Source organism: Hydra vulgaris, chromosome 14 (genome assembly GCF_038396675.1).
Source record: "Hydra vulgaris chromosome 14, alternate assembly HydraT2T_AEP".
NCBI lineage: Eukaryota > Metazoa > Cnidaria > Hydrozoa > Anthoathecata > Hydridae > Hydra > Hydra vulgaris.
Window position 1 is genome coordinate 18511421 of NC_088933.1, and position 72089 is coordinate 18583509.

General features: G+C 27.6%; 3 protein-coding genes across 3 annotated transcripts in view; all 3 read right to left on the minus strand.

The window, feature by feature from the left end:
* The window catches only part of LOC100211510 (transketolase-like protein 2), a 36772-nt gene extending 27983 nt beyond the window's left edge, over positions 1-8789 (minus strand). The window contains exons 1-2 of the mRNA XM_065818595.1: positions 3716-8789; positions 2833-2903 (exon numbers count right to left, since the gene is read on the minus strand). Of these exons, the coding sequence (XP_065674667.1) occupies positions 2833-2903; positions 3716-3813 (169 nt within the window). The 5' untranslated portion in view covers positions 3814-8789. The remainder of the gene's footprint in view (positions 1-2832; positions 2904-3715) is intronic.
* Positions 8790-20154: 11365 nt separating this feature from the next.
* On the minus strand, positions 20155-56432 carry LOC100213960 (ADP-ribosylation factor-like protein 8B-A). Its single transcript, XM_065818575.1, has 7 exons — positions 56203-56432; positions 42131-42211; positions 32472-32545; positions 32035-32128; positions 25779-25846; positions 25623-25693; positions 20155-20437 (listed from the first exon to the last, which is right to left on the minus strand). Exons 1-7 carry the CDS (start codon positions 56323-56325, stop codon positions 20391-20393), a joined length of 558 nt encoding a protein of 185 aa, XP_065674647.1. The 5' UTR covers positions 56326-56432; the 3' UTR covers positions 20155-20390.
* A 13256-nt stretch (positions 56433-69688) lies between these two features.
* The window catches only part of LOC101238376 (uncharacterized), a 2487-nt gene continuing 86 nt past the window's right edge, over positions 69689-72089 (minus strand). Inside the window, exons 1-5 of the mRNA XM_065817612.1 lie at positions 71777-72089; positions 71553-71660; positions 71086-71403; positions 70123-70676; positions 69689-70053 (exon numbers count right to left, since the gene is read on the minus strand). The exon at positions 71777-72089 is cut by the window's right edge and continues 86 nt beyond it. Coding sequence (XP_065673684.1) covers positions 69991-70053; positions 70123-70676; positions 71086-71403; positions 71553-71660; positions 71777-71840 — 1107 coding nt within the window. The 5' untranslated portion in view covers positions 71841-72089 and the 3' untranslated portion in view covers positions 69689-69990. The remainder of the gene's footprint in view (positions 70054-70122; positions 70677-71085; positions 71404-71552; positions 71661-71776) is intronic.

A 72089-nucleotide genomic window follows, 5' to 3' on the forward strand; every position in this document is an offset into this window, starting at 1 on the left:
AAAATTTCTTGCGTAAAATAGTTTATTTATTTGTTTCTAAGTTAAAATTGGATCCTAATTTGGATCCGGATCCAAATCTTGAAAATCCAGGTAGGATCCGGCTCCTAAATATTTCGCCAGATCCATTATGCCCTAATTTCAACAGTATGGCGATATTTGTTTGCTGCAAATAACTGAGTTTTGTTGGAGTTAAAATTCACAAGCCACTGCAACCCCCAATCTGTTACAGAAGTGAGATCAGATTCAAGATTGGCTGTCTGTTCTAAGCGATTGAAAAGAGTAGACTTTTTGTCAAGACAGGAGTATAAAGTTGAGTCGTCAGCAAATAGAGCCACTTTATATGTAGGGTTGTCTATACACATATACTAAATATACTATACACATATACTAAATATACTATACACATATACTAAATATACTATAAACATATACTAAATATACTATAAACATATACTAAATATACTATACACATATACTAAATATACTATACACATATACTAAATATACTATACACATATACTAAATATACTATACACATATACTAAATATACTATACACATATACTAAATATACTATACACATATACTAAATATACTATTCACATATACTAAATATACTATACACATATACTAAATATACTATACACATATACTAAATATACTATACACATATACTAAATATACTATAAACATATACTAAATATACTATAAACATATACTAAATATTCACAACTAAATTGTAAACAATTGATTAAGCATTTTTTGAAAAACTTTATTTAAAAGTGATTTACATAACAAAAGATCAAACTTTCAAAATCATTCATTCAAAGTTTAATTATTTACATTTTTTCTCCCTTTTTACTACAGTTCTACTTAAAAAAGACAAATAAAAAGGTGTTTTAAACATCTTTTATAACAATCTTTTGCAATAACTATTTTGTCTAATAACTGCTTTGTTAATAAGATAATTTTTAACTTTTTTTTCATAGTATAAAAAATAATAGTGACCTTTTTGTTTATATTTATCTAATACAAAAATGTATTTTATACCTGTTGATGTTAATAAGCCGAAATTGGAAAAAATTCAAATGAAATTTATGTATGTTGAAAAATTTTTAACTTTTTACTTTTGAGGCAACTATAATTCACTTGTGTAAACTAAATTATGTAAAATAATGATGATTTATTATTCAGAATAAGTCTAATTATATAAACAACTAAAATACCATATTATTGACATCAACATTTTCAATCTTACTAGTGCAGTCCATTTATCAGGAACTTTTGATTTATTTACTTATTACCATTTACTTATATTGATTGATTGATAGTTAACACGTTTAACGACAAAACTAAATTTGTTTTAAAATTTCTAATTAATGAAATTTTAAAACAAATTTTAATGTATGACATGGTTTTACTTTACTTTTCAATACTCTTCCAAATACAATCTAACTTTTTTTTATATCTTTTTCCTTTTCCATGTACTGCTACTTTTAAAACCAACCAACAGTATATTAAGCAACCAACAGTATTTTAACTGCTTTGCAAACTTTTTTAAGCCAGTGATGCCATTCTCATTAAATAATTAACAGTTTACAAGTAAACAGTTATCTTACTGAAGAGTAAGAAAATAAAAATTTATTTGAAAAATTTTAAAACATAATTTCAGCTGTATAAAATATGTCAAACAAATGTTACATTGTGGTCTGCTTATTAAAAATACATCAAATTAAATTTAATTTAATTAAAGTTGTTGCAACAAACTGTTATATTAATGCTAAATTTCATATCTTTGATGAATTAAACCGCCTTAAAAAAAAAGACTCGCATTTCTTATAATTTGACCCACTTCTTAAAATCATACCATAAATATCTACAATAAATTGAACTACAAGCTGTTTAACAACAATCAGAAGAAGTTGAGATATCAGGCATTGCCTTTAAATAGCTTTACCAATTGTAAAATATTTGAAAGAATAATTAATTTTAGGTTTTATTATTTTATTTTTTTAGGTATCTATATTAAAATATTAGTTTTAAATATAGAAAACCTCCTCTTGTTTTCTTATCATGTCTTTTAGACATACTAAACATTAGATTTTTGTTTCTTTTTTCTATTTCTTTTTTTCTATTTTTCATAACTCTTTTATCACCCAATCCAAACTTTTTTAATTTTTTTTATACATGATCTGGCATTTAATTAGTATTTGATAAAATTTAATTTTAAAAAAGAGTATTATTATACAGTTGAACTCTTGTAATTTGAACTCGTTTATTCAAAAGATCATTTAAATTGAACAAATTTTTCATTCTCTTTAGGATTTAATATTTAGGATTGAACTCCAACTATTTAAAAACTTTTGTAGTTCAAACCCATTTAATTCAAACCCATTTAATTCAAATCCCTTCAGGATTCGAATTACATGAGTTCAAATGTAACTATTTATAAGATTTGTGCAAACAACAAGTTTTTAAATGTTGCTGAAAAATTAATTTTAGAGGCTCCATTGATTTTTAAAATACCAAAACAAAAAAAAACAAAAAAAAAACAGTTGCTAAAATACAGTTACTAAAAAGAAATTCAAGATTCATCTGGTTTCTATACCAAGAAATTTTAAAAATAATAAATTTTTTTTTGCATTCCTGCTTTACTAACACAGATTTTTGGCACCTAAAAAATCTGTCGTTAATACATTTTGATCCTGTGAGACTCTTTTTGAAAATTTAAACCTAAAGTTTGAAATCTTCAAAAGGAGTCTCATATGATCAAAATGCTTTAATGCCAACTTATATAATAATTTTATGTAGTTAAAAATAGTAACATCCATACCTTTGTATTTCATAGTATGAAAAAATAACACAGATGTCAATTCAGCCATAGAGCAGCATGATGTAGGATGTCTAAAATTACATTTTTAAATTTAAAATCAAATCAATACAAATTAATATAAAACAAATATTCCTAACAATATTATTATTATGTGTTAAACTTATAAAATATAGTTGCTTAAAAACTTATTAAAACTATATTTTTTATATTTTTTGCAAATATATTATCATCTGTTGTTTTGTTGAAACTTAAAAAACATAATTGGGTTACCATTTTCAGATTGTTTTGGAAACTAATTATTAGACTTTCAAGTCAAAAAGAACTTCTACACTGATTTGTTTTTATAACCGTTTTATATTATATAACTTGATGTGGGTATTAATTTTGAAATTTAACATTAAAATACCGATAAAATTATAATTTGTAGTCATTGTTAACTGCTAAGTTTAAAAGATCTTTTTAATTTGCTTTATAAGCAATTTATTATGCACAATGCACCTAGCATTGCTTACCACTCTGGCTTCAATAACTAAAATTACTTCTAATCTCTCCTGTTGTTTTTTTTATCTATACAAAGATATTTCTAATAATCAAAATCTGTGGCTATTGCTGCTGATGACACAACTATATACTTTAGTTTTGACAAAAAGTCAAGACTTGAATATATAGTTGTGTTATCAGCAAAAAGAGTGACTTAAGTGACATAACCATATCACTATACCATATTGCATCCATCAATTGCTGGATTTATTTCACATGTTCATTAAAGTATGTAAAGTGTTTACCAAAATACATTTTTTTTAATACTGAAAAAAAAGTTTATATGCACAATTGTATGAATTAACCGAAATTCAAAACTTTTTAAAAATAATTTTAACATTACCCTGATTTTGATGCATTAGTAGATTTTATGCTTAAAATTCTAAGTCTGTTTGCAAGATCTTGTAACTGCTGCTTGTCAGGAGAGTGATTGAGAGCCATAATAATTTTTGAAAACTGTGATGTAAAGAAAATATGTTAAAAAATGTAAATATAAACTATTTGTAACAAATCTATATTAACTGGAGAAGAAAATAGCACATAATAAGCAGTTTCAAAACTGGAACATTATTTAGAGGATTTCACACTAGAAATTCTTGAAAATAACAAATTTAATGACTAAGATTTTAGAGATACTAATGTGCTAACTAAGAATCACTAACACAATTATTAAAATCACCTCATGTAAAGCTATAAAAAGTTTCTGTACTACAATCTACAACAAAACTCAGTTGATGGTTTTGAAGCAAACATTTATAAAGGCTTCCTGAACTCACTGAGTAGCTATATCTATAAACTGCTATAAAATATCAGAGCACTAACAGTGCCATATTGTACATGAACATCCTTCTTGTAAATCCTTTAGTTTTGCATTGTTAAAGCAAATAAGTGACCAGGGTAATATATAAACTTCATTATGATCAACATGATCATCATAATAATCATTATTATCATCATCATCATCATCATCATCATCATCATCATCATCGTCATCGTCATCATCATCGTCATCATCATCATCATCATCATTATCATCATCATCATCATCCTCATAATCATCACCATTAGAATAAAGAGGAAGGCTAAAGCCTGGTGATGATGATCATCATGATGATAACCATCATAATGATGATGATGATCATTATCATCATCATTATGTTTCTCTAATATAAACAATCTAGAGCATTTTTTTTCCTAACTAAAGCTCATTCATACAATGTGTAAGGCAGTCTCTTCAAGTTTTCTTACTTCTGCCACTACCATTTTCTACTGAAGATGCTACCTCTCCTCTACATGCTGATACCTAAATTACTTAACTCTTTTCTAACAAACGTTCAACACAACATTTTTTCTAATCTGTCTAAGATTATGCCTCCTTTTCTTGTCTTGCTTGTCACACCATGCATCCATCTGATCAACTTCTCATTCAGCAAATACTAGACCATATAAATACTAAAGTTCATATAACAATGAAAGGAAATTGTATGCTAGCATCTAAATAAATAGCAAACATATATGTTTATATCAATAATATGTATGCATAAAGTGCATCTTGGAAGCTTTTATTCCTCATGGTATAAAAGTTTGGAAGCTTTTATTAATTCTCTTCAATTATAAGTCAACCCTCATTCTATTCCACATTTTTCACCATCTTGAGCAGCTGCTTTATTAAACATTATTCATTTTTTTTAACTTTTTAACAAGAACTTCTCTTATAGGAACCAATGTCCATTTATTATTGCAAGAAGCCAATATAAAAAAGCCCTGTCTGATGTTAAGCTCTGTAATTCTCAGTTTACTAAATCTTGTATCTTATCTCAGATGTTAGGTCCTAAAGACTTTTTGTTAGTCTTCAACAGTGTCATTAACTGAAGTAAGTCTAACATTTATTCTCTTATTTATTGGTCTGGCCTTTTTACTTCTCCCCAGAATAAAGCAGGGTTATTTGCAAAGAAATCTTACTATAATTTGACTCTTGAATCTAATGGCCATACTCTTCCTGACAGTTAAACAGATTAACCCATTGTTAAACATCCAGATCACTCTGGCTTCCGATACTAAAGTTAATTCTCAATTAAACACTTCTACAGTTTGTGCTCCAGAATAGATGTCCATCATAGTCCTAAAAAAAATGTTTTTCAGAACTCTCTTCAATTTTGGCTAAACTTTTAAAAAGTGCTAAATAAGTGGTTCTAGTTTTTCAAAACTCTAGAAAACACTTTGACCTATCCTACTATCCTATGATTAGTCTTCACTCTGTTATTAGTTTTTTTTATATAAAGGTTTTGAGATTATTAAATTATTTCTTTCTAACTGCAGTAGTAAAGCTATTCTTGAAGGCCTACCCTCTTCTTTATTTCAAATAGTTTTAAGGTTCTATCTTTGTCCCTGTATTGTTTATCTACTATAACAATCTTCATGAAATCTCAAGTGGCTCTATTTGATGACAAATCAACTTTATACTTGTCTTGACAAAAAATCTTCACTTTTTAATTGCTTAGAACAAGCAGCCGATTTTAAATCCATAAGTGGCTTAAGGATTTAAAATCTGGACTTAAAATCCACAATTTTAGTCAGACAACAAAACGCATTTATTTACTGTAAAAAAATATTGAAATATTGTTGGCATTCCTATAATGATGAATAAAAACCCTCCTACTCTCAGAAACAGTCTAAAAGCACATTGTAAATGTAATTAGACCTGCTTTATCTGCCAAGCTTAAGCTACTCTTCCATTGTTGTAAGGTTGCATTTCTTTCTTTTTTTCTACAAATACAATCATGGTCAATGCTCAAACAAGCTCTTTATAATGAATCTCTATAACGAAGAAACAAATCTCTATAACGATAAACCAAAACTTATTCTCGCTTGGCTTTTTATTCAACATGTTGCATCCTTTTACTGATTTGTTCTTTCATGCTATAAAAACTTTTATTAACTCAGTTTTTTTCCTTGAACATCAAAAACACCTTATAACTCTTTTTATTTTTATTTCATTTTGTTATAAAACTTACAACTTTTTAAGTCTTCAGTTTTACCTTTCCTAGTACTTTAACTTGTTCTCTATTTTAAAGTAACTCATAACTTTATTGTGGTTGCTTGGAATCTTGTTGGAAGTAAATTAGATTTTAAAAATATATAAATATATGCCAGTATCTAATAATTAGTAAATGTAAGCATAAAATTATAATATATTAAGTATAAATTTTTTTTTCTAGCACCAACTATCAACCCCTGCTAAATCTTATAATTTTGCAGGGGCTGGGTTTGCAAAAAGTCTCATTTTTAGCCGGGGCCGATGTTTAGTACTACTAATTAGTACCACTAGTTTGAGTTATTTTATCTCTAATAATTTAGATGTGACTACAGTACTAAAGTTATATAAACCCCAAACAACCAATGTCTTCATAAGAAATTTTTAATTGTAGAATCTTATTTCTATCAAAGTTCAGCAGACTTTTTTTAAATTATAAAGTCTCGCCATTTGTGAAACTAATTTAGGTTCAACTGTTTTATTTCAGATCTCAATGATTCATGCTTCAGACCATGAACCATCAAACACATACATCACACTACCATATCAATCTTGTACTTCTTCTACATCAATTTATCTACCATCTACAATTGTAGGTAAATTTTCTACATAGATTCACCTACCATCTCACTTACATAGATTATCTAGGTCATATTTTAAAAATCTGGAAAACTGTTTGGGTAAAATATCCAGAAAAAATCTGGAATACATTTTCCCTTATTTTCCTCTTAATTTGCTTTTAGCTGAGTCATTTCCAATTTTTTCTTAATTTTTGTATGAGTGATAAGTGAAAAAGCTTAAAAAGCTAATATATTACAAAAATATATACCTAAACTTGTATGTATGGAAAACGTTTTAGATATTCGGAAAAATTAAGTTGCAAAAAATATCCGGGATTCCAGAAATACCCAGAAAAAGATAATCGCTGCACTTGTTACCACTATCAGACTAATTATGATTTCTTTATGATTTTTTTTTCAGTCTAACTCATTCTATCCTATGGTTACCTCATTCTTATGGACCTATCATAACTTTTTTTTATTGTGAACATTACATCTCTCATACACGGGTCTGATTTCATCTAATCATTTCTTAAATCTAATGACCGTTACTAATTTACATACTAAAGAAACAGATTTTTCTAGTATGTAAAAAAGTTAGGCTGAAGTGATTTGGATGACAAAGTTATCCAAATCACTTTGCTTTTGTTGCTCAAGTTATTTCTGATTTTAACTCTAAAGCTTGTGGTCCTGGCAAGTTTTTATTTAAATCTTGTTTCTCCACTTGCTAGAAAATAATATTTTTTAGTTCCGATTATGGACGATGCTTACAAAGATTTTAAAATCTGCTTATTCATTTTGCATAATAAAAAGAAAGGCTATATTGTGCATTTGATGGAAGGTATTTCTCTTGATATATTAAAAGACTTAATCAAAGTCTGATATCTTGGTTTTCTCTTTGTATTGTATCTGAAAACGTTTTTTAAAATTATAAATGAATTCCTTCTTAACTACAGTATTCAAGTCTTCCTTGATATATAACACTCTTCTTCATTTCTAGTAACTTTTGGTGAAATACAAGGTTCCATTCTTGGTCCTGCATTTTTTCTCTCTATACTTATGATATTTCTGATAATCATAGTTTAGTGACATCACTATACCATTTTGCATTTCTGGCTAAACTAATATTTATTCTGAAAATAACAACTTCCAAATACCTTAGTATTATTTAACATAATAATTACCAAAATTAAATACTTTTATCTATATGCATAAATTTATAAAAACATATATATAACAAAGTAAGTCAGACTCCGCTACAATATTTATTCTGCTTCTAAATGATAGGGTGTGGTTATAATAACAATTTTTCACTTATCCTCTATTGATCCTCTTTTATAAAAAAAAATGGACAATTTTTAGAGATGTTATACAGGGAGAGAGTCAAACCAAAAGAGAGTGACTGATTATGGATTCAGATAGAGATTTATTTACATTCAGCGAAATAAGAAAACAAATTCTATATCAATATCAAAAATATTTTTCTATTTTATTATCTCTAAACACTGTCCATCATTTTTATTTATTGTGTATGCAATAAAAAAGCAGCATTGTTTCATCCAAAAAAAAAAGTTGAATTTCTCAGCTTAAGGTCAGATATAATTTCAAAATTATATCTAACTTTTATAAAAACAAATATATACTTTAAACAAAATTTTAATAGCCAAATTTAAAAAAGAAATTTTTATTTTTATCGAAATAATATCTTTTTTGATAACTTTTTTTAATATTCTAACATTTTCTTACATATTTTCTTTATAATTTAAAACGTTACACAAACGTAAGCACAGAAATGCCCGCATCGCATCGCCTTCCAAATGAACACGAAATGGAACTGTAAAATGAACACAATACCGATATTCTGCAAATTATGCAATTTGCAGATTGTCAGCAATTTTTTCAGATTTTTGCAGTTGTCGAATGGGCGATTCGACAACTTTTGGATTTAAATGTTGCTGTTAACAACAACAACACACTTATTACTTTCCATTAATAATTTTTGACAATACTAATAAAATAATAATAATAATAACATTGCAGTCAACTCTCGATATCTCGAACACTAAAGGGACCGCGAAAAAGTTCGAGAGTTCGAGTTATCGAGTGTTCAAGATATCGAGAAAGGCTCAACGGTTAAAAAATAAAAAAAATTGCCCAACTCTCATTAAAAACAAGTTATTTTTCTGAAAAAAATCACTAACAACAAAAACTACAATTTTTGGAAAAAATCTGTCGCCTGAAATTTCTTCAAATTATCTGTCATTAAATCCTCAAGTTTTAGTGCTAGAGATCGTATTTCACTTTTACTGTATTTTTGAGAAGTATAGTGAAGCATTTTGAAGCGTTTTAAAAGCATCTTCTAATTGAAAATCAGACAGGCGGGGCGGGTCTACGACGGCAACACCTTTGTCAACTCTATCTTCAATTTCATCGTCGTCGTTTTCGAAATTAGAGTCAAAAATCTGAGCAATCATTTCAGCATCAGTAGCATGTGAAACGGTGGTTTTTATCAAGGATCAATCCATTGGTTGAAGAACAGATGTGGTGTTAGGGGGAATAAGTATCAAATTAATGTTGTGTAGCCCTTTAATATGTGGATGGGTAAAACAGTTATCCATTAGGAGTTAACCACCAGATTCTTATATGTGCAAGTGTGCTGTTTGATGAGCTTAAAACATCGTCGGGGTTTTGTTTTTCAATTAACAAACATAGGTAATTTTTCTCCCGTTGTACTGCTTGCTGCCATGCTTGTTAGTCCGATTTTACTATTCCCTCTCCCCCCCCTCCCCTTCCTCCAAAAAAAAAATGTTATCGTTATAAATGGTACATTTTGTTTGGTAGACACTCGTAAAAAAGTCCAAACTTATCGACATTAAAAAATGATTTCAAGTTTGTAATTCGAAAGCAATGTTGGAAGTGTAGTTTCATTCCATGAAGCAGTTATATAACTCGTTAGGGAGGCACTATTTTCTGAGATATTACTTTAATGCTAATACCGTTCCTAAAAATAGGAACAAAATAATTGAATTTTATTCATGCGTTTGGAAAATTCAATGCTGGTAATGTGTATCTGTTTATACTTAAATTGAACAAGATTTGGCAAAATTAACTGACCTTTCTTTCCAATTTTTTATTTAAGTTATCTTTCTTCCGTTCAGATTTTGCACCATTTTTTTCCAGTGAGGGTAATAGTTTGTTTTTATTTTCAACCCAGATTGATATTGTGTTCTTTGGGACACCATACTTTTGGGCAACCTCTCTGTCGGACATCCTTTTCTCCAGGTCTTTTAATGCCTTGCATTTTTCTATTATAGATTTGTATGTAAGTTTTGGTTTAACGAGCGGCATTTTATCGCGTTTGACAAAAACAATAAATTAACCTTTAAAAATTAATCTTTAAAAATCTTTAAAAACAATAAATTAATCTTTAAAGTTAATCTTAAAAATATTTACCTTTCAGAAATTAAAAAAAATCGAATTTAAAAATCAAATTTCAAAAAATTTTGTAGCTATACTTTTTAAAAATTGGATTAAGAAAAAATATTTTTAAAACATTTCTTGAAAAAAATTGTTGAGTTTGAAAAATATTTTCCCCGTTAACCGAAAATTTTGTTCGAGATACCAAAAAACTAATATCGAAAATATTAAAGTTCGAGATATTGAGAGGATTTTAGTCCAAAAATTTTTAAGTAAATTGAAGTTTTCGTTTAGGTGAAAGAACGGAATAGAAAATTAGTATCATCTAATATGCGCAAAGCTTTTTCAAATAAATGAACTTTTAATTATAGGTCCAACTAAATATAAAAACAATGCATTTGTTTAAGATGATAACTAATTATCAAACGATTTTTTAACTCATGTGTATAAATAAAAAGAAAGATTTTTTAATTAAATAATTTTATTGACCCAATTTAAACAATATTATTAAAAACAATATATTGAAAAGTGAAAAACTTATACTTAATTTTGTCATAGCATAATTGTTTTGAACTTAAGTTTTAGAGTACTTTCTTTGATCATCTATCAATGATTATCATTATGATAAGATAATGAAAGCATTATCTTATCATAATGAATATGCACACAAAAAGTTATATATGTGGAAATCAATTTATAGATGTAAAACATCTGAAATATTTCGAAATTTATTTAGTTTCCAGCAGTGACGGATCCAGGAAATTTTTGGTGGTGGCGGGTGGGGACGGTTGTTAGGATGTTGAAATATTTTTGTATTTTGTATCACATTTGCATCTCCTAAAAAAAAAGGTCCTCAATTTCTAAGATAATTTAGGGCTTTCAGATTCTGGTGTGTGTGGGAGGGGGAGGATGCACACACCCCCTACCCCCTGGCTCCGTCATTAAATTCCAGATCATCACCATTTAAAAACATCATCTCTAATATTTTTATGATTTTGTCTAATTTTACTAATTCTGAGTCTGTTTACTTTAAGTAAAGTTATTTGGCTTTGAATTAATTTTAAAATGTTTATATTGAATAATAAGGGGTTCATATTATTTTTGATAAAAAGTAAAATGACTTATTAAAGTTCAGCTTAAATTGTCAGTTCTGCATGTTTATTAGAAATTCGAGGAAATTGTGAATTATTTTGTTAAAGTCATACTCGGTGTAGTTAAGGCAGTTTTAAAATATTATAGCGTCTGTATGATATTTTGTTGACTACGACATATTCCCGTTAAATCATCAAGTCTGTGAATTATGAAAAGACGGAAAAAATTAAAATGATAAATTTCGCGGTATCATAAAATAAAAATATTTATAGCGAAAAAACCAAGACCGAAGATTCTTTTTTTTTTTAAAAAAATCGTCTAAAAATCACAATCGCTTGTCCAAATTTTAATAAGATTTTAAATAAATACGTTTTTTAGGTGAAATGAACATTATAGTTTAACAATATGATCTGTTCTGACCGTTTATTGGCAATTTTTCTTAGTTATAAGCTCTTTTTTAGTCGGAATTCAAGTATTTATTGTGAAAATTAATAGAAATATTGTGTTTTGACAACTATATATAGCTGGTATACGTCAGAACTGATTAGAACTAGGATTGATAGTAAATTAAGGAACTTTTTCAAAAGATTTTAACTAAATTCATGTTAACGCCGATGAGCGGAATTGATCTGAAGACTCCAAATTGGTGTTCTTTAGATTCACTATTACGTGTAGTAAAAAGGTTTTGAAAATTATATAAAAAAATGAAAAGTTTCTTTAAATGTTAAAAAAACCTGAAGCAAATTTAAATTTGCTCTTGTTTGGACATAATACGCTGATAAAACCATGCTAATTCCAAATAAAAGAATTCGAATAATTTGTAAATCGCCTTAACTACACCGAGTAAGCTGACAAATTTTATTTGTGCTCTTAATAATAAAAAAAGAAGCCATTTGTCTGTCTTCAAACATCCGTGATGGATGCTGATGCGTTAATGTCAAAACGTTAAACAAAAATTGTCAAAGTAAGGAAAGAATTAAAACCCTAAATATAATAGCTACAGTGTTTTGTCTGCATTAAATAAATTCTAACGTCTTAACGGACGGAAAGTTGATCCAACAAAAAAGGGAGTGTTAAAATAGTTATTTTTCCCTCTCTTTTTTGTTGGATCAACTTTCTACCCATTTTGTAAATATATGTTTTGATATTGTCAATTACAATAAACTACTGAATCAATAATTTATTGTAACTTAAGTAGTATTGAAAGCTGTGCATTATAATGCTTTAAATTCACAGTCATTACAACTTTACTTTTGTAATAAGTTGATTACTTTTTATAACACAACAAACTAGATAAACCTACTTCTAATTTGTAGAGACAACTACCCAACATTGCTTGCGTTTCTTATTGCAATGCTGATTATGACTTAAGGCTTAATATAATACTTACTACTTACACGTAATATATCAATTAAAAAGATAAATAAACTAAATTATTTACATTTTGTTCTATTTACTTAGCCATACAAAAGAAATTCTTACAATATTTTTTTTCTTTCCTTTTTTCATTTTGTCTTTACTTTTCCTCTAACATCTATTACTATTTTTAAAATATTTGTCCGCAATTTGCGAAGACCTTGCAAGGGTATTTTTTGTAGTTTGTAATATTGCAGTGCAATGCATGATGATCAGTAAAAGTGCAATATGTCCTGTGACGTTTTAGCCAGTGTTCAGGAGTGAGTAAAATCTAAATGTATATATATATATATATATATATATATATATATATATATATATATATATATATATATATATATATATATATATATATATATATATATATATATATATATTTATATATATATATATATGTATATATATATATATATATATATATATATATATATGTATATATATATATATATATGTATATATATATATATATATATATATGTATATATATATATATATATATATATGTATATATATTTATATATATATATATATATATATATATATATATATATATATATATATACAGTGACGTCAGAGGCGATTTTAGAGTGTGTGGAGGTGTTACACTCCACCACCCTCCTCCCTGAAGAAGGTGATTTTCAAGTTTTCAACGAATTTAGTCGGCTAGTCGGGTATTTGACGCAATTCAGTCGGTTAAATTTATATTTTGAGAACCTTTTTTTTATTTTATTAGATATTATTTGTGTATCCTCTCCCCCCCCCCCCCTCCTCTGATTTTATTCGTAGAATCGCCTTTGACCCAGCGGGCATGCTTTGTTCGCAAGACGTCTAAAGGACGATACAACTCAGTCCTCTAGACGTCTAGTCGTTAGTTTCACACAGTTTAAACTGCATGAAATAGACGTCCATAAGAAGTCCGTTGGATTTCATTGTAGACGTATGAAATATACCGTCCGTCTATTAAAAACCGAAAGGTATAGTTTGAAAGTAATTAAAAAATTCGTGGTCGCTATACTGTATGGTGAACAAACCGAGCATCATGTATTTAATAACAGTATATCTTAAGTTGGATTTTGAATTTATTGGTTATTTTTAGTTTAATTTATGTAGAATATAATTCTCTATCTCATGATATAATCAATTTATTTGTGTTCGAATTAAAACTCTATAAAATCATTATATATATATATATATATATATATATATATATATATATATATATATATATATATATATATATATATATATATGTATATATATATATATATATATATATATATATATATATATATATATATATATATATATATATATATATATAAATATAAAATGATTTTATTGAGTTTTAATTCAAACCCAAATAAATTGATTATAGTTAATTCAAACACATTTCAAAGTATAGTTAATTCAAATACAAGTATAGTTAATTCAAACACAAATAAATTGATTAATTGACACAGTTCGTTTATAATTTTTCCGGAGATAAAAAAGTTGCTATCATCAGCAAACATTATAGTTGAAATTCTTTTTGATGCCCGATTGAGATCGTTAACATAGATTAAAAAAAGCCCAAGGCCCAAGTATTGAACCCTGAGGAACACCACACTTTAATATAGAAGGATTAGAGAGTTTATTATCTCTATAGTATATAGATTGCACACGTTTATCTAAGTAGTTTTCTATCCATTTGTTCGTTCTACCCCTTATGCCATACATGTTAAGCTTTGATAATAATATTTTGTGGTCGACTGTATCAAAAGCCTTAGAGAGATCTATGTAATAATACACCTAATGTAACTTCTCCGTTTATAAAAGAGTTTTTTATTTCATCAACTTGGTGAAGGATTGCGTGTTCAGTTGATGTATTTTTTTGAAAGCCGAATTGCTTGGAGTAAATAAAATTATTTTCTTTAAAAAAAAGTATATACTCTATTGTGAATAATTCTCTCAAGAATCTTAGAGAATGTAGAAAGTATTAATATTGGTCTGTAATTGCTTATTTTACTTGTATCTCCTGATTTAAAAATAGGTTTTATATTCGCAGTTTTCAGTTTTTCAGGAAAAGTACCTTCCTTTAAGGAGTGTTTTGGACTAGTACTGTTTTTCTTTTCACTGATTCAGTTTGATTATGTAAAAAATTAAAGTTATTAATATATTTTTATAAAAAATTTTATTATTTTTATTTTTAGAAGCGTTTCTGGATCCTTCAAAAAACTTGACGAATATAATTGATTTTAATATTGGATTTAATTGATTTTAATATTGGTGACTCAAAAGAGCTATTCGAAATTGGGCTGGAAGTTTGAACAAAGAGGCAAAAGCGCATGATAAATAATATTTTAACTTATTTTGCTTTTTACATGTTTTCGGAAAATTTATTTTGGTAAATAAATATTATTAGATTATTAATTGTTGTCTTATTTACATAATTATTTTCTCTGTAGCGAGAGAGAATTCTAACTTGATTAGTTATTAGTTAGTATTATTAATGGAAACTAGTATGACATAGTCATAAACCACGGATTTTAACCCCAATCAAAAAAATAAAACCTAAAATAAGACGTCCCAAGGACGCCCCAGTGGGTATGATCGTCCGAACCCAGTGAAAAAGCGCACATGGGATACGCATGGATTTTTTCCATATGTAACCCAAGTGGGGATTATTATTTTGTCCCATGTGAGTTTCATATGGTAAATCCGACATGGGTTTTATGTGGTAAATCCTACATGTGATATAGGTGGAAAATACTACATGTTATAGATCTTAAATGCCACATATTTTAATCCAAATGGTATAAAAGTAGTCAATACTAGACAAATGAAAGTCTGAATGCTTCTATGATAATTTTTAAAATTCTTTTAATATAAAAATTACTTAAATAGTAACTTAAAGTTAATCATCGAAGCTTTCAGAGAGACTTAACTTAATCTGGTATTTGCTACTTTATCCCATTTGGTATTCAAAATGTGTAGCATTTTTGATCTTTTACATGAGGTGTTTTCCACCTATAACCTATGTGGGATTTACCTTAAACTATTATAACGAAATTTTATAAAATTAAAAAACGTGTTGCAAAATGAATTTATTTTAAAATAAATGCTATTAATTAATACATCCAAAATGAATATTACAAATATTATTTTTTCTTTTGCGATTTACACGCCGTTTTTTGTCGATTGAATTAATTAAATCGCTTCGGCTTGCATAATACCAAGGTTTTTAGTATCTTCTAACTTTCTTCAAACATTTTCTAAAAAAAAAAATATAATTACAAAAACATATAAATATAAATATAAATATATATATATATATATATATATATATATATATATATATATATATATATATATATATATATATATATATATATATATATACAGAAAGAGAGAGAGAGACACAGAGAGAAAGAGAGAGAGATAGAGAGAGAGAGAGAGAGAGAGAGAGAGAAAGAGAGAGAGAAAGCAATTTTAATAAGGAACCTTATTAGTCGAGCAATTTTAATTATTAGCCAGGTTGAAGTCATTAATGACTACAATATTTCACAAATAATTATTTCCTAATTTATTACTTACGTATTATGGGTGACTAACGTATTATGGGTAATTGAACACATATTATGCGTAATGAGCTTGAACCGATGAGGAGAATCCTGAAAAAAAGTGATCAATTAGTATAAGTAGTTAAACAAAAAAACAAAAATTAAAATATAAAAACCTACTTTTTCAATGATGTAGACGTTGGGTGCAATAGCCACTGGATGCAAAAGTATCTTTACTTTTTCGTCACACACGCGGCTTTCTATAATAACAGGCCCTGACATCGCGCAAAATGCCGTAAAAACTGAAGGCCGATTAAACTTTCACTTTTACTTATATTGATATACTTTTATATTAGGTAGGGTGTAATGGCAGTCTATGTTTTCTAATAATAACCTCTAGTAAAGACGGAAATATAAAAAGCAAACCAAAAAATTGTTAAAAGATAATCATATTTTTCGTATTTCAAATTTCATTAAGAATATTTATGTAATATTAAATAGTATCAATAACAAGCAGAACCATAACAAAGTATATATCTATATATTAGAAAGATAACTGTATTTTTAATTTTTTTTGCTAAAAATGGTAACAATAAAAATCACCAACAATGAAAAACACCAACAAAAGTTGATTCAAGCAAAAAAAAAGTTTTATCAGTATATCTCAACAGGGTAAATATTTACAAATCCAAACATATTGAGAGACATATAGTCTAATGAGAAAATAAAAAGTAAATAGCATAATAAATTACAAAACTAGTTTTCACATAAATTTTGATAGCTTTAGTATTTTGGGAGTGGTAATTAGTGAGTAATTCTTTAGCAGAATATTAGAATATACTCTGCATTGTTTTTTTGTGATTTTAAATTTATATTTAGCAGCAATGAACTGAAACAGAGTAACACAAAATGTTCCGCATAAAGGGTCAGTAGCACCTTAAAAAAAAAAATTGACCATTAGACAAGAGTATCAGAAGGAATTTCAAGTCCGCCTCTGTTTAGGCTATACAAATAACTTCCATATTTATAATAATAATTGGTAGAATCATCATAAATTTTTATTTCGCTTTTTTGCACATAGCCAGCTATGTAAACTATAGCCACTAATGTAGATTTATTAACTGAGCTTTCAAGATCATGTATATTATCCAGAAGTTCTTTTTCATCAGTAGAAATATCTCTAAAACATATATCACAAGTATGACCATCGATACCATCAACAGGAATGTCAAGTTGTAATATCAATTTAGTATGTTGAATATTAATTTTTTCAATTACAGATTTAGCGTTTATAAAGTAAGTACCTCCAGATCCCTGTCAAAGCTTAGAAAAAGCTTTTTCAAGTGGATCTGTTGAAAACCAACCTAATAAGACATACTTTGCTCCATTACTCAACAAAGTTTCTACGAGATCAATAAATCCATAACATGAATGTGCTATTGCATTGCTAGTATCTAGCGTAAGCTGTTTTACACGCTTACCTGTAGGCTTCATAAAATTTGACAGTTTAGCAAAATCTCGTAGCAGTTGTAACTGTTGATCACCAACTGAGTGGATTTCTCCGCATAATTCATTTCTAAACCGAATGCCAGCACCAGGTGCTTTGACATTACCAACATTCAAAAAAAAATTTTTTTTCAATAAATACAGCAGTACCTTCAAATGTTTTATTTTCAATCTCTGGATGCGTTCATAATGCAGCTACTGTTTCTTCGCAAAAAACAGACAAACAAAACTTTACAGATTGTCTCTCTATTGGTTTTGGATAAACTGATTTAGCTGTAAGTTTAGAGAGTTTAAAAAGACTATTGCATTCAGTTTTATATAAAGTTTCTAAATCACTCCACTTAGCCAAAGCCAGTTCTTTATTGTTCAAAAATTGAAGTTCGCCAGTCTTTTCTGTCAACCAATTGTTTTGTATAGATTTTAAGAGATGCACCAAATCATACAAAAAATATATACCTGATGTTGTTTACCATGGTTTACTATTAACTGTTTTAAACATTTCAAAAAATCTTTGATTTACACGGTTACCATCAGTAATTATTACCATTTTCTTACTATTTTCAATATTATTTATCGTATCAACAATTTGTTGACAATGAGCAAACTGAAATTCAGAGGAAAGATTCGCAACAGGTTGAGCTCTACATATAAATTCTGGACCTCCAAAAAGACATTTAATCATAAATGATAAAACTGTTTTAGCTAACTTTTCAGAGTAGTTTACTGCTTGACCAAACAAAGCACCTCTTTGGTAAAGTAATGAAGCTTTGACATAGACCTCATCAATTAGTAGTATGGAAGTTCTTTTTAATGGATTTAAATTCATAAAAATACTATTTATGAAACTTAGGTCCTCCATTGAGCTTATTTTTGAAGTCAATCGTGTTAAAGTCCTTATACTTGGCAACTTGTAGTCAATACACAATCATATAAACTTCGTCGCATAGCAAAATACTCATATGCTCTACATATAATATCTGAAGTATATAAAACTTCACCAACATTAACTTTTAAGTTAATATTGGTGAAGTTTTATATACTTCACCAACATTAAGGTGTTCGAATAGAATATTTGACTGAAGCAAACTTTCTTTATTTTTTAAAAATCTAACTGCTTCAAATAAAGCTGATTTTGTTTTTATTAACTTTAATTTGTTTACAGCTAAAGATGAAATATTACAAGTTGTACCATTATGGTTAGCTACAAATGAATAATCATTGAAAATTACTAAAATAAATAATGTAACACCAAGTTTGTACATTTTTGATTGTATGTGTAAACTTTTTTTATTAAGCTGGAAAACAATAACATCGTTATTATCATTTAACAAAGATTGAATATCGTCAAATATAAGTTCATTTTTTTGGCAAAATCGGCATCTTCTGTAAGTCGATCGCGGGCCCACTTAGCGAGGCGAAAACGCACTGGTCAGTTGGCTTCAACTCCTGAACCAATTGGACTTTGTATGGCGTCATACCAAGATCTTTATGCAAAATTCGTCTCAATGATGTCTCCAAAATGTTCAATTGTTGAAAACGACTGTGAATTGATATTGATGGCGCTTCACGCACACTTTCTGCCACAGCAGCAATATTCTCGGGTATACGCACTGTTTTTGGCTTTTCACGCTTTGGTTTATCGATGAGGATGCCAGCTTCTTTCACTTTTTTCACAAGATAACGAACATACGAAGCTGACGGTGCTTCTCTTCTTCCAAAATCCGTACGCAATTTTCGCACACATTCTGCAACATTACCATGATTTTCAAAGTAATGTCGCAATATTTCCCAGCGTTGTTCAAGCGTTTACACAACCATATTCGTTCAGCGGAAGGATAAAACTAATTATCTGTCAAATCAGACATGAGCTAAGTGTTACCATTCACGAAATAAGCACTAGTTGAAAAAAAAAAAGTTAGATGGCGGACCCGTTATTTTAATTTCATGTTTATTGCCGTTTGAATTACTTTAATAATTCGAATTAAAATTGCTATTCGGATATTCGAATATCTAAAAACCACGAATTGTGTTAAGTCTTATTGTAAACTTATCACAACGCTAAGAAATAACCGTTCGCTTTGAAAAAAAAGAAAGTCTCTTCATCTCAAAGACATGTTTTAATTATTAAACAATGAAACTTCGTTTTTACTGTAGTTTTCAACTTTTATTCAACTCTTTTCACTACGTTCGATGGAATACAAAAAATAAAATCTATGCATTACATAACAAATATATTTCTTATTGAGATTTAACTTTCAACACGCATTTTAACAAAATTAACATAAAATTTTTTAAAAATATACAAAGAATAATTGATTGCATTGGTGATTTGAAATTTTTCAATTTAGCAAGTGAATAAAAATTAAGAAAGAAAGGTAACGTTTTATGACTAATCACATAATTTATAATATATAAAAAAAATTGCACAAAACAAGATTCAAATTTTATACAAAATTAACTTTTCGATTTTGAGTGTTGAATGAGCCATTGTAACGTAATATCTGCAAAAAATAAAGAATAATGTTGAAACAAGCAAAACTATTAAACAGAGAAATCTATATAACTGTATTGCGTCTAATGTGTTTCCGTAAGAACAAAAATATTTTAGACTTATTTCAGTCTTTGTAACTTTATTTGGATTAATATTTAGTTACAATAACTATAAGGAATTATTTATAAAACATTTGTAATTTAAAAAAAAGATAACTTTAGTTAAAAATTGATTGACGAAACAAATCTTTTTTTCGAATGCATTATATTGACTTTGCAAGTACATTTGAAAATGCTTTCAAATTCTAATCAATTTAAAAATTAAAAAAAATAATTTTGCCTGAGATAAATTTTCGTAAATCAATAGTCCAAAATTAGATTTTTTTAATGTTTGAAATAAAATTAAGTCCCTTTAATTTAGGGGGTAGTATTTTTTACATTGTCATCATTCCAAATTAGTAACCGCCGAAGAACTGTCTACGAATTTGATAAAACTAGATTAGGGCAGGAGCAATATATAAACAATCATTAACATCACATAATCATAACATTTAAAAAAAAATTTGATTCAGCATCACACGGTGCATAGGAACACGCTCTAAGACCTTGCAACACGTTTAATTTTTATTATTAGAAAACTCTTTCTCATTCCAAAAATGTAAAAAAAAAAATCATCGGGGCTTGGGGAGAAATCACGTATTTTAGGCGAGTGTCAAGTAAATTTATTGTTCAAGCTAAAGTAACTAAGAGCCTCTTTCTTAGAACTACGTCCTCTAAGTTCATAGCTTTTTTTATGTCTATTATGATTTAGATCAAAATTCATCGATGGATTTCGAATTTCATCATAAAATCTCCTTTCGTTTAAGATTTTATCAATGAATTTTGATTTAGTTTAATATAACAAAAACAAAAAATCGAATTTTTTTTTTCAGGGACCATACCCTATTTTGGGGGTAGTTAGGAATTAAAGGATTGTTTCGAACACCTCAAATTTAAAAATTATTAAAATATCATACCCACGTGCATGTATTTCAAGTTTCAAAACTGAAATTGCAACTCCTCACAAGCATTGACATATGAACTGAAAGCATGTTATCGGTCATAACATTGAAATTTAATTAATGGGGCCGATATATCATGCCAATATTATAAATATATATCAGAAGATTTTATATGAAGCATTCATTTAAAATGTCTAATTATGCAAAAGAACACGTTGATTAACTATTCTTTGAATTATTAAATATTGTGAAAATATTGTCAGCTAATAACTCAGACCTTACCATGCTTTACTCAAAATGTAAAAAAAGCTTGCTGGTTATTTTGTAGAAAAAAGCTTGCTCGTTATTCACTTGCCATGTTATGAAGGTAAAATATACATATTTATATTTAATGTACTTTAGTTAAAATTTAATTATGTAACTATGGTAAAATTTAATTATGTTATTATGGTAACTCTAGTTATTACACTAGAAATTTAGACCTGAATACCAGAGTTATCAAAGGAAGAAAATTTTTTAATAAGTTTAAACCAATTTTTTAAATAATTTTGTCATAAATTCTAAGTAATTGCAATATGATAAAAATTGCAGACATTCTGTGGAGTAAAGGAGGATGGAAAAGTGGTTTCAATATTACTTACAAGAACAACAAGCTGATTAGAAAATTTATATCATTAATTTTTTTATTTTTGTGTATGTATAATTAGTAGAAAAAAAATTCTTCTATGATGTATTGTAATGACATTGAAGAGCTTGTAGCAATCTATGATGTATTGTAATGATGTTGAAGAGCTTGTAGCAATGGTGCTTCATCACAGAAATTAAAAAACAAATGATGTTGATATAAGGGTTTCTGAACACTGATTAAAAGTAACAGTAAAACAGCTGTGTTTTTTTAAGAAAAATCAAAAACAGCTGTTTTTTAAATGACTGCTTTTACTGTTTTTCAATTTTCTTAAAGTTAAAACTACAAAAATAAATTTTTTTGATATGTTCGCCGTAACGAGTAAGTTCTATTTTAATATTAAGATATCTTTATGCTGTTAAAACTCATTATAATATAATGAGTTTAAATTAAATGAGAGCATAAAGATTCATTCAAACCTGAAAATGCTCAAATTTTTTGATTCAAATATTTTCAGATAAAAGTTTCAAACAAGGACTATCATATACTCCTTGGTTTCAAATTAAAAAAAAAAAGAATGTTTGTTTTTAATGATGGGTAAATTTGAAGTATTTAAACTCCCCTCTAACAAAGGCTTAAGAACTCATTCAAGTTGATAAAATCCATCTAACTATCAGGTATTCTAAATCAAATTTTTCAATCAAAAGTCAAGGCTCTACTTGAAAAAGAAATTGAACTTCATCTTGATGTAAAAACTCGCTGGAACATAATACCAATCATGTTATAACAATTGAAAAAGAGATTGCAACTGAAGAAACATTTAGGGCAGATTTAGTTTGTGGGAAAAATTTCTGAAAATTAATAAACGTCTCCTCCTGTGTATTAAGCACCTACGAGTACTCATTTATAAATGAAACAATTATTAAATTTAAAAAACAGTAAAACAGCTGTTTTTCAAAAACCACTGTTTTTCAGACACCCTAATTTTAATTTTCAACTTGATATCAAATTAGATGTAGATGGATGGCAGGGATTCCTTAAGTTATCAATTAACCTAAAACAAGAGTTAGAAAATAATAAAATACCAAATAAGTTGAGAAAGTCTGACGGATATGCATTAAGATTTCAAAGATTTAAGTTTACACAAAATTAAACTGGCTATTTTGCCTTTATTGAATGAAAAATACCATAATCTGCTTATAATTTGTTATAAATTAAAAATTCCTTAATTTACACAGTATCTGAAGACCTAAAGGTTTTGTTTAAATTGGTTGGAAAACAAACAGCAAAATCAAAGCACCCTTGTCTGTTTTGAATGACCTCATCTTTAAAGAAGCTGATCATTATTCTTTAGAATCTTTGAGCAGATTGTACGAACAACAGTCTGATGGTGCAAAATTAAAAAATGCAAAAAAGTAAGCAAATTTTGTTCAACCATCTTTATTAACAGGGAACAAAAATAACTGAAATCTATCTACCATAAACATCTGCAGAATATAATACTTAGTAGGCCACTACTAATAATACTTGGTAGACCAAGGGCAGCGTCATTTGGAAGGAAATAAGTTGCTTAAAAACATAGACAGCTTTGAGCTGTTTTTTAAGGAGTGAAGTATTGGAGGTCCTGCTATCAATTACATTTAAGGCACTTAAAGATTTTGAAAAAAAAGCCCATGATTGTTTTGGAAAATCATCAGACTCTACTTATGTCAAAGATATAGAGCAGTTCTCTATTAGCTATAGAAATCTAGAGGCTACAATTTCTTTGAATGTACACAAAGTTAAGCAACATATTATCGAATTCATCAACATGAAAGGTGGAGTCATCAGTATGATAAATAAATTTTGCCACAAAATTTATTTATCATACTGATAGTATTAGTAAACAGCAGTTAAATACTTATTATCACAGTATTACAACAGTTAAATTGTAAAACTTGCATAAATTATGAAAACTATTCATTAAACAGACTAGAATTTATTTTGTACATTTTATATTCTGTGGGTTTATGTTACTGGACCGAACAAGCTCTTAAATATATTCATCTAGATTTTAACCAGTTTGGTAAATGAAAATAGTTAGAGAGCACAGTCTAAACTATATTGAAGCGCTAAAAAACACAGTTGTTACTTACAACTGCAAACACTTTTAAAGTAGCTTTCAATTTGCAGGTAGCTTATAAAAAATGCAATATTAACCTCATATTAACCTCATATGCGGTAGTGGTGTAGTGGTAGAGCGCTCGCTTCATAAGCGAGAGGTTCCGAGTTCGATCCCCACCATGTCCCTGGAAGTACCGCGCTCAACTTGTTTCTCCGCGCAGCGGCCTTGTTCGTCAAGGTTCGTGTTTTGGAGTTATAGAGTTGAGAGAGGGTTATAACCACAATTAAGTAGCCTCCTCATCTGTAGTGGCCTTCTGGGCCTTGGGGAGGTGAAATAACAAAAAAAAAAAAAAAATATGAACAAAATATAATTTTTTTGATATATGATATGATGATATATGACATGCAAAATATAAATAATAATCTAACCACATGCATCAAAAAAAATTTTTTATGGTGATAAAGTAATCAAGTAGCAAACCCTATTGAACCCTAATATCTTTACCCTAGGGTATGGTACCTAAAGAATTTTCAATTTTTTGTTCATGTTATATTAAACTAGATTGAAATTCATCAGCAGATGTCAAATTTGGTCCAAAAAAAATTCTCATTTAAATGATACAACCATTTAAAAATATTTCAGGGGGTAAATGAGAGGAAATATAAACTTTACATGGCCATAAATTTTAAACGAAATGAGATTTTTTTGTTGAAATTTGAAATCTATTGATAAATTTTGATCTTAATTATGATGGAACTTAAAAAAAAATTTTATGGTCTTAGTAAATGAAGTTCTTGGACATTGGCAGTGGTCAAGAATTTTTGTATTGTTTATATATTAGATTAGCTCCAATTACTTAAACTTTTTGCTAGTTATCCTCTTTTGACACCAGTATTAAAATACTAGAAATTTGAGTATGCCACAAGGCTTTTATTTACCAATCTTGGACAACAAAATCACTGGGCAATCTCCTAAAATATGTGATTTTTCCCCAGATTAAAAAACCTGTTTTTTATATAGTTTTCTGAAGATAAACAACAACAAAAGAAAATTCTGCAGATTTGTTGCAAGGTCTTAGAGCATGTTTGTAGTGCGTGATCATTGATGATGTCATACTGAAATTATCTGCATGTTTGAAATATTTTTTTGCCTAAAAAAGTCCCTGAAATAAAGTCTGCATTTAAAAAATCAAAATCCAATTCTTAATTCTTAACAAACATACAAAAAAACATATAACATTAAAATCAACTCTTGAGTTGTTTAAAATATTTAAACTTTTCAAATAAGAATATCTTGAAATAAATTTTAAACACTGTCTAAATAACATTTTGAAAGTTTTACATATTACATCATTTTATATCAATAAAAAAAGCGTAATTCTTTCACAAAATTTTGACACTTATGTAATACAATTCAATGTAAACATAAGATGTACATGTTAACTACAGATCAAAAATTATTGTTACCAATGTTATCTTTTTCTTTGCATGATATTGAGTAACAACATATTTCACGATCCTGGATTGAACCCAAGTTTCTTAACAAAAAAAAATCAATAACAACAAATAAAAACAGCAATGTAAAAAAAAAAAAAATAATAATAAAAAAATTGAAAAACTTACAATTTATCTATAAGTTCTTTATCTGTGTAAGCATTAGGTAAATCTCTTTTATTCCCTAGCACTAAAACCTAAAACAGACTCATCTATGTTAATATGAAACTCTATTCTTGCATCAAAAATCAAAACAAAAACATTAACCTATGTAAACAAATTATTTAGCTAATTCAATTCACCAGTAAGTATTGATAAAAAATCATTGACCGATACTTTTATTACTAGTTTTTGTTACTTTTAATGAACAGATGAAAATGTTTAGTGCAATTGGTTTCAAATTTGTAATCATCTATATACAAAAATCTGTGCTTAACTAACACTAATCACTAAGCAATTACAAATAAATACTAGCTCTCTTCAATAAACATCTACAGAATATCCTACCAAAATACCAAAAGATGATCCTACCAAAGGCAGCATCATTTGGAAGGAAATAAGTTGCTTAAAAAAAAGCTTTAAGCTGTTTTTTAAGGAGTCAAGTGTTAGAGAATTATATAAAAATTTCAAAAATATTAATCATTTTACAAAAAAAATTATTACTTTTGATTTTCTGCATAAAAGATGAGATCTTTTAACTAAAAATAAAAAATGTGCATTTTTGCAAGTTTTTTTCCAAATAATTTTGTTTTTTTTTGTTTATTATAAAATGATTACTATTTTTGAATTTTTATATAATTTCTTGTCATTTAAGACCCAACATGACATTTGAAAAATACTTTTTAATATTAGGGACCCATTAAATTTTCAAAGGTCTTGGGGCACCTCAAGATAATTTCTAGTAGTATTGATATTTTTCCAGAGAATTTTCTAATGTCTGATGCTGCTTTAAAGTGTTTAAAAATTAAAATTACATGTTTTTATCAAACATTTGAAAACAAAATAGACAAAAACAAGAAGGAATCGACAGCGTTTCATGAATACCTATTCTACTTGGATAAGTAAAAACTTAGTTTAGAATTAAGTGATCCTATATTTAAAAGTGTGCCAAATACATCTCAACAAATTATCACAAAAATCAGATCTGGCATGCTGACCAAAAACTTCAGCGCTTGTGGTTTTAAAATTCAGAAATACAGAAAGGTGCAATATTTCCTGGAGTCAAATAGTCAAGAGCTAAGTATGACCACGCCAATGAAGCTTTAATTGCTAAAGAAATTTCAATTCTCTCTCTGAATTTCAAATCTCTGAAACTTTGAAAAAGACACAATTAAAATTAGTGGAAAATTATTTGGACTAATAGACGCTAATCTCTGCACTCAACAGTACCAACGAATTCACGAGCAAGCTCAAATTGCAAGCCATATTCTTCATACTACAGAGTTAAAGAGTTGATATACAAATAATACAAACTTTGATACTTTGAATAATAGACAAAAAAGTTTGCAAAGCACTGTCATCGCTTTCTTTTACACAATGTTGCTAATAATGTGGGGCAAAACCTTCAGAAATGAATAACATAAAGATTTTAACAAGAAAAGAAGTAACCAAAGAATATCTTTTCTTTTGGATTATTACCTCTTCATGCCTGGATTAGAATTTTAGAATATATTTTTCACATTTTTTATAACTTAGAAGTTAAAACTTGGAAAGCAAGAGGAAATAAAAATAGAGAAAGAATAGAGAGAAAAAAGAAAGAAATCCAGGATGAGTTTAGAGGCAAATTGGATCTTTTATTTGAAGTACTCAAACTGCAACCTGGTAATAAAAAAATGGAAATTCTGCTCTTAAATGTTCAGGAATGCTGCGAAGTTGGCTAAGGTATCAGAAGTTTACTTGGAATCAATTAAGCATTTAGAAATCATTCTTTTATTTGAAAATTAATTTGGATAAATTCTAAATCTACTCATACATGTATAGATCCCAATTTACTTGAAGAGTAAAGAAAAGCAGAGAAATTATGGAAACTTCATTCTTCCTATTGGATATTTGGAAGCGGCTCAAGAAGCTTGAAATAAACACAATGTATTAGGCAGTATAGGAAACAATTTACAAAGAAAACGTTACAAAGACTCGAATATGGATTTATCAAACTGTTTGATAAATCTGTATTTCAGTCTATTCATATTTTGTTCACTTCTAAGATATTCATATCAGGTTATAGAAAGTTTGAGAGCTAACCCAAAAACTAAGAATATTAAAATGAACCCTGAAATGTTTAATTTATTAGAAAGCAAAAACAGTTTTAGAAAAGGTTCTAAGGACACATCTAAAGAAGACTTATTCAAAGAAGATTCTAAGGACACATCTAAAGACTCATTCAAAAAATTTGTCATTACCAGTGATACCAACTAATTGAGTAATTTATTTTATTTTATTAAATTTTTTTTTTTTTTTTTTAAATAAATAAATTCTTGATTTACGCATTTTATTTTTGTTATTTTGCATTTTATGATTAATATGACGTTTTAAAAGTGAGCAAAAGTTTATTTTTGCATTCAGAATTTTTTCCTCTCAGATTGTAAAACTGAGACAATGTTTGGTGCATACTTTTTGTGTTGGACAGCACAATTTTCATGACATCAATATCAATAAAAATAAAAAAAATGGAGCAAGTAGAACACAACCATTTGATCTTTATAAAATATATGAAATCGCTACAAAAACTTGAAGTCTATGGAATATCTGAAAAAATCTTTTCTTGGATTAAAAACTTCCTTTCAAAAAAAACTCAATAAGTCATCATTGGTGGTTGTAAATCAAAATGGAAATTCATTTCAAGTAGAATACCTCAGGGCAGGGTTGAAAAAAATCACGATTTTTATAAAAAAATCAAAAAAATCAGATTTTTTTGATTTAAATAAAATACTTTTTGATGAACTTTTAATATATATTAAAGTAATATGAAATTGGTTGACTGTGTTTTTTGTACATAATGCAGTGGTCAAACAGGTCAGAAGTATACTCAGGATTCTAAAATCATTTCTTTTAACTTTATACCTCCAGAAAACTGGATAGTTTTGTGGAGGTATAAGGTATACTATGCAATTGTATAAGGGTTTAATGGATATTTATTGTATTAAGTTTAGATTGCATAAGGTTTTTTTCTAAATATTGTTGTTATAATTTAATATTTTTAGTTTTGACTGTTTGTCAAAACTAAATATATTACTCTGAATTGGTTTAAAACTCTAGCTATATTTTTGCAGAAAGAAAAATATTTAAAACATACTGAACAAAAACAAAAAAATGTCTGGAAGAAGATCTAACCCAGTTTGAAAAGCTTGAAACAAAAAGTGGCAAGGGATGTAAAGCAAGATGTAGGATATGCAAAAAAGAACTGCAGGGTCTGGTGGCAAGAATGAAAGTACACTTAAGTAAATGTTGTCATGAAAATAAATAATACAGAAGGTGATATAATGTACACTTTATAATAATTAATTATTCTTGTAATTAGTTTTATTTAATTCAAATTATTTTTTAGAATTGAATTTCAACTACTTCTTCTAACAATCAATTTGATGTTACAAAGCAACCCTCAGAATCATCTGCTTTAGCAGAAAAATGTTATTTAAATGTATCAGCAAAAAAATCATGGACAGAAAATATAAATAATAATGGTCCAATAAATAAAAATACAAGTTCTGGGTTATTGTCACATGTTGTTAGAACAAGTCAGAGTCAAAAGGCTGTATTTGATGAGCAGATTCAATTCATCATTTCAATTAGTTGAACATCTAGAATTCCAAAAACTTATGTTGATATTGAGGCCAGGCTATAGTGGCCCAACAAAAAAGGAAGTAGCTGACAAACTCCTAACAATAGTGTTCGATAAAGAAAAGGGTAACATTGAAGACACTCTAAATGGAGAGATTGTAAATACAGCACTGGATGGTCAAACGGTTGGTTGGGTACAAATACAGCACTGGATGGTCAAACGGTTGGTTGGGTACAAATACAGCACTGGATGGTCAAACGGTTGGTTGGGTACAAATACAGCACTGGATGGTCAAACGGTTGGTTGGGTACAAATACAGCACTGGATGGTCAAACGGTTGGTTGGGTACAAATACAGCACTGGATGGTCAAACGGTTGGTTGGGTACAAATACAGCACTGGATGGTCAAAGGGTTGGTTGGGTACGGAAAAAGCTGCTAAGCTTGTGCTTCTCTTTAATCAGCAGAAAATTATTCACTTTGACGTTAATGATTAATTTTAATGCTGCACACAGGAGAAAAATGTTTTAATTTTAATTGGTAATTATGTTTAATGATTTGTTTTGTGCACTGTAGCATTGCCTGTTTTATCTATTTTTATTGTATACTTTGAGTCATTAATTCTATAAATACATAGTTCTGCTATATTTAATTAATTTTGTTTTGAAATATGACAAAAATAGTTTTTAAATAAATTTTGATTATTCAAAAATCAATCATAAAAAAAAAACTTGATTTAAATCATTAGTCATCCAAAATAATCTTTTGATTTAAATCTTGATTTAAATCTTGATTTAAATCACTGATTTAAATCAATGTGATTTAAATCGGCCAACCCTGTCTCAGGGTAAGGTACTAGGACCTTTTTTGTTTATTCATTTCATTAATGACATGCCAAATCATATTAAAACACCTGTAAATATTTATGCTGATGACAAAAAAAAACTATAAAAAACTAATACAATTAATAAAATCATTAGAAGACATAGTTTACAAAATAGTAGTGGATGCATTCTGGAAAAAATTTTTAATTTAAAATATACTATTGGTATTGATGTTAACAACCCATTCTCTTTATCAACATGTGTGATGCAAAAAGATCTCGGTGTCATAATATTGTGTGATTTTAAATAGAAACAGCAAGAAAATGAAAAATGCTGCTGTTTCAAAAGCTTACAAATTGTAGAATGTTATGCAAAACACATTTATTAAAATTGACAACAATTGTTTGATACAATTTAAAAAGGATACATCAGACCACATCTCGAGTATTCTATTAAAATTTGGAATCTCTGTTATCAATTGATATTAAGACATTTGAAAAAGTGCAACAGAAAGCTACTAAATCGGTTTCTAGTATTTTTTTTATTATATATTTTTTTTGTAGGTGCCCTAAGAAGCCCTAACGGTCTTGTCACAGAGCATCGCGGAAGTGCATTTAACCAGGAAGTTCACACCTTCTTCCTTACCGTGACGCGAATACGCCCAGAGCTCGTTTCGAACCTGGATCTACTGCTTATACAGCAAGTGCTCTAACCACTGTGCCACGGCCGCACTACACATTTGCAATTATGATTACAACACGTGGCTGAAAATTTTTAATTTCAAAACATTTGACAGTAAAACCAGAGGAGATGCTATCAAAGATTTTAAAATAGTTAACGGAATAGATTTAGTAAAATTGAATAATCTTAATCAAGCTCAAGCAATTAATGTATCTGGACCAGCATCCAGTAGTTGTGAATACAAATTAATACAGAATTGAAAAAGAATTAGTTAAAAACAGTGTGTTATGAAAGAATTTTTTTACAAATAGATTGGCATCAAATTGGAACAAACTCATAAACTCAGTTATATCAGTCTTGCATATTACTGATTTCAAGAGAAGATATGACAAGTATATGATGACAACTATATAATAAAAAGACATGAAAAAGCTTAAAAATAAAAATACTATGCCATGAATGATAAAAACAAGCACTGTTTAAACAAAGACTGCTACAGTTGCTTCCTTATAAATTTAATTTACAAAATTACAAGTCATTTAAAACCCTGTATTTTGTCTTTTTATAAAACTTTATAATTGAAAAAATTTTAAATTTTTTAGGCGTCCATGCAACTCAATAGATATCAAATCGCATGAGTTCACCACTTCATGTCTAAGCTCTGCCAGAGCAAATCTGGATTTTTTTTATACAAAGCTATCGTATTAAATTTGAAAGTTGCTGTTACTTGCACCACAATAAACTGCTCTTTTTTAGCATAAAAATAAACACCCACATTTAAGTAAATTTTCATATTAACATGGTGTTATTTTGATTAAAAATTTACTTGATAATATTGGTGTAATGTCAATTTAGGATTAGAATGCACCTGAGTTTGAATGAACAATTTATTTATATATTAAAAAAAATTGTACATGTTCCTTCCAACAGCCTTGTTATATGCAGAGTTAAGAAAAGCTTTTTTTTTATAGACTGCTGAACATTAATCTTCTCAAAAACAAGAGATAGATAAATATAGGAACAGTGTAAATATAAAAATAGTGTAAATAAGAAGATAAATTTTAATTGATTCAATCAACATGACCATAGAAGAGTTTTACTCACTGGAATTCCATTCAGCTGTGGTTTTTCAAGCAAACCTAACAATTCATTTTTTGCAGCATCTATCTTTTCATGATCTGCTGCATCAACCATGTAACTAAAGAAAATAACAAGTAACTAGAAATTGTAAAAACAATTACTAAGTAATTTTTAATTATGTAATTATTTAAGAACAAATTAGGTGCATATAAGAATTCAGTAAACATTTAATTAACTTGATAATCAAATCTAAAGATTACAAGTTGATTTTAAGCAAATTATTATAAAATTAAAATAAAAATAAATGGAAAACTAAAAATTCAACATCCAAGATAAAAATTACACTTGAGTAAAACATTTTTTTTTCAAATTTTTTTAAGAAATAAATCCTAAAGTAAGCTATCTTCAAAAGTATTTTGATTTTACATATACTAAAATAATTTAAATATTTTTTTACTTACACAATACAATTGACACCTCTACAATATCTCTCCCACATGCTTCTAAACCTTGGCTGACCTCCAATATCCCATAACTAAATATAAACAAAATTATGTCAAGGTATTAACATAAAATAGAATTAAATTCATAAAAAAATTTTTTTTTCCACAATAATCAATTTTTTTAATGGCTCATATGTTCATCATGTCTCATATTTTCTATTAACAAGTCCCATACGAGTCATCAGAAAACAAGTCCTATACGAGTCATCAGAAAACAAGTCCCATACGAGTCATCAGAAAACAAGTCCCTTTCCTTTACTTTAGAGTGTGACATAACTTATAGACGATTCCTTAATAGTCTGTATAAACTTAAAATAACTACTTTATTATGTATTTTAACAACTGATTTTATATATAGCAAACCTTCCCAGGAAGCGCACACGGTTGCAAGCCTTGTTGGTCCACATTTAAAGTAATTAGACAACTTGACCATTTTTTTATATAGTAAACGTTTTAAGAATTTGCAGCAAAATAAAAAAAACTACAGAGAATAAAATAGCAATACTCAAAGAAAGGAAACAAATACAAAATAGAAAATCTAATTAAAATAAACTAAAAAAAAATTGAAAACTAAAAGAAGAAAAATTTTGTCAAAAAACTAATATGCCTAAATATTTTGCTGTTTTGTTTTATTTTTTTTAGGATTTTTGTTATTTTTCACTACCAAAATTAATACAAGAGGAGGAAAAAAGCAGATAAGAATATAATGAAAATAAAAACATTTTTTAATTTAAAATTTATTAACAATAAATATAGGAAGATGATGTAAAAGTTAAAATAAAATAAGATATATTAGTAACATGTTGGTTAGGTAGAGAGTACATAAGTGGTCCTTAGCCTACGCAAACTTTTACTGTTTAGACTTTTTTTAAAGGTAAGTAAAGGCTTTAAAATATTGTATCTATTAAGTTTACTTTCAATTTTTTGTCAAGTGATACTCTGTAAGATTGTTTTAGATTTTAAAAATTAATTTTCAATATTATTAATTTAATTGCTTTAAATTCTAAATAATTTCATTATTTGAAATTTGATACAACCAGTGCAAATCAAAAGACTTTTGTCAAATGAAATAGCACTTTTGTTGGATTCTCTGAATTGTGCATTTAAATCGAATAGTTTATTTCCTGATAAACTTTTGTTATCCATACTCCAAAAGCTTGTGGGCTAGTACGTTCTTAATTTACTGAACTTTTTTAATGAAACTTTTAGGAGCCTATTTAAGGTGGCTTCACAGGAAATAAAAGGTAAAATCAAAAGAAAAAATAAAAAAAAAATTTGAAAAATATGATTTTTGAGAATTTTAACAATGCTGAAAAAAATGGTATAATTATTTTTTAATAATTTTAATTTTTTAGGCAACTATTTTGCATTTTGCAGGTATGATATAAAGTAGCTTCTTTAGCAACGCCTATAGCAATGGAAAAAAGCAGTATGAAAACTTTTGTTTAACCACTGTTTTGGTATGTGTTCTGCAATAATAAAAGATTTAGTTTAGAGGAAAATGTTCAGTTTTAAAAATAAAACCGTTTTACTTATTGAAATTGTATAATTTCACAATCGTTTGATTACGTACTTCTTGTGACAAAACCATTATACTAACACAAGTTGTGTTGATACAATGTTTACTTAAAATATTTTTTTAGGTTAATAAATTAAATATATAATGGGTAATTATAAGAATACATCAAGATCTAAGAAGAGAAAATTTAGTGGTAATAAGCACACCATATGTATTAAAGATATGAATGTAACTGGTAACTTGTCTGAAAATGTTTCATGTATCAGTTCTAAAAAGTTAAAGTTTGATGTCGAAGATACAAATAATGCCAACACAAATGTTTATTTTCTTCTTGTTAATTTTATTTTTCTCAAACAGTTATTTGATTTGGTTAGTGCGTGTCCTGATTGTAAAAGTAAAGTTAACATCACAGATGATTATTCTAGCAGAATGGGTTTCTCCCATAAATTTATTTTAACATGTACAAATGCTCAATGTTCTTTTACATACAGTAATTTTACTTCAAACATGGTTAAAAATGATAAAAAATAGTAGAAACATGTTTGATGTTAACCTGAAAATGGTAATTGGATTCCATAAAATTGGAAGAGGACACTAACCAATGGTTAATTTTTCATGACTTATGAACATGTCATGTTTAACTGTAAATGCATTTGACAATATAAGTAAAACTATTAAAGAAGCGTACAAAGTTGCTTCAGAACAACCAATGAATGAGGCTGCTCTTAATGCTAAGCAAGAGTCAAAAGAAAAACTTAACGCTGAAGAAGCACTTGTCCAAGTTGCTATCGATGGTTCTTGGCAAACACGAGGCCACTCTTTATTAAATGGCGTTGTTACAGCCATATGTGGAAGAAAATGTTACACAAGTACTGAGTAAATATTGTAGAGGTTTCAAATTTGGGCAAATAATAAAGGTTCTGCAGCTTATGAAACATGGAAAGCAAAGCACAAATGCAGTCTTAATCATACTAGGTCCTAAGGAGCCATGGAGAGTGCTGGTGCAGTTGATATATTCTCTCAGTCTCTCTTGCAATATGGTTTAATTTACAAATACTGTCTAGGAGATGGTGATTCTTCTTATTTTAATAATGTTGTTGCAAGCAAGCCATATGATGTTTTTAGTATTACACCTGAAAAATTAGAATGTGTTTGGTATTGCTATCAGGCAAATAGCTTCAAAAAAAATTTAACTGATGAACAGAAAGTGTACCAAATGAAAAAAAACATAAAAGCTGTTTTGCGCCATTACACAAATTTTGAAGACAAATCACATTGACATATTTTTTGTCCAATTGATCCAGATAGCTGGTGCAAGTGGAAAAAAAGTAAAAATGCAGATGCAGATGAAAACTATTCTCCTTAATTAAACTTGCCTGAATGGATTTATGAAATTATCAAGAAAGACTTTGATGAATTGAGTAATGACAGTTTATTGAAAAAATGTCCTTATGGGCAAAGTCAAAATTGTAATGAAGGATTAAATAATATCATCTGGTTCTGATGTCCTAAAAATGTTTATGTCAAGACAGATGTTCTTGAAATGGCAGTAAACTCAGCAGTTCTTTCTTTTAATGAAGGTTAATCATGGTATCATCAAGGTATCATCAATCGAAGGTTCATCAAGGTATTTATTGTGTATTTTAAATCTTATCATTATTATTGTTACATTTAAATCTTTGGAAAAAATACGATAACCAGTTCAGTAAAAAAAGACCAAAAGCGATTACAGAGAAGCAGATACATTTGGTGAAAAAAGGACAACCAAAAAAATAAAAAAGAAGAAAAGACTTGAGAGGAATTAGGAAAGGTTGGATTGATAAAGATCAAGAACAATTATCAAAAAATAGCTACAAAGAGATGTTTTTAAAACTTTTTTTACTTATTTGCCTTATATCTAAAAATGAAGATTTTAACATAATTTATAAACTCAAAACACGATATCTCAACATTAAAAAATGCTTAGACCTTCAAATTTTCCCCAATTGTCCAATACATATATATATGTAGAAGATGAACTAGAATCTTGATAATTAAATGAATATTTATTGATTGCTAAGTCTTTTTTGAACCTTACCTCCTAAAAATTAGTCAATTTTCAGTTTTTAGGGACTTAAAAGAAATATTTTTGTTTTTATATATTGATCTTAGTTCATCCTCTACCTCATATATCAGATAATAATATTGCAAAGTAGCAAGTTGTTTTAATTAGCCATTCTGATTTAATCATGTTTTGAAAAATAAATAAAAATATGCTTTTTTTATACGTTTTTATCAATAAACATTTTTATTTTACTATTATTTTTATTAAATTGAATTTATAAAACTGATTTTAGAATTGATTTAAGTTACTTTACTAAAAAAAAAACATTTCCTGTGAAGCCACCTTATAATATTTTTTTAAGTTTTTAAATTCATTTTTTCTAACAGAGCAATTGCTTTATTCATTATCTCTAGTAATTTGTATTCATTATCTCTAGTAATTTGTATTCATTATCTCTAGTAATTTGTATTCATTATCTCTAGTAATTTGTATTAACGTTGAAAAATGGGCAATATAATAGAAACAATTTCGGAATCAAATATTGTAAATACATTTACAACATTCGATGCCTGGTACTTTTATTTAATTTCTTCCGTCATTACAAAATTTATTAATCAAATAATATATTTTAAAAATAAATAACTACTTATTTTCTGATTTTGCTTCGCTCAAATCAATCTATTTGACCCTTAAAATATTCTGATAAAATTTCAACATGTTCTAAAAAGATTTATCAAGATATCTTTTCTCAAAGATAAAAATGAAACAAATTCAATTCACAAACTTTACATATTGGTTTTACATTTTAAAATGAAATTCTAATTTTTTTAATGTTAAACTACAACAAATTTTATTTTTTTGATAAGGTTTGGTTAAATAATAGGCTTTTAGTTTGATGCAAAACATTTTTAGACTTTAAATTTTAGACCATAATGTTCTATTACAATATTGAAATTATGGTTGATAAGGTAAATAATTTGAATAGGGACAAATTTATTGAAAAAAATTGTAAAAAAATATATATAAAAGAATATATTTTTTAAAAGTACCGAAATTTTTCTTTAAAAATGAATAAATAATTGTTTTTTGATACTTTTCAAAAATTTTGGATAACGCCCACCTTAAGTGATTTGATATGGAATGACCCAGCAGTGATAAAACAACAACAACAACAGCCATATAAATTACAATTTATAAATTTTCAAGAAGGAACCTTCTCACATATCAAGTTTATATCTTATTCACAAATCTTGAAAATTGCTCTTTTTGCAGCCAGGAACATTTTAACATATGGCAAGACAGAATGCTGGCAGCAAAAGTTAAAAATCCATTTATGACAAAGTTAAAAATCTGTTAATGACAAAGTTCCACTAGAAGTTATAGCAAGACAGAATCCTAGCAGCAAATACACACATATAAGGAAGTGTCAGCATTGAAAAATAATTCTAAAAAAAAAAATATTTAAGTTTTCACTAGCTAAGCAAGATCAATTAAAAGAGAAGAATAAAACTCTGCAAATTTTCTGCAGCTGTTGAAAATAATCACCTCCTAATTAATCATAGATTAATTAGAATGCTTGCATTTGGGGATAAAAACAGACAAGAAGAATTTCCTTAGCACCTCGAAAAATCATCAAAAAGTCTTAAATTTGGAAAGACAATGAGGTAAAAATAAAGATTGGTAATCAACCTGTTAATACTTTAAGCCGAAAAGAATAAATGCAAATTATGAACAAAAGACATGCACAAAAAAGTCTTTTCAATTGTACAAAATCCAAAGTTATAAATTCTACATTCTACAATTTTTGCAATATGATAAATTGACTGTTTTATTAAAACAGTGTTCACGGTTTTAATAAATTAAGAATTTAATGACCAGAATTATTTCAGGATATTGCAATTCGCGATCAAAATGTTTCAAGGTATTCTTTCAGAAACTATACCTATAAACTAAAGAATACCTTGAAACATTTTTAATGAGATAGTGGTAATCAAGACTCGAATAAAGTGATCACGAATTGCAATATCCTGAAATAATTCTGGTCATTAAATTCTTAGTTTATTAAAAACTGTGAACACTATTTTAATGAAACAGTCAGTTTATCATATTGCAAAAATTGATGAAAAACAAAACAATAAATTTACTACTGCAAAAATAATAACAGTCAAAATTTACATATTTTTAAGGACTATAAATAAATAAAAAAGTTATACAAAAAATAATTATTACTAAAGGTCTGGAATATTTGCACGGTAATTTAAAAATCAACTAATAAAAAATTATGCTAATGCTATTTGTCCATTGTATGAAATATTAATATTGATTTTTGTTTAGGGGAAAGTTTAAGGAATTATTTATTTAAAAATTTAGATGTTTTAAATTAGAAACTAATTAATTAATAATAAAAATAATAATAAAAAAGATATATTTTAAAATAAATCATTAGAGTTTTTTGTTTTGTTTTAAAACAAATATAAATGTTTAAATTAGTCTTTAAATATTTACAAACTTTTGTCTTAAATTTTGTATACATGTCTGCAATAGAGTTATGAGCATTTATTTCATAAGAAAATATTGAATAAGATTTAAATAAAATATTAATTATTTAATAATAAAAATGACAATAAAAAATATATATTTTCAAATAAATATTAGAGTTTTTTTTTTTTAAATAACTATAAAAAGTTTAAATAAGTTTTTATATATTTTTAAACTCCTCAGTCTTTTTATTTTTTATACATATCTGCAAAAAGAGTTACGAGCATTTAATTTATAAAAAAATATTGAACAAGATTTAAAAATATTGAATAACTTATTTAAAATATTTGATCACCACTAAATTCCTTTAGTTTGTTGTGATAAGCAGTTGTTTTTTAATAATTATATCGTACTTTATTGTGCTTTATTTTTCTAGTTTTATCTGATGTTTTATAAAATGAATTAAAATATTAAAGTTTAAATCATAATCTTTAACAATAATAATAATAGTAATAATATAGTTTAACAATAAGATTTTATATCATTATTCAAGATCAATATAAATATTTCTTATTAAAAAAACAGCTATTGAATTTAGTGATCAATACAGAGTTTTACGGTTTTTAAAAAACTAAAAATTTAAAGACCGGAAATATTTCCAGATACAGCAATTCGCAATCACTTAATTCGAGCTCTGGTGGTAGTAGTAGATAATGCTTCAACAACAAGTAATCAATAAACACTACTACTTGGGATTATCATGGCAAATGCAGGAGTCTTAAAAAAAAACAATCTTTTTTAAAATCTTGTGTCAATCTTATGCAGTAATGGTGTAATGTTAAAGTGATTCCTTTTATGAGTTTGTACCCAACATGTCCCTAGTAGCACAGTGCTCAACTTGTTTCTCCATGCTGCATCCTTGTTTGCCAAGTATTTTGAAGTTAAAAGGTTGAAAGAGTTACCTCTTTCAACAACAATGAAAAAAATTGTTAGACTCTTCAACTGCAGTGGCCCCCACAATCTTGTGGAGATAAACAAAAACTTTAAGTAAATCAACTATTGAACCAAAAAGGTATATTATACCTTTCTCATCTCAATATGCAGTTCTTTACTGTATAGAAATTTTTTTTGCAAACACTGAAAAGAAACTTACTGTTATTATTAGAAAGATTCTTGGAACTAAAAAATTAAAATCAGGAGCTGTTTTTTCATAAGCATTGCTTCTGATATAAAGATTAAATATTAAGTTTGCTATTTTATAATTCAAATCAAGTTTATTCTGTTTTTGCTTTAATATAAGTTAGCAGTTAAAGTAAATAAAGTGTATTCAAGGTAAATATTTAAAAATAAAAATAAATTTTTAAAGCAATATACAATTTATATTTAATTATTTTTTAACAACTTTTTTGAAGTTTTTTAGATACAAAAACTTTTTCTTATTCTAATATCAACGCATTCCTATATGAAGAAAACAAAAATTGAAATTAATTGCAATAAATTGTTAGGATTTATTATAATTAATTTCATATAACATATATTATAGAGGAAAGCATAAATTATACATTACAACTGCTAACTAAAAACTCCTCATTTGAGTATACTCCTATTGTAATATAAATTTGAGTATACTATTATCCTATTGTAATATAAACTTGAGTATACTATTATCCTATTGCACAATGGGCCAGGTGGTGACAAAAGTAAAAAAAATACATTTTCAAAAATTACATTATTATATATCATTTTATAGCTTAACATTCAGCTTTTATAAAATGTATCTATTTTTGTATAATTATCATGACGCTTCTTAGCTGTAGAATAAAAAGCGTTTTTTTTTTTAAATTTGAAAATATTTTTTGTTACTAATAAGCATGGAACAGATGTTAATTTTAAAATCTTCCTTTTTATTGCATAATTTAATAAAATCAAGTACAAGTATGACGGCGTATTATAATAATTTTTTTAGTCAAAATTTCACTTATATAGTCGAATGCTTTTACAGTCCAAAGCGGTACAGTATTTAAGACTTGAAATACATAGTTCAATATGTATATTATCAATATAAATTTCGTTTATAATCTGTGGTTGTCCACCTGGTCTCTAGTAATGATTTTTACAAGTTAAATGATGTATCCAATTTTATGTGGCAAAAACATTATATGAATTTTATTCTTAATGGTTATGCAATAATTGGGTCTCAGCAAGACTAGATGTGTTACAAACTTGTTTTATTATTAACACATCTTAAAATACCTTTTTATAAGATTTTGTAAATGAAATTCAAGAAAACTTGAACTTAGCTAATCCTAATATTTTGGATACAGTTGTAAATGGCATAAACTTAACTAAACAAATAATAACCTGTCTAATTTCATAAAGCATTTTGGACAAAGGTATATATGCAGAAACTTTAAAACTCGTTTTGAATAGAATAACAACAATGACTACAAAATGAACTAATATCAGTTTAATTTGTAAATGATAAGAAAATTCTATTAACTGGTTCATTGATAATGAAAACTCTGGTCTTATCCAACTGTAGTATCTGGTAGGCCCCAGGTGAATTTTGATATTTTAAGTAGTAAAACAAAGAAAAGAACATTGACGCCATTAGTTGCATCATATTCATCTTAGGAACCATTGTTTTCATCAGTTTGTAGTTTGCGCCAAGATGGTCCAGAAAAAGAAGCTAAAGCTGTTTTAAAATTATCAGAATATATGAGTTTTGGTTCGAAAAATAATTTTAAATCAAAATTTTTATATTATTATATACACGAAAAAAGGTTAAACCTTTAGTTATCTGTTTATATGGATCATGTATTAGTTTCATAAAATATATAGTAGAGCCCTGGAACTGCATAAAAATACTTAAAACTAGTAATTGGGAATGTGTTAAAATTTCTAAATGCATAAAATAATTTTTAATCAGTCTGCCAAATTAATATTAGTCTAGTTTACAACATTGATGTTTTTAGAAAAGTTACTTAAGCAAGTAACTATGCAAAATAAACCTTTGCTAGGCATTTCAGGTGTCACTATCAACCAAATAAAAAATCAATAGTACCACTACATTTTTAGTATAAAAATACTCAATGTGGTAATTATGGGAGTAATCTAATAAAGTTATTACTTTTTCCAGCTTTATTTTTTCCATTTATATTTGTTTAGGTTAATAAAATATGTGGTTGCTAAGCAATTTAGGTATCCATAAATTGAAACTAATGTCACCATTAAAACTGCAATCCTCAAACTAGTTAACAGTACAAAAATGGTTCTTAAGTATTTTTTATATGACGAGTTATTAGTTGTTTTGTCCAGAAAAAGTGAATTCTGGCCCACTGTGTATTGTAATATAAATTTGAGTATACTATTATATTTTTGTAATATAAATTTGATTATACTATTATCCTATTGTAATATAATTGTGGTATTCTCATAAATGCAATACATGTTAAGGTCTCTAGTATATAATAAAATCCAGTCAAACCATTTAAATATTATTCTGTTTTTTATTCTTATTTTCTAGTAATTTTTTGTTTTCTTTTTATAGTCTCTGCATCTCGAAAAAAACTATACCTTAATAGTTACATTTCCTTTTGTAACTTTTCTCATGTTAAAGCCAACAGTTGGAATCATATCTTCACAAAATTGACCAGACTAAATATAAAAATTTGAAAAAAAAATACAGTTGAAATCACATATTAAAGAAATTGCATTGTATTTAATAACTTCTATAATAACTTTTAAACTAAACAGTTTAGTGATAAGCCTTATTTATATATATAAAAACATGATATTTATAAAGTAATACAATAACAAAAATAATTTTCTAAATTAAAAAAAATTAAAAATCATTAGTTAAAAAATAGTAAACTTAATAATTAATATTAATAATATACTTTAATAATAAGATAAAAGTATATATATATATATATACATACATACATACATACATACATACATACATACATACATACATACATACATACATACATATATACACACACACATAAACACAAGCTTTTTGAGAAAGGCACGCGGTTGCCCACTATTGTGGCCTTCTCGGCCTTGGGGAGGTGAATTAACATAAAAAACTAAAATAAGCTTTCAATTTTACAAATGCTTTTTAACACTTTTAAATAAAGTAACAAATCACTGATAAACACTTTTAAATAAAGTAACAAATCGCTGATAATTTTTGTTTAAAGTATCAATAAAAGTTGTATATAATTTTTTTAATTTATATTATATGAATTATATAAGGATGCATTGTTTTTTGCACAAATCAGTATCAGCATCAGCCTGTTTTTATTAATTTACCAATTTTCCAACTGGTGGCATTTTAATATTTTTATAGAAGACATAACAAGATAGAATTGTCAATATTTTATATTTGAAAGAATTTTTAAACTGAAGTGTGCTTTGATCCCATTTGGTTGTGATAATGATAACTCTTAACAAAAGTCACTGGAAAACAATGAATGGATTATTTTAGAAAAAATACTATGATTTTTAAAAATATTTAATGATATAACAAATATATTAAGTGAGCGTGAAACAATTGGATCTGCTATCCAACTGTACAAGTTATAAAAACCATGCTGATTCAAGTTGAAAAGTCTCCCTTGCTTTTAGGATTAGGGACAACTGTAAAAGAATGTAAAAAATCAGTAAATGAAAGATTTGAAAAATATCTCAATGACAAAAATCTCATTTTTGCCACATTTTTAGATCCAAGGTATAAAAACAAAAAAAAGTATTTACCATGCCTCCATCTTCTGTTGAAAGTGAAGGTTGTGGGTTGTGGAGGACAAATTTATTCTCCATAATGAGTTGGCTCGAGAAACAGGAGAAATGCTTATGTTTTTTCATTACAATATTTGTATACACAATTTTAAAAAATAAACATTGTTACAACTGCTATTGATGCTTATTTTAGCATCTTAAAGTTATTATTTTTTTGGTATTTGATTTTAAAGTCTTTTATTTTATTTTATTTTGAGAAAATGTATATACTTATAAAGGTTTTTTATAAAGAATTTAAAATTCTTTATAAAAATCCTAATACCATTTTCTTTTTAAAATTGAAATAAAAAGCGTTCCTCTGAAATTGTATTTATTTTTTGAAAGTTTTCATAGTTAAAAAAACTAAATAATGTATTTTAACTGAGTGTTTCTAATATCTTTTAAAATAAGGGTTTGGCTTTGATTTGGGTCTATGTATTTGTTTACCAGTTCTGATTCCGTAAAAAATTTACATAATTTAAAATTATATGATTTTATATTTGCAAACATTTTAACAATTAGTTAATCCATTGGTATCGACATCAATATCAGCCTTTTCCTATTCATCAGCATCGGCCACAAATGTGCAATCGCTACATCACTAATAAGTATGCATTTCAATACACTCAAAAAGATAAAAAAATTTGTTAAAAATAAGTGACAAATGTTTTTGAGCCGTTAAAATTAAATAACTTTACTAATGTTGTTTTATTATTGAAATGCTTTTAAAATTACTGCTAATGATTTTTTCAATATAATGTATTAATGAATATTACAGGCTTTGTTTTAAATCAAAAAATGCTTAATGCAATAGCTTAATGTGAAATTGATGTCATAAAATTCTCTTTATTTTTTTATTTTTTAAAGACGTTAACTTTTTTTAATTACTGCAATAGTATTAATTACCGAGAAACAAGTTAAATGTTATTTAACAGCTTTTTTATTATTACTTTAAGGGAATGCTTATTTTATCTTTTTTTTTTTTAATTTAAGTAATTAAATTTGATATTACATTTAAAAAAAATGTTTCATATTAACAAATTTCCCACTTTTTTGACTTTTGACTTTTTAGTTTTTAAAAACACTTTTTTAACAAGTTGATTTTAAAGAATTAAACACAATTAATTGATTTTAAAATGCTTACATAAAAGACAAATCAATGATGTAATTTATTTGAGTTAAATTACATAACTTAAGTTTTCGCGCTGATGTTTTCCGCTTTCAAGACATTATTGTTGTTACTTACCCTCATAAAATCCATTTGTTGTTAAAAGCCATGTTAATAAAATTAATCATAGAAATAGTTTAATTTATTATATAAAATAAATACTTATATAAATAAAATAAAATTATATATAACATTCTTTGATAATTTAAATGAAACGTGTTTATTTAAACAAACTTTAAATAATTAGTGACTTTATTTAAAAATGTTACACATACAAAAATATTATAAAAAAGTTTTGTGCTTATTTCAAATGTAATTCCTAATAAATCAATTCTAAATTAATAATTGTAATTTAAAATTGTTTTTTCTTAGAGTTTTAGTTTTCTCAATTTAGTTAGTTTTTTTGTTTTACTCTTTTGTTAGGGTTTTTTTGTTGTTGTTAATTTTTTTGTTTGTTTTGTTAATCTTCTCTTTAAAGCTAAGATTACAAATAAACTGAAAAAGTGAATTAATTAGTTTAAACAAAACACCACGTTTGTTGAAACTTGGAAGATCCTGTATTCAGAAAACGCCACTAATGAGAATGAGTACTAACTACGTTGGTTGCCAAACTGTCATTCCTAACAGGCAAAGATTTTTTGGTTAACCAAATAGTTGGTTAACCATAAATTGATGGGAACTGTTATCTGGTTTTTTAAACGGATACTAAACAAATACACTAGTGGCCATATGATCGTTTGCCTTCGTGACCAAGCCTATATTCTGCTAATCTTATTTATTTAGCTGAGGCCAGAGTTGTAAAAAGCTCCATATTTAGCCAGGGCCCTGTTCACTTATTAAGATGAAGAAATACAAAGGAGCACCTACATCATTATGATTGCCATGCTACTGGTAACATGTAATCCCGCCTCATTTCTTGCTGCCATACAGGAGAAGTACTGTCTCTGTCTCATTTCTACTATCTCACCTGTCTCATTTTCTGCTAGCAAAGACTAGGAGAAGTTAACTCTAATTTAAATAATTTGCTTTATGGCGTTTTATATACTTTTAGAACTAATAGAAAACTTACCTCTTATAAGTTTTGCAACAAATAAAAAATTAAATTATTTCTCAACTTTCAATTAAAAGATTGAACTGAACTTTATGCAGTGCATTATTGAAATGTTCAAATTCTAAAAATATTAACAGCTGTGGTCAAATTGTTAAAACAAAATTATTATTTGCGTGGTCATATAATGACATCTGACCACACAGAAGACCAACTAGGCAAAGACTTTAGGTGTAAGCAGAATAGTTTTGTTGACCAGCCTCGAACCCCTTCTTCATTTATTAGGTTGACATAGATGTAAACCTGTATTACATTTTTTCCTGCCTAGGATGATGAATGCTGGATCTTCTTGACTCTACTCATAGACTTTGGCTTGTGCTCATTTGATAGTTCCTATGCAATTCTTTCTGTTATTTCCTGATGAGGGTACAGCTGTAAAACTCAGTTTAATAGTTCTGAGGTTGGTTGGTAGTAAGGTTTACTGAACACTGTGGTAGCTGAGAGGCTGATTCCATTAAATGCTGTAAAGTATCAGTGTATCAAAAGTACCATGTTGCGCATGGATGGTCTCCTTATTACTGGTGTAAATTGTTGAGGCCACATAAGGAGCCCTCTTCACAACTTTGGGTCAAATAACAAATGAGAAAACTCCATAGCTTATTGCTTGTTGATGCTGCACTTTATCTATGAATGAGGCAAGTCCTTATTAAACTTAAATCAATCTCAAAATAAACCAAAAATTACATCTTCACTAGATCCCCTTTCCCTTTGTTTTTTATTGTTCTCCTACTTCCCAAGACTGCACTCTTCTAGATGTAATTTCTAACCCTAACCTAATATTGTTGTTGTTGGCGACTTTATAGATCATCACACTGAATGGCTTGGCTCTAACACCACCGACCCTTGCTGGTAGTCAGGTTTCCTGAACTCTGTGGTAGCTTTCAGAGAGGCTGATTCCATCAACTGCTGTAAAATATCAGAGTACTAACAGTGCCATGCCGCGCATTGATGGTGTCCTTGTTTGTACTTATGGTGTGCATTGTTGAGGCCATATTTGAAGCCATTTGTTATGGCTTAAGGTTTATTAATAGTAATGAGGCAATTGTTTGGACTATTAAATATACTGAGTACTATCTGTGCTAAAAAAAAAGACTAGAGTACCAAAAACTATAAAACAAAAAAAATCATCATCATCACCAAGTTCTCTAAATCTATCATTCACTAATATTCGTGATCTTCGAAGTAATTTTTTTTCTGTTGAGCCTTAATTCACCAGAGCAAAATTCACCACACCTACTTGCTTTTTGTGAAACTAATTGAGTTCAGCTGTCTCATCTTGTAATTTTAGTGTTGATGGTTAACTTCCTTTAATTCATAAAGACTCAATAGTAACTGCCTGGCCTGGGCATCTACATTCACCTATTTGTCAGGAAACTAGATTTGAATCCACAGACTATTCTTTTATGTGCTTTTGTTTAGCACTACTTTACTCTATTGCCTTTCTCTTTGTTCTATATCGCACTCCTTCATCTCCAGACTGCACACTTTTCGATTCTGTTTCTGATCAAATTGACCTTTCTCTTTATCCTTCAGCCAATATTGTTGTTGTTGGCGACTTCAATGCTCATCACACTGAATGACTTGGCTCTAGTGTCAGTGACTCTGCAGGAGTTAAGACAACATACCTATTATAGTCTTGCAGAAGTGTTCTCCGGAGCCGTTGTCTAAACTTTCAAAACTATTTAACAAGTGCTTATCAGTCTTGTTTTCCAGCCTGCTAGAAAGCGGCATCTGATATCCTCATTTTTGAATATTTTGGAGAGCAATCTGCCTTGTCTAACTACTCCCTAACTAACTACAACATCTCCCATTTGCCTTCTTCCAATCACAGGCCTTGTTAAGAAGCGTTACGCAGCTCGCATTTTGCTTGCGAAAAGGCGATTTGCCTACTCGTTCAGCAGTTTAGCGCTACGCAAAAACTTTTATCTTTTAGAATATTTAAATTATCTTTTGATTGTCGTTAACGTAACGTTTATTCAGAAGAAATAAAGTCGTAAGTAAAAGCATTTAACCGCAATTGTAAACTAATAGATTTTTTGTTAAAGAAACAGTTTGTTTAATAATTTTTTGTTGTTGTTGTTAAAAAGTAGTTAAAAAAAAAATAAAGTGTTTTAAGTTTTATCTTATGGAATTAAACATATAAATTCCTTTTGAATATAAAAATTATTTTTGGTCATAATAGTTAAAAAAATGCACGATTTATTTTGATGTAAATATTTTAATAATAAGATATTTTGTTTATTGTTAATTCAATAACGTAAAGTTTTAATGACGTTCGTTTAATTTATGAAAATAAATTATGATCGTGAATATGTTATCGGTAACTGATAAATAAGAAAAAAAAACTCTTTATTGTTTAAAAACATTATTAAAAAAAGTTCACAAATTAAATAAGAAAAAATTTATTAACAGTTAATAAAATAACCAAAAACCAACTGTAAAATCATAAGAAAATAAACAAACATTATTTTACGTTTCATGAAAAAAATATTTTTTTCAAAATAAAATTTAGTTCATATTTGAAAAAAATAATAAAAATGATTTTTTAACTAAGAACTGAGATTTTATTTGTATCTTTTGTTATAGTGAGAAAAAAACAAACTGTATGATTTCTAACGCATTAATAAAATAACTTTAATTACGATGCGGTACTTGAAAAGACGCTAGTGACGCAATATAACTACTAACAATGCAAAATATATTTGCTGAGTTGAGTTAGTTAAAAATGCGTTTTTGCTACGCAGCGAAATCTCGTAACAAGGCCTGCAATCATAAGCAAGGTTTTTGATTCTTTAATTAACAAACACTTCATCTAGCATCTAGAATCTAACAACTTACTTACTTTTCTACAATATGGGTTTCGATTTTCTTGTTCTACTGCTGATTTTTTAACGGTAATAACTGATAGGTTTTATTGTGCATTAAATAGATGTGGAGAGGCTAAGGCTATTGCTCTCAATATTTCTAAAGCTTTTGGTAAAGTTTGGCATATTGGTCTTCTCCATAAGCACTCCTTTTATTGTGTATGTGGTAACATCTTTAAGATTATTTAATCCTTCCTTACTTGTAGAATAAAAGTTGTACTCGAGACAGCACTCTTCTTCATACCCTATAACTTTAGGAGTTTCTCAAGATTCTTCTTGTCTTGATAAGAAGCCAACACTCTCTGATTGCTTGGAGGGGGCATTTGCGCTTGAAAAAGATCTCACCTCTACTACAGCATGGAGCTCTCAATGGCTATTGAACTTAAACTTAAATAAAACTCAATTTTTCAGCTATTTGTTATCTCAATAATCTAGATCTTCCTATATTTATGAACAGTAATGTACTTGATGAGTCATCTACCCTTCATTTTCTAGAACTAACTCTTACTTCCAATCTTTCTTGGAAGCCATATATCAAATCTATTGCAAAAATAACATGTGCATCTCTTTATCATATTTGCCTTTTTCTTTTTCAGTATTCTTTTTCAGTATTATTTTCTTTATCTCTATAAATCTTAAATCCGTCCTAGTATGGAATACTGTTGCCATATCTGGGGCAGATCTTCCAATAATGCCCTTTCTTACTTAGATAATATGCAAAAACGCATTGTAAACATAGTTGGACCTGCTCTTTCAGCCAACCTCTAACCACTATCACACTGTCGTTATGTTGCTTCTCTTTCTCTTTTCTATAAATACTATAATGGACACTGCTCTAAAGAGCTAGCGTCTCTTGTACCATCTACTAAAATTCATTCTTGTGTTACTTGTCATTCAAGAAAGTCTCATCCTTTTACTGTGACTGTTCCTAAGTGTTCCAAAAATCTGGGTTTTTTCTTCGAACATCAGTTTTTTGTAATTCGCTTCCTTCATCTTGTTTTCCTCATCTATATAATTTGCAATTAAGTCATCTGTCATCAATCATTATCTTGCTTTATAAACTTCATCTTTTCTCTTCCAGTAACTTCCAACTCAAATAGTAATTGCTTGCTGCCTTGTTGGAAGTAAAGATGTTCCAAAAAAAAAGTCAAGTCTCATTCTACTCCACGGTTTTCACCATCTTGTGCAGCTGCTATATCTAATCAAAATCTTTTTCAAAAAAACAACTTGGCTATTAACACTTATTTATTATTGCAAGAAATCAATGTAAAAACATGCTCTCTGATGTCTCCATTATTCTCAGTTCAACAAATCTTATTTCAGAAGTTAGGCTCCAGAGACTTTTGGAAAATCTTTAACAGCATCATTAACAAAGATAGGTTTAACATTTTATCTCTTATTCATCAAACTGATCTTACTACCTCTCCCAAGGATAAGGCAGAACTACTTGTAAAAAGTTTTTCTTCTAATTCGACTCTTGAATCTTATGGTCATACTATTCCTTCCATTCCAGTTAAACAGGTTAACCCTGTTAGACATTCAAATCACTCCAGGTTTCTTTGCTAAAGTTATTTCTCAATTAAACTCTTCAACAGCTTGTGGTCCAAACAATATTCCTGTCATAGTTTTACAAAAGTGTTCTTCAGAACTCTCTTCATTTTTCTTTAAACTATTTAATAAATGCTACACTATATCTTGTTTTCCTACCTGCTGGAAAATGGCATCTGTGGTTTCATATTTTCTCTGGAGATCATTCTGACGCCTCAAACTATCGCCCAATCAGTTCTACCAGTTATTAGCGAGGTCTTTGAGTCTTTGATCAACAAACACCCCATCTTGAGTTAAATAACTTACTGTCAGACAATTAATATAGTTTTTGATTCTCTCACTCTATGGCTGACTAGTTAACTACTGTGACTGAAAGATTTTATTGTGCATTAGATGCAGACAGAGAGGCTAGGGCTATTGCTCTTGACATATCTAAAGCTTTTGACAGAGTTTGGCATGCTGGTCTTCTGCATAGGCTTGCTTCTTATTTAAGAAAATTTTTGAGATTATCAAATTATTTCTTTCTAACCGCTTTATTAAAGTCATCCTCCAAGACCAATAAGCTACTTCATTTCCAGTAACTTCTGGGGTACTTCAAGGTTCTATTCTTGGTCTTATTTGTTCCTTATCTATATTAATGATTTTCCCAACAACCTTACATCTAAAGTAGCTACCTTTCAATGAACACCTAAAGAAGCTCTTTCTGCTGATGACTCATTATACTCCTGTATTGTCAATACAGGAGTATAATAGGTCATTAGCAGAAAAAGCTTATTTAGGTGTTCATTGAAAGGGTCAAATATATGGTTTTCATGAGAGGTCAGTAATAAACAATAATCCAAGAAGATGTAAAGAAGATGACTCAGTGAGAGGGTTGGCATTCATTAACAGGCCTTGTTACAAGATATATTTCGCTATATATAAATATTTCGCTGCGTAACGAAAATGCATTACGCATTCCAAAGTAACTCAACTCAGCAAATATATTTTGTATTGTTAAAAGTTATATTGTGTCACTAGCGTCTTTTCAAGTACCGCATTGCAATTAAAGTTATTTTATTAACATGTTAAAAATCATACAAACAGTTTTTTTTTCTCACTACAACAAAAGTTACAAATAAAATCTAAGTTCCTATTTGAAAAATAATTTTTATTATTTTTTACAAATAAGAACTAAATTTTATATTGAAAAAAATATTTTTTTCATAAAACGTAACATAATATTTTCTTATAATTTTACAGCTAGTTTTAGGTTATTTTATTAACTGTTAATAAATTTTTTCTTATTTGTTTTGTGAACTCTTTTTAATAATGTTTTTAAACAATAGAGTTTTTTTTTCATTATTTATCAGTTACCGAAAACATATTCGTGATCATAATTTATTTTCATAAATTAAACGAACGTCATTAAAACTTTACGTTATTGAATTAACAATAAACAAAATATCTTATTAATGAAATATTTACATCAAAGTAAATCGTACATTTTTTAAAATATTATGAAAAAAAATAATTTTTATATTTAAAAGGAATTTATATATTTAATTCCTTAAGATAAAACTTAAAAGTTTATTTTTTTTAACTAATTTTTAACAACAACAAAAAAATTATTAAACAAGCTGTTTCTTTAACAAAAAATCTATTAGTTTACAATTGCGGTTAAATGCTTTTACTTACAACTTTATTTATTCTGAATAAATGCCACATAAACGATATCAAAAGATTTAAATATTCTAAAAGATAAAAGTTTTTGTGGACCGCAAAACTTCTGAATGCATAGGCAAATCGCCTTTTCGCAGGCAAAATGCGAGCTGCGTAATGCTTCTTAACAAGGCCTCGGAATTAGGAAAAATGAGGTTAGCAATAATTTACCTTAATCTTATAGCGATCCGCATCAGGTTGGCAAAAAAAAATTACATATAAAGGTTTTACCATAAAACATAGGTCATAATGAGGTCTGCAATTTTTTGCCAACCTCAAACACTTCTAGGTTGGCAGTTAGATCGACATTGCTGATTGCTGACCCTAATTCTGAGGGCTGCAACTTATTACTAAGTTAGTATCTGCTAAGGTTGCTTCTCTTTATCATGCTCACTATTTTCTCATTCCCTTTTATTTTATTTTAAGCAACAAACCTTATCTCTACAATAATAAATCCAACAGCAAACTACTATTTTAATCATATTTGTGAAATTTATTTACAAATAACTGATATGTGTAGCAATCATATTCAGTTTATCTGTGAAATGGGGAGGATTTTGAAAATTTTCAAAATATTGGAAAATTAGTTCGGATATATTAGCCATTGCATCTGTGTTGGACCCGCGTTATAAAATGATCATTCCCTTTTCTACCTCTCTAAACTTCTTATTCCCCCCGGTATGGAATGCTATTGTCATATTTAGGCTTGTTCTTCTAATGACGCTCTTTCTAGCTAAGGTCCAAAAAATTTTCTTTAAATACTATCATGGCGGCTGCTCAAAGGAGCTATCACCTCTAGTTCCACCAACCAAAACCCATTTTCGCTTGACTCTTCATTCAGCATTTTTATTCTTTTACTGTATCTGTCCCGGCATGTACTTAAAAGTTTTATTTGTCTAGTATTTTCTAAGCACTTCAACCCTTTAGAATTCCCATTATTATGTTTTCCTGGCTCAAACAACCAACAACTTTTCAAGTCTTTTGTCAAGCATTTACTTGCTCTTAAACTCTATTCTTTTTTTTTAGTAACCCCCAATTTAATAGTGGTTGCTTGCAGCCTTATTTGGAGTGAATCAGAACTTAAAAAAATAATACAGTTTTTATTTTTGCGATAAGTTACAATTTTTTATTTGTTACTCACCAACTTTTTAAAAAAAAGAAAAATTATTAGTTGCAAAGCTGCAAAAAAAAAAAATTTTAAATTCATTTATATAAATGTTGAAAAAAAAAACAAATTTTATATTTTTTTTCTTGACATTCAGGCAAAAATTTACATTTTAAAAAATTAATTTATATTAAATAATTTTATAGTTAATTAAAATTTTTACTCATTTTGCTGTTATTTATTAGTGGCGGTAGTTTAAAAAAGTTAATTTCCTTACAAAAAAAAGAAAAAGAAAAAAAAAAGAGAACTTTATGTCAAATTAACATTAAGCTAAATAAGCATTTTAATTAAAAACCTGTATCCCTAATAAATGCTATTGCTTACCAAAATTAATAATTAATTTTAAAAATTTAAGAATTTTTGATAAGTCATTTCGATAGGAGAACAAAAATATTGCAGAGATAAATGGCCAAATGTCGCAGAGATAATGGCCAAGGCGATTTATCTCTGTGACATTTTTGTTTTATCTAGGTAGATAAAACTAGAAAAAAAGTTCACATTGTTTACATAAAAGTAAAAAAGATTCAGAGTATATTATAAAGAGATCAATTTCTTTATATATATATATATATTTTATATTTAGAAGAATACCATAAAAATCCTAATTTTGTTTGGCTCTTGCACTCTATAAAAAAAATAATCTTATATTTAGCATTTTTTAAAACTTATAGGAAAGTTATAGGATTGATAAGAAATGCTTTTAAAAACAAACAAAAAAAATGCATAATGTATATAAACTTATAAATATATCAAAGATATATACAGTTATCCTATCATTATAATTAAGTTTCACTTATAAAATCTAAAAAGCAAAGGTACTAATATATTTTACAAATATGTTTTGTGATTTAGTGAAAAATAATACAAATAAAAGTGAATTGCAGATCTTATATGAAAAAATCTATATATTTCGGTGTTTCTAAAAATCCTATAATGACATCATTTTTTATACTGAAACTCTTAAGAATTAAACATGCTTGAATAAATTATAAAGTCAGTATATTCCGTCAAAACAAGTGCATATATTTTAAAGACTTAAAATTCTAACTGAAATGGAAAAGAGAAACTGTCTAATACTACAAAACTAATTTTTTTGGTATAGGTTTATTATTTTGTTTTAATCAAAAAAATTAGTCCCAGACATTTTTTTAAACACTCTCTTTAATATAAACACAACTTCGTTTTGCACTTGGAGATCCCTTTAACTGTCTATTACTTAACTTTTTATCAATTTTTAATGAACTATTTTTAATAACCATTATAAACAATTTATAGATAATACTAGTTGCCATTAATATATTTATGTTCATAAATAAAACTTATGTCATAAAAACTTTTTGTAATATTGAATTAATAAGATTGAGTTATTAATAAACAAAATATCTTAATATTCAATTATTTAAGTCACAAGAATTTTTTAAACAATTATAACAACAAATAAAAAATAGTATTTAAATATTTAATTTATGTCTGATTGTCTGCAAGCATATCATTTTCATAATTATTTAATTTTAATATAATTATTGTAGCCAGATGTAGGCACTTCAACATCTGAGTGCGTAATATCGATAATCGATAAAACGTGGCTAAAGAAAAAATATCTAAGGTTTTATGCCAACAAAATAGTTTGAGATATATGTTGTTCCATTGTTCAACTAATGACTTAAAATATAATTACTTTTTTATTTTTTTTTATTGCAAAAAGTAGAACCACAGCTTTTTTTTAGATATAATTAGATTCAAAAATTAAGGTCATTTTTAACCCAAATATTTTTAAAAGTAACTAGCGCTTTTTTGATGTAATAACAAAAGCAATTATATCATTATATTACCCTAATAGTGTGCATATTTTTGAATAGTAATCGTTGATCACACAAAAAAAACGCTTCCCACCAAAAAGTTACCTTTTAAAAAAAAAAATTTTAACACTTGTTAATTTTCAAGACTCAACTCGTCAATTTTCAAGACGGAAATTTATTTTTTAAAATTGGTTTAAACATTTGAATAGTAACCGGTTTAAACATTTGAATAGTAACTGTTGATCACACAAAAAAAATGCCTCCCACCAAAAAGTCACCTTAAAAAAAAAATTTTAACACTTGTTAATTTTCAAGACTCAACTCGCCAATTTTCAAGACAGAAATTTATTTTTTTTAATTAGTTTTTTATTTTGGAAAACTCTTTTTGCATTACCATTAAATAAAATTTTTTGAAAAAAATACTGTCTCACAGATTTAATATGTCAAAGATGAGTTGTTTCCTAGTCATTAAAATTTCATTCACTATAGTTTTTATTGTTATTCTTAGTTTTGAATAATAACAGTCTTGTTTATTGTTACTTTTGTAAAAGAACGGAAACATTGATGCAATCTTTAAAAACGTTAAATCGCTAAAAACCTTAAAAGTCATACAAAGAAAAATCTTAAACTTTGTGGTTTAAAAGTTGCATAAGTTTTCGACTAATATTAATATAACAATAAGTTTGTTATTTTTTAACTGTTAATGTTTAGCTCCAACATATGGAGTTTGTTTTGTTTTAGGTGGCTCATTATTTGGGATACCACAAGAGCCCTGCATTGTTCCTCAGCTATATTAATGACCTTCATGATAACCTTACCTCTAAAGTGGTGATCATTTAGAAAAGACAAATGATCTTGAATTTTTTCTCCCTTCATTGACAGGTTTAAGCTTGCAGTGAACATAAACAAAATTCAGTAGTTTACTGCTAATAATTATGACAATATTATCATTATTCCTATATATTATTTTTACACTTTTACTGAGTCCTCTGTTTAATGTCTTTTTAAATTGTTAGATCAATCAAAACTCAATCTTGTATGACTTATCAATCAGTTAAGTTTTCAAGTTTTTTTCAATCGTTGTAAATTGTTATAATACTATAACTCCTATTCAACTCCTTATACTATACTCCAAACAAAAACTCTTTATACTTTACTCCAAACTATTTTTTATACAAACTAGTAGTTGTTTATAACCTTGTTGGGAGTGAATTTATTTAAAAGTAAATAAAAAGTATATTAGATTAAGGCTGTAATGACTTTTATATTAAATCAATTATATCAAATCAAAAAACGAATAGCTACAACTCAGCAATTCTAAAATGGATAAAATAAATTCATTCAAATTTCAAATTTCGAAAACTATTCATTAAGTATTTCTGCATATAAATGATATATGTTCATATAATTTACTTAATTAAATTAAAGAAAAAACAACTAAATCTAATCATTTAATAAACGTTCTATTTATGAAAATAATTTTTAAATTATCAAAAACAGACAAACTTACAGCAATAACATTTACAAACGTAGTTTTTCCAGAATACTGTAAACCAACTAGCGTTAGTTCCATTTCTTCCTTCCAGAAAAGACTTTTAATCCAATCAATAAACCTCTGAAATATTCCTGCCATTATAAACTAAATTTAAAAAAAATTGAGAAAGAAGTGTAGAAAACAAAATTGGCAGCGAACACTGATTCGACTTTGTTTTGATTAATTGTCGACTTCAATCCGCTATGCCGTTACCGATCAACACTTCTCCCCCTCCCTTTTCTTTACATTAATTTACCCCAGCGGTAATCATCCCTTGGCAGCGGTATATATCTCAAAATCTGCGAGACACGTTTGTCCCGGTAAAGCTTTTTTAAATGGCTCGGAAGGGTATTTACTTTTATTACTCATTATTATTATTTTTTAATCAAATTTACTCCCAACAAGGCTGCAAGCACATTATTTGTAATTGCGAATTCAATGTAAACTTAAAAGTCATTATAAAAGATCTTCTTGGACATGCATTTTAATAAGTTAATAATATCAAATTTAGCATTTGTATGCACCAGCAATACAGTAATACAGTAATGGAATTTAAAGATCGTTGTGTTATTTGTGCACTATGAATAACATTAATGCACTATGAATAGAAAGTCTTTTATTAAATTGAATCCGTGCAAGCATTTATTTCATCAGATTTATTTACAACCACTTCTGGAACAACCAGAACCACCTTGTCCAATTTGTAGACATGAAATACATACAACTCAACAAGTTGAAAGAAAACATTATGTTTCATCTTCATTGAATGATAGAAGAAGAGTAATTGAATGTGCTGAGCAAAACGACGATTGGGTGACTCTGGTGCAAACTTTAGGTGTCAAATATAAGACAACATACAATTGGGTCCGCATCGGAAACTTAAATTTTATTGGAAAAGGTGGTTTTAAACCAAAAAAATTAATCGAAACATTGATTGAAAGTGGCTGTCAGTTGACATTGGTGGCCATTAAAACAAGGATATTAAGACAATTTAATATTAGCGTCACCACAACCACAATTGCCAACTACTTCGAAGGCAGACTGTTTTCATTTAAACAGGTGCACAAGGTTATTATAATGAACAGTAATGAAAACAAACAAAAAAGAGCTGATCAGCTCTTTTTTGTAAAAAAAGAAACATATTCGAATATGTTAGAAACATTAACAAACACATCACAAATGGTCATCAGATAGTTTGGTTGGATGAAACAAAGTTTAATCTTTTTTGTAGAAAAACGCAAGGACGTGCCAAACAGGGGAAAAGAACAATAATGAAAATAGTTACTTCAAAAGGTGCAAACATACATTTGATTGCAGCTATATCAACAACAAATGTCGTCATGATGGAAACTTGCAGAGGATTATTTAAAGCAGATTCTTGTAACGAGTGGATTTTGTCTTTGTTAAACCAGTGGGTTACATCCGGGAATCGTTTTGAGAATTTGGTTGTCGTAACAGACAATGCTCCATGTCACGCTTATTTGGAAACGGTGTTTGAAAATTCACCGACTCAGTTGTTACGATTAGGATCCTAGAGCCCAATGTTAATTCCAGTGGAAACTATCTGGTCCAAAAAAAATATAAACATTAAAAGTGCTATTCGCATTCCACCTGTATTCGGTGCTGGGATTATGGAACAACGAATGCTGTTTTTCGAAAGAATTGTTACTGCGGCAAAAAATGCAATTATGGGAGGTGATTGTACACGCGCTGTACAACATACGACCGCGCATTACGCAACAATTTTAAATATGGAAGTCGTCCAAGTTGGCGCTTAACTGAATATTGCAATTATTTTTAATGACGTTGTTTAAATAAATTATTTGTGTTTTATTTATTATTCATCTGAAATCTCAATTAAATTTTTCGCAAAGAAAAATAAAAGGAAGTTTTAATTGACACCCAATAGGATTTTTCCAGTTACCACCTTAACCTCAAATGTCTTTTTCATGACTTTTTATATTTTATTGATATTATATTATTATTTCCAGCCTTAAATTGCAAAGTATATTAGGACTACAAAATACAAAGAACTTTGTATTCTTTATACTTTTCTCAATTACATCTTACGATTTCTTATTTACATCTTTCATGTTCTAAATTACACCTTGAAAAGGTGTAGATAAAAATTTTTTTCAGATGTGGAAGTGAATAGCAAATGTCGTTTCCTTTTTATTAATTACAAGGGTCGTGATTGGGTTTTGAATTATGAATATTATTTCACAGTTTCCCATTTAACTATTAATGGAAATTGATTCTATTATACTGATGAACTCAGCACCTTTTTTCATTCCTGTACCTCGTGTATATGTAATTAAATGTATTTAATTACATATACACGAGGTACAGGAATGAAACTTTTTTCAGTTTATTGTTATAACCTTAAATTTGTTTCAACAATTTTTTCATTTAATGAGATTGGGGCCAACATGTGTAAGTTATAATTCTACTCGGGATGTGAGTGGAGAAACGTGACAACGGTTTTGTAGACATAATGATTAGATGGTTAGATTGGGTTAGTCACTCTTGGTGTTAATATATATACAGTGGTGGATCCAGCATTTTTTAATCTTTGAGATAGCTAACTTCCAGAAATGGAACTCCAAACATTTTTATGTTTGTACTTATATCAAATAATGAGGGTTTGCAAAAAATTGCGGTGATTGGAGGCTGGGAACAAAAAAAGCCCAAAAATATTTGCTACACCTGCCCCAGACGTGAGAGCAACAAGTTGATGAAATATTTTGTGTATTATTCTCAACTAGACTTATATTCATCGATAATTTTTAAGTTTCATAGTATTATCTCTCAGCGTTCAAAAATTATGACCATATAAAAATTACAACCCCCTCAAATTGAGGGGGGTTTGAACTTTATAATTGAAGACTTTTTTAAAAAACCAATGTTGAATTAAAAAAACTAAACATGGTTTAAAGTTTTAAACATGGTTTAAACAAAGAAATAAATATAAAAAATCCAAAAACATTCTATTACATCAACAGAAAAATAAAATAGCTCTAATTCTATCAGTACTAATGTAGTAAACAAAACTATTGAAAATGCTCAGATCACATATTTTTCAGGAGTTGTAATTGATGAAACATCTCTTAAATTAATTATTTTAACAATAAAACTGTTAAAGAAATTAGATCTACAAAGCATTGACACAAAATAGTTTAAAACTTGTTCCGAGCAAAAAATATTTTTAAAATATGACTAGCTTTGTCATGCTAAGAGTATCTCCACTCAAAATTGAGATATTGCTCCCTAGGGATTAACAATGTGGTTTTGTACTATTCTTGCAGTATAAAAGCAGAGTATTCAATATTTAACATTGAAAATGAGCTTTCAAAATAAAGAAAATAAACAGTAAGTCTATAATTTTTGTGAAACTAGAAGCAAAAAAACAATAAATCCAAATAAGTAACAAATAAGCAGTTAATGACGCGGAGTTACTGCCAGAGTTACACCTCGTTTATTTTTAAAACATTTCAACTAGGGATGGCACTTTTACTTATTTTGATGTAAAAACGCGAATTACTTTTACGCGTAAATTTCTTTACATAACTCATATAAAAATATATAATTTACTTACATTTAAAAGTAATTCGTTTTTTTACATAAATTATATTACGTGTAAAACTTAATTACTTAAGTTAAGTCTTTTAAATGAGTAACTGTTACTTGAAAAAGTAATTTACTTTTACAAGTAAAAGTTATTTGCATTTTAGTTTTACTTGTAAATGTAACTTACTTTTAATGGTAAAAATCGTGTAAAGTAAATTACTTTGAAAAGTAATTTTGGTTATAAATATAAAAAAAAATTTACATCGAAATGTAATTTACTTTTTAAATGTAAAAAAAAAATTATTCATGAAGAAAACTTACGTAAATATAATATTTAAAAGACATAACACTTACTTTACAAAGTAAAATAAAACTACATCGTAACAACAAATTACTTTTACATGTAAAAGTAACTAATTAGCAAAAACAGCTTACGTAAAAGTAATTTGAAAAAAATTGTTATTTACTTTTACAAATAAAAGTAATTTTTTTCTTTGAAACTTTATACTTTAAAAGTAAGTAAAACCAGAGCTAACTGAAGAATTTCACTTTTTTGATCCTTTTTATTTTTATTTTACTTTATCTTTCAGACTTTACTTTGATTTTACTTTTGATTTATCTTGACATCATTTGTGTAGTCCCGATGAACATGCATGTTAAATTTGTTTCCTGGGCAAGGGGGTTGTACCCCCTTTTTTTTTCTCTAATATTTTGTTTTTCTTTAAAATTGGGTTTTATAACTTTTAAGAAAGAAAGATATTTTGCAGAAAAGCTCTGAAAATATTTGTTTGATTTATATGTTTTAGTAATAATTTTTTTCGGGAGGAAACAAGTTAGTGGCCCTGATAAAAATGTACCGTAAAGGAGCCGGACATAATTGTAGTAATGCTGCTTTTTTTTGCTTCTCTTATTCAGCGTGGTTGTTGTCAGCGTGGTTGTTGTCGTCCCGAAGAGGTCTCTCATTGGGGATTGGGGTCATATGTGTTTTTTACCAACTAGAGACACACACAAAAAAGAGTCCTCGATATTTGATATTTGCCAACTATACTTCAAAACTTGCCAACTAAATGTACAAATGTGTTAACTCAAATGCATATATAACAGCTTTGGGGTGGGGGTACCCCCTCACCCCCCGTTCGGGACGGCTCTGGTCGTATTAACCACTCTAACAGAAATGATATTTTTTTTTTTTATTCATTTATTTATTAATAGCTATTCATAAAACTGTTGTCTGGAATGAACTAAATTCAATTAGTCTATTCCAGACAACAATTATTCCTTTAATATTCTCCTATCTAACAATTATTCTAGTTAGTCATTTCCAGAAATAACTTTTATTTTGGTTAGATTGGTTTTAACAACCACGCTGAATAAAGGAAGCCAAAATACAAAACTTAGAATAAAATTGCAAAATATAGAGCTATTTCCAAAGCAAGAACATTAAATCAGACAGTCTTTTATAAAAAACTTTTAAATAACTGATATAAATAACATTAAGATTAATTAAAAAAAAAAAATTAAAGTTAAAAAGTAAAAATGTAAAAGTAATTAACTTAAAAAAGTTTTATAACTTTCTATAACCATAACAACCGCTTATTTTAATTTATTTAATTCAGCGTATTTAGTAGGATGGTTCAAAAAAGCACACTTTCAAGTTTAAAATTATATGGTCGATTGTGAAGAAAAGTGTCTTGATGTTATTTTATCATACAGATGAAATAACATCAAGTTCTTTTTTTTCAGTAAATTTTTGTTACTTTTTTTTACTTTAAATTTTCAAAAATTTAAAGTAAAAAAGTTAACAAAAGTGCAATTCATAATATTTAAACAACCAGATTCCAATCACATATTTAAAATTAGGCCCGTAGCAAGCTTTTTGTTTTTAACTTTATGTAACGACATGGAGCAAACTCCAAACATATATATACAATTATGCTTATCGTCGGGGATAGTGCAAATCCGCGAATCTACTACAGGTAGGGAGCGCGTATCTGCATTGCAGATAGTTTTACAGTAGAAGGTTAAAACTGTATATTTTTTTTATTTAAACAGATTTTGGGCTCATTTTGGCATAAAGAGTTTTATTAATGTTCTTTGTAATATCAATAATAGCCATTAGGTGTTTTAGTTAATAATTTAGTCGCTAGAACACTTACGCGGATTTGATTTAACCACAAATTCATCACAATGGTACTCCAGAGAGTAAGTTATGCGATATTGAAATCAAACTAGTAATATTATTACGAAATAATAAATATATAATAATCAAATGATAACATGAATTGCAATATCTGTTTAAAGCCTTACATCATACATGTTTAATTAAAAAAGAAAATATATATATATTCCGAAATCTCTTCAAAATAAAAACATTGATAGTATAACAATATTTCAATAACAGTTTGCTTTAATCTTACATTTTACTCAGCCTGTATAGCCTTTTTAATTACCTTATTAGGTACAGTAGAGCAAGTTTTAGGAATATTATCACAAAATAAACTCGTAACAATAAAAGAACATCTTCAGCTATCTAACAAAAATATATCTTTATGACTTTATAAATAAATCTTTATGATTATAAATTAAGAAAAATGTTACTCATTAACATTAAAATTACAAAAAACATCAAAAAAAGCATCAAAATAGTATAAGAACTATTTCAACTACTCAAAAAATAACAACTGCCATCGTAGTTATAGTTTAAGAGAATAAAAGAAAATTAATCATTTTTGTAAGGTAAGTTGTCATAAAATTCATGGCAATCCTTGGGTATAACACTTTTTAACTGTTGTAAATGATCATATTTTGATTTTGAGATTGGCAATCTCTCAGTTAAAAGTTGTGGTGGAATCACTGGTTGAACTCTTTTTGGTCTTTGCGGTAATTGTTTAAGTTGTTCATCGTAACTTAGTTTGAAATCTATTGTAACATTGGGATTGTATTTTAGAACTCTGATATCAACCACACATTTTGCTCCAGTACCTCTTCCAGGACGGATTGTATCATAAATAAGGTAGCTTTTAATACTGTAATCTTTAAAAAATAAATGGTCTACCATTGCTACCTCATATGGAGATGGATTGCGTCTAGCTTCTTTGGTAACTAAAGAGTATTGACTAGGTAAAAATATTTCAAGGTGTTTTAACTTTCTTTCTATTTCCGAATGAACAGAATCTACCTCTATTTGAGTATGACCTTTTTCTAAAAAATTTTGAGTGATGACTACTTTTTTTTGCATTGCCAATTGCAGAAGTGCGTTCGAAACAATGGCATTTCTATTTTGTGATGTACATCCATCGGTAAAAATTATGACATCTTTTGGGGATTCATCAATGATTTTATTTAAATAATCAACAAAAAATGAAGCGTAAGTTGATGCCTTCAAATCAGTTGTTGTTTTATCAAACCAATAACACTTTACTTTATTAGTGCTAAGTTTGTATATTGTAAAATTATGAACCTTCAGTTTGGTTTTGAAATACAATGCACTGGCTGTCAAGTATGAACATAATTTCACTGCTTGTAAATCAGCAGTGATAGCATGAATTGTTCGATTTTTTTCTGCAATTTTGTCTAAAGCTTTTTCCTTTCTAGCTAAATCTTTCCGTGATACATGTTGTTGATACTCTTGCTCTGTAATATTTCCTGTTTTTTTTGTAAAAAGAATTTTACAAAAATGGTAAACAAACAAAAAAAAAAGTTTTTTCTTTATTACACTTGTATATAGATAATAAAACCAAAACTTACCTAATGTAGTGTTGATTATTTTCAATTATAAACCGAATTTAACAACACCTCAAATTACCAAAAACATTACAGATACGCTCGAGATGATAACCGATCACATACGCGGTACTGACATTTACTGGCCCCAGATACGCAGTATTGTTCTTGGGCAATAACCTGCATTCTATAGGTCAAATAAAAGTAAGGTCAATATTGTCGAATGCCGTTAGAATCCTGCATGCATTTCCTAAGTAATCTCAAATTGGCTACAGTTGTCAGATACGCGGTATTATCCAATGCTAGTTACTCGGGTTTGCACTATCGTTTGCACCGACGTTATGTAAAGCTTTTCAAAAGTATTGCGATAACCGGAGTCTGTTAACATTAAACCCCTATAATGTTGACTTCCCTTTTATGCCATTAATACATTTTCTTAACATTTTAAACTAAATTTAAGTTTATTAACAAGTCTCTAATGTCATGCAATAATCTCTTAGTGATAAAAAACTATGACCATATAAATTTTGAGCAACCTCTTCAATTATTTAGGGGATTTAAAAGGGGGTTTGATAGTTATCAAATTAATTTTTTTTCAAATATAATTTCGTCATTGATTTTTGTTGTTTTTTATTACATAAAGACATTCTTTAATGCAGTAATGGATTTTTTTTTTTTATAATTTTTTATTTTTATGAATTTGCCGTTACAAATTATTAATTTTCTTTTGTAAAATATACGAAAGTCGGGGAAAAGAAGAAGACAAAAATAATCTTATTGCCAAGCTCATAAATATCCGTACATAAGAGAGTCATTAAAAACTTGTCATTAAAAATTGATGATCATGCGTTTTTCTGAAGTTTGAGTTTAATAAGCTTATTTTAGTTGACAATTATAGTTTTGTATTTTTTGGGAATATATCTAAAAAATTTAATATATATGTAGCTGAAATACCAAATTCTCCTGTTTTAGTATGTTATTTTAGAAAAAAGTGAATCTTTTTCTAAAATATCATACAAAAACAGAAGAAATATTGCATAAATAACAGAAATTTTAAATAATTTTATTTTTTTTAACATATAAATAAAATGGTCGAAAAAATATTATCTATGAAAATATAAATTAAACAATATACAAGATTTAACTTTAAATTGATTTAAATACAAGTATTGCGTGGTATTATACCACGTTAAAAGCGATGTAAAAAGGTTTCATAATTTGAAAATGCTACGATTCCTTTAATCACCAAACCGATTAGAATTACTTAATCAACAGTATCTTTAACTAATAGTATTATTAATAGCTACGTACAAATGAGGTCTTTTAATGTGTTGTTAAAAATCATATTAAACTCATTTAAAGACTTTATGGTAACCAATAATATAATGATGTCTACTTGCGTAAATCTGAGATGTAATATTAACATAATTATGAAAAACCAATGATTTTGGTTAATAAATATACTTTTGGTAAATAAAACATACTAAAGTGCCAAACTTAACTATGTTCTTGTTTATATCACATTAGAATGTTTAGGAAAATGTTGAAACAACAACCTCATTCGGTTTAAGTGTAAACTTTATATAATCATAACCTTACAATTTTGAATTTTAAAACCTATCGACTTTAATTTAGTGTAAGAAAATAAAAAATAAAAGTTACTAATTTGATGCCCTCACAATTGAGGTAGAGATTGTAAATGTTTTAGGTTTTTTTTTTTCCAGATTCTAATCACCACCAGCTTTATTTCTTAATCTACGTATAAATCATAGCTTAGCTACAGCTCGGGTTATATGTATATTACACAGTGGCGTAGCGAAATATTTTTGGCCAGTAGGCATACTGGTCCAGGCGCCCAATTTCTGTTTCTCTGGAAACTTCTCGGCCCTAGGCCTAATTGCTCGAGGGACAGTAAATGTTGCTTACACTGGCCTTGCCGTAGTTAGGCCACTGATACTAAGCGCAGATAAAGATGTTTACATAAATAGTTCTAAATTTTTCTCGCCCATAAAACAACGTGTGCCGGATTAAAACTTGCAGTCTCTAGAGATACTTTTGACCAGGTGGCCTTTATTCTTACTAAAGTGGCGAAATAACCTTACAAAAATAAAGTATCTGCTTGAAAAATTTTGGAGCTCCTAAATCTACGGGACATGGGGTTGTAGTCCCCATTATCCAGGACTGGTTTAATTTTTCCCTCCTAAGTTTTTAAATAATAAAACTTCGCGCAAAAAACCTGTAAAAAGAACTAATAATTATGCCAGTTGTGCCTTTCAAATAGTTTTTGTGTCTCCCATGGGTATATGCGCCTTCTCATTGCTATACTTTAGCTTTGTTTGACTTCTAGACTTTAATTGTTTGCATTACTGTTGTACAAGGCCCTCTCAAAGCTATTGTAGAATATAAGTAAATTACTTTACAAGTTATATATAATGTAGGCTTATGTAATTTAAATTTTTCAATCCCAGGAGTGATTTTTAAAACTTTGTCAGTTTTTTTTCCAAATATCTCCAAGCAGCATGCACATATTATGTTTGAATATTCTGCCATTTCTCACCGAACTGATTTTTAAAACTACTATTAAATTTTTTTAAATATAGAAAATTTTAGACAAAACAAAAAATTACCAAAAAGTTTTTAATAGTTTAAAACTAAAAAAAAATCATTTTTTAGATTTTATTAAAAGCAACACAATTATTATTGTATGATCAAGGTTATGCAATAGTTGTTGGAGGAGTCAAATATTAAGATCTTTACGCAATTGTTAATTATTCTTTAGAGAAATAGTATTAATTTTCAGAAATAATAGGGAATGGATTACGTGAAAGTAATAAGAGTTTTATGAAAACAACGGTTCTATCAAGTTTAATCTTTTTAAATTTTTTTATGCTCGCTTTTATACCTTTTTTATTTTTGTCGCAAAGATTTTTTTGTCATTTTTTGTCATAAATATTTTGTAATTTTTTTGTCATAAAAATTAAGTTGACGTACATGCTCACATTAAATTTCGGGAAAACCATACATGTAAGTCCTATTTGGTACATTGTTAAAAGGATAATTTTTTTTTATATATGTTAGTTTACGACAAGTTAACTAGCTTACATAAAAAGTTTATTTTTTTCTACGTAAGACGTAAGATCGTGCGCAACCTCCGGGTCAAGCTTGAGGGTTGGGTGTTTCGTACCTATCTAAGATAGTAAAACTTTAACTTATTGTTAGTCGGGAGTTTTCAAATGAAGAAAAGCACAAAAACATAATATAAACCTTTAAAAAACAGTATACATTACAAACAAAAGAACAAGAGGCATTAAATTCACTTTCATTTTCGGTTCTTTTAATAATAAAACTGTTTTTAATTGAGCTTAGTTTTTGATGTCGAGATCAAAATCTGTAGGTTTTTAAAAGAATTTTTAACTGACGCTAAGACCCTTCTAAGTAACTTATTACAAATAATCTAATAAACCAATTACAATTAATTAATCAATAGCCTCTTCTTTAACTAATAATGTTATTATGTAGTTACGTACAAATGAGGTTTTCTGAAAAACTTTTAATGTATTCTTAAAAACCACATTAAACTCATTTAAAGATTTTATGGATAATCAATAACTTAATGAAGTCTTTAATAATTACATTAATATTACATCTCAAAATTTACTTATGTAAGCTTTGAGATGTAATATTAATATAATTATGAAAACGCAATAATTTTGGTTGATATAGTTTTTATAATGTTTTAATATGAAATTTTCGATTAAATTATGCTATATTGTGGTATAAACAAAAACATACTTAAGTACCAAACTTAAGTATATTCTTGCTTATCACATTAGAATGTTTAGATTGAAACAACCACTTCATTTAGCAAGGATGTAAACTTTAAAAAATCATAACTTTTGAACACAAAAAAAATAGCGTATGAATTTTAAAACCTGTCAACTCAAATTAAGTGTAAGAAAACAAAAATAATAAAAATTACTAACTTGTTGCCCTCACATTTGGAGTAGGGATGGTAAATGTTTTAGAGTATTTTTGTATCCGTGCTCTTATCACCACAATTTTTATTTCTTTATCTACTTATAAATCGTTTCTATGCTACCGCTCGGGGTATAGGTATATTACACAGCGGCGTAGCAAAGTATATTTTGTCATTAGACATATGTGGCCAAGGTGCCCAGTTTCTGTTTCTCTGAAACAATAACTTTTCTAACCAAAAAAACATTAAAAAAACTTTTTAAATATATCTTAAGGCTCCTAAACCTTGCGGCTCTTGGTTCAGTTGCTTGTGGGACCGTAAGTTTTGCTTATACTGACCTTGTGGTACCTAGGCCACAGATACGACACGCAGATAAAGATATTTGCGTGAAAAGTTCTAAATTTTTCATGCCCATATAAAAGTACGGTAGTTGTTTAAACCAAGAATTTAGAGTCAAAGGATTATCTTGAGGCAAAAAATCCTTACACAAATAAAGCGTCCTCTTAAAAAGTTCGAGGCTCTATAATCTTCAGGGTATGGTGTTATAGCCTCCATAATTCAGGACAGATTTAAACTTTCTCTCTTTAGTTTTTAAATAATAAATGCATTTACACAATAAACTTGTAAAAAAGAACTAACAATTATGCCAATTATTTCCTTTTCAAATAAACTACCCTCTCTGAGTATCCCATGGGTATATGCGCCTTCTGCTAAATTTCTTGTTTAAGCTTTGTCCAAATTCCAAACCTTTCGAATGGTTGGCCAGAGAGTGAAAACTTTTGAGATGGTTTGGTTCAGAGAATATAACTAAAACTATCATGGACCGGAACTAGAGGTTTAATCATAGGCGGAAACCTATTATTGATATTTTCAAACTTTACAGGGAAGAAATACCTAAAACCGCGCAAATCAAATGTTGCGGCAAACTAAATGTTAAAGACTTAAAGTTTTACTTTTTTGCATTACTTTTGTACAAGATCCTGTCAAAGTTATTGTAAAATATAAGTAAATTTTCTTTCTTAATTTATATAAATTACTTATAATTTACTTTACAAATTATATAAAATGTAAGCTTATGTAATTTAAATTTTATTTTATATAATTTATTTTTAATAAAGATTTGTTATTACTTTAAAAATAAAAAAATTCCTACTTAAAAAATATTATTTTATTTGTAAATTTAATTTACATTTAGTAGCATATTACTTTTATGTAATTTACTTTCATTTGCAAGTTTTTTTTAGAATAATTTTTTTTTATTAGTTACTTTTATAGGTAAATGTACATTACAGGAACTTTTATATTATGTAATGTAATTTTCAAAACTTTTAAATTAAACAGCTTTTTCATGTGACTTGTGACGGAAATATAAATTTACATGAAACTTTTTGATAAAAAAAAGTAACTAACTTAAGTAAGTAAAAAAAGTAAAAAATAAGTAAGTAAAAGAGCCATCCCTAATTTCAACGCTTATTTTTAAAACAGGTCGGTAATGTGTTTAATCTTGTTTAGTCGATTTACCAACATTTTACTTAGATGGAGATACTGCTTTTTCGCTTAGCATGGCAATCCTAAAATTTACAAACCGTGCCTACATAGTCAAGTCTGAGTTTGTTAAGAAAACCCCGTCTTATTATTAAAAATAATAGAATATAACGCATTGTAAATATTTTCTAATCTTACCCACCGTTAGTTTAGAAAATGTTTACAATACGTTTATTTCTAATTAATCAACGTATTATGGGTTGTAACTTGTGATATACTAAATTATAAATTTAAAACTTGTTTTAACATTTATGAAATTTTTATCGGTAAAAATTTCACCGATAAAAATACTAATATAAAACAAGTTCACCGTGAAATCGGTGAATAATTTTATTTAAATGTCACGTCGTAGAAAGAGACTAAGTTTTTAAAACTTTTTCCATTTCAATTTCATTTTACTTTTAACAGATAAAAGAATTTCTGATTTTAACTGTGATTAAAGCTAAATCTTGCAGAACATCATTTCAAAGAGCCTTAAATTTTTTTTTAATAACGCAGTTTGACAATTTTCTTTTGTTTGAAATTAAATTAAATTATTTATCCGTAACAAACTTCGAACGTTAAAGCTTCGAAAAAATTTTTATACTAAAAATTTTCGAAACTTATAAAATAAATATAATTATGGTATATAAATATAAATATAGGTATGCATGGAAGACAAATAATTCCGTTTAAAATTAAAATAGAACACTACCATCAAAAATTACAATAAAGTTAAAAAATACAAGTGTTATAATAATTTGCATAATGTAAAAACCATTTTTCTTTCTTTTGTTATTTAAACCAGGTCATTTTATAAAATTTTTTAACTTTATAAAATATGGAGCGTATAACTTTATAAAATATGGACAATGTAACCAATACCTTTTTTATATAAAAATAACCTGTACAAAAAGTAAAATCAAATTTTAAAAAATGAAATGAAAGTTTTAAATTTTGAAAAAAAAAAGTATTTAATTCACAACCACTCTTTTCACTTTTCCAGGGGCTGCAGCAATAAAATAAACTTTCTGCTCCTAAAAAAAAATTAATTAAATAAAAATAAGCAAAATAAAAAAATTAAATTAAAAAGTTTTTAATCAAACCTTATGTTGGTTTCCACAAGAGATAACATCTTGAACATTAGAGTATTTTGATGATGAGACAGCATCTTGAACGCTCGTGTATTTAGAAGGTGAATATTCACTAAAATTTACTAGATTTGTAAACGTTACATTTTCTTTTTTAGAGTGGGTACTATTTTCTTCAACAATTTTATTTGATACAAATGGCAATCGATAAAACGTTGGAGGAGCAAGTGCTGGACTAATTGGAGAACTGCAACTTACTCTAGATATACCGGTGTTGTTGATAGGCGAGGATGCTCCATTTAAAACATTATTCACATTTCGACGTGAATGGTCAGACACTGATGGTGCTGCTTGGGGAATAAAAGATATACCATTTTGCAAATGAACTCCATTAAAACTAATATCCTCGCGTCCATTAAGCACATGGCCATGAACTTGATTTGTTGAAGTATGTATAGAATTTCCATTTAAGGTTAAAAACGGCATTCCATAGTTAGGTATGTAAACAGGTAGGACGCCATTTGGATTACATACGTTATCTATTACTTCAAAAGGATGATGAAGATTTGCTAAACGAGTTAGTTTAACAAAAATGTTACTAGTGAAGAAAAATCAAAATTACATAACTATTTTACAATTTTATTAATTACAATTTCATTAAAAAATTTTTATTCAATTATAAACACTTTAATCATAAAGGTATACCCTTAAACTTTTCTGAGTTATTAAAAGGGAATTTAACATAAATTCATTAAAAGATATCTTGAAACCTAAACGCCGATAGGGTTTGGTGTTAAGTCACCATGATTTCCTTCCTTTGATCCACTCATGTATTTTTTATGCTTTTTTTATAAACTTTAAAAAAACAAAAACGTTAAAATGTTACAGAAAACTTATTTTCAATTTTCAAATGATTGCAATTTGACTATTATACTGCATAATATTAATTAGCAAACTTTAAACACAAAATATTATTACCTAAGTTAAAGCAACGGTCTTTATGAATGTTTTTGACAGGGTATCTTTCACCGTTTTTGTAAAAAACTTCATTCTCTATTGGATACGTAGGAACTATATGCAAAGATGTTAACGGGCGATTCAAACTTAAATAAGTATCATTTGGATCCGGTATATATGCATTAAAAGAGCTATTAGATGGAGAAATTTTAGGTTTACGAATTCGTTGAATCTTTGCTGGAAGTATAAAAACTTCTTTTCCATTTATTTCCATTGTACTACATGTAGATACTACGTGTTCGGCCACTCTCTGACTATCAAATGTGATAAAACCAAGACCTAAATCAAAATAAAACGCTTTTTGAGAAAAAGCTTTTAAATAATGTAATAAATAAAAACATTATTATAATTAAAAGGTAAGAAAATCAAAGTTAAAAAAGTGTCTAAAAAAGATCAAAACATCTCAATTGAATCGATTGAATATCTACCTAGACTTTCACCGTTACATATGTCTCGAATTATTTTAGTCTCAATGATTGTTCCGAACTTAAGAAAAATATTATTCAAGTCTTCTTCTTTAGTTGCGAAATCCAAACCTAAAAATAATCATTTTTCTAGAAAATCAGAACTTTTTATTCAATTGTTATTTTAAAAGTATCGTAAAAGATATTTGACATATAAAAAAAAGTATTTTCACGAAGATATATCAAACCTCTAATGCATACACGGTTTGGAATAAGAATTTCTTTATGAATGTTTGTCATTTCATTAGACATGATAAAAATTATAAATACTTTTATTTTGTAATTATAAAAACTTTACAATCATATATATGCAATTCCTAAAAAATATATTTTTAATTAACACTCTTAAAAGTTTCTGAGTAAAAAATAATGATATTAAAAAATCAGAATAATCTACAACAAAAGTTCATTTAATGAAAATGCACAATTTACGGTACTGTTTGTCTATAGATAATAATACTAAAATAAATTTTTTATAAACAACATTTGTCAACGTTCATC

Bases quoted from the DNA above. Each gene is read 5' to 3' on its own strand.
- LOC100213960 (XM_065818575.1), bottom strand. From the start codon at position 56,325: ATGGCAGGAATATTTCAGAGGTTTATTGATTGGATTAAAAGTCTTTTC. The intron at 42,212-56,202 runs GTAAGTTTGTCT...TTTTATATTTAG, and splicing joins CGTTTGTAAATGTTATTGCT to TCTGGTCAATTTTGTGAAGA. The intron at 20,438-25,622 runs GTAACAATAATT...TATTTTTTGCAG, and splicing joins CAAAGAAAAAGATAACATTG to ATATTACGTTACAATGGCTC.